Genomic DNA, 71,142 nt, shown 5'->3' on the forward strand with positions numbered 1-71,142 from the left:
ATCGCTTAAGTATGTGTTAGTCAGGTTCTCTTATAAACTCCTAGTGCGTCTCTGGAATTTTGAATTTACAGTGACTTTACGCTCTTCTCTCTCGCTCCTCTAGGCGGTTTCATCTGTTACCAGAGCTCTAGAACTATTTGTGAAACCTGAAGAGCTGGATGGAGAGAATTGCTATAAATGTAGCGAGTGAGATCATTACTAATTATGTCTTAATACTAGATATTAGTTTTATATATTGCATGACTTAGAGCGTAAGTTATCCTTTAACTTCATTTAGAAATAAGGAGACGCAGCTTTGTTGTTGTTGTTGTTGTTGCTTCATTTTCTAGTAGTGGTGAGCTGAAGCAAGGAGCTATGGAGAATGATTTGGATTGGAAGGCAGCAGCAGGTTCCTGCAGGTCCTAGCGTTCACTGTGAAACAAAGTTAGATTGAGTGTCAGGGAATGTGAGCTGGCTCTGTGGTAATGAATGTTAGCAGCCTGTGCTGGCTCACTAAACAGCGTCTTGCACAGCTCTTGAACTGTGAAACCTGTCGATGTGGACTAATGTCCGAAATGAGCTCCCTTAAGCCTAACCCGTGCACAGGGAAAGCCTGTTGAGTTCAGGCGCTCTCTGTGCTGATCAATATGTAAGATGTTTCTACGTATGTGAGAAACAATTGAACATTTGCATAAGATGGTTTGGCAAAACAAGCTGTTAGTCAAACATCCCCTCAGAAAAGCACAGAGTGCCCGGCTCAGTTCTGTAGAATTCATGCCTGACCCCTCTAAATGAAAAATGCAGTATCCACTTCTTGTTGTTGGATACTAAGGAAATTAGGGTGTCGAATCAAGAGTGTCCAATAGGTTATTAAAGCAATTTAATCCCAGGTTCGTCTTGGCCTGCGGATCCTAGAAAGCAACATGCAGCGTATTCAGGATTCTCATAACTGATGTCTGAGGAAGAGAAAGAACTGTAATAGCACCTCACATCTGAATTGCATGGTCCTTCCTTAATGTGCTCTTTGAGGTGTGATCGGTTCAGTCACACTTAAAGCCAGAATTTTCCGTCTTTTTGTGAGTTTAAAAGGAAAGGCCTTGCACATGTACAGTACTTTTTCCATTGCTGATAACTGTTATTAGTCTTATATATAACTCATTTTTACTATTTTTTGTTTATATTTTATAACTCCCTGGTAATACGCTTTCGTGAGAGATTCCTGTTCCCGCTATGCTCTGAGTTGCTGGTAAAACTTACCTTCTTCTCTGTATTAACAAACGTGACATGCAGTGCATGGGTTTATGAAAAGAAAAAACCAAACATATGATGCAAGTAAATATCATTCAAATAGCATAAGCATGCATGAGACATTAAAACGAGTTTGTTTTGGGGGCAAAAAAGATGATGCTTTCAAACACTTGTCTCTGCTTGTTTTTAAGGTGTAAAAAGATGGTTCCTGCATCCAAGAGATTTACCATACACCGTTCTTCCAACGTTCTCACAATATCACTGAAAAGATTTGCAGATTTCACAGGTGGAAAGATCAACAAGGTATATTTCCCGCTGTAATGCAACTTTGTCATCATGTAATGGGACATCCCCCAAAGCTGAAAGTTGTTAATATTTTCAGACAATAATTGTAGACTAACGACTATGGCTTATTCTTTCTCTTAATATCAGTAAAGTTCCTGCTTGACAAGAAGCATATACTTTCCTCTGAGAAGGCTAATTCATCAGAAAACAGTTGTCTGCAACTTCTAGTATTAAACGTTGCTTATGGGAAGACTTATTTTTAGTGAATCAAGAGATATATTCATATAATTCCAGTCTCTGTTTTTTGGAAGTGTTTTTCTCTGGCTAGTCCGCGAAGTACTCTGATATAATTTTTCTATCTTCTTGGTCTCTCTTTAGGAGGTAAAATATCCTGAGTATTTGGACCTCCGAGCCTACATGTCTCAATCAAGTGGAGAACCACTCATCTATGCCTTATATGCGGTGCTGGTGCATCATGGTATCAACTGTCGCTCAGGACACTATGTATGCTACATAAAGGTAGAAGTCAGCATCATTTCTAACAGGGTAAAGGTTGTGCTGGCAAACCAGTTCAAGTGTTACTAGTAGTACTGTTTCTAGGGAAAAAGATTTCATTATATGTTTATTTGACACGTGTGTATTTTATTGCTATCTGTGATTTCATTTGGAAAACATGCAATTCATCTATAGATATCGTTGTCTTTATTTGCAGGCTGGTAATGGACTTTGGTATCAGATGAATGATGCAAAAGTAGTCCGTACTGACATTAAAAGAGTTCTTGGTCAGCAAGCTTACTTACTTTTTTATATCAGGTAATAACAAGTATTCAAATGTGTTCAGAAGAGATTTACTCTCCTGTTATTGATACTTTTCTTTTTGCAAGTGTTTTTCTTTCTCTCCCAGGAAAAGATGATTATTTCTCTAATTCAGTTCTGTCTAACCTGAAATTCTCTGTCATTTATTATCTTTTGTTGCTTGGCCTTAAACTGCAGCACTTGTGTAAATTGCTGTATATGTGTTATCTGTAGCTGGCTAATTTAGAGAAGGAGAGAAATGAAGGCCATCTGTGGTGTAAGAATGAATTATTGCTCTGAAAGTGATAGTCATAGTAGGAAGACTGTTACCTACTTTTCAGTTTGTAGTCTTGGCTAAGTCTTCTGTAGAGAAGGCTTCCATGTTGTATGAACTGTTCCTATAAAATTGTAAGATGGGATTTAATCCAAGAGTAGGCCGAAAGAAAAACTAAACTGAGATCACTGCTCTTTTCTGAAGGCGCTATGATTTGACGCTCGGAGAACGTGCTTTTTACTTAGCAGCACCATCTTATCCCTGTTCATTCCCCCCTGGTTCATTAGCCCCCTGGGAGGCTAACAGTAAGCAGGCTGGATTTCTGGGACCACGACTTCCTCCTCATATGATTAAGGTAATTTAGGGAAGCGGGAGGGCAGATAATGGCACCAAACGGACAGTGGGTTTGGGGTTTGGTGTGGGGTTTTTTGTTTGGTTTTTGGCATCTTTGTTTTGTTTTCCTTCCCACGCTGCAGCTGTCTTCACAGCCCTCATGCTACAGCCAGAGTCATTCAAACAGTGGTTACTGCTGAATTGCGCAGCCATGCAACTCCACTGTTTATACCTCCTAGACAGCTTTGTAAAGCACAGAGAGCTACGCTCTTTGACAATTTAAGTAGAGTGTACTAATCCTCGAATCATTTAAAAGAGGACTTGTTTTTCCTATCGACGTCACTTTAGCTAAGACAGGGAAACCAAATTGTCTTATTCCTGAGCACCAGAACAATTATTCCAGGCTTTTTGGGGTATGTTTAAAGGGGAAACTAAATATATTTGGGAATAGCTTTAGGTAATGTTAAGTTGTTTGGATGGTTTTCAAAAATGATGTTAATTTGATATCAATATGCAGTAAACCAAAAGCAGGAATTAAATACACTTATGGGACTTGCATTTATCTTTTAAGGGCAGTGTTTTTTGCTTTTTAGGTGTTAAGACCATTTGTAGAAATACTTAGTAGGAGAATGACATGTTTAAAAATGTTAAATGGAGTGTTTGCATTAACCCGTCTTGCAATTTCTTCTTTTTAAATACAGAATTCAAGTCGTTTAAATGGAAATGGATCCATAAAAGAGGATGCAAATACCACTGGTGTCACCCGAAAAAGGCCATCTTCAGCACCACCAATGATTTTCTGGTCAAAAAACCAGAAGATCACCATCAGTATTCACAATAAATTGCCTGCTCGTCAGACTGTGTCACAGCCTGACTGTCTTAGCAGTGCTGTGGAGGATGAAGATCTCTACAAGGCTGTTCCTTCATCCACAATCACAAATTCGGTAAAGCAAATGAAGCAAATACAAATACAAAAAAAAAAAGAGTTTCTGCTGAAATTTTTGTGGAGCCAAAGGTGAATGGAAATCCTAAACTCAGCTCTGATAACACAGTCCCTTACGGTGCAGAATCTTCAGGAAAATCTGAGGAGGAGTCAAAGGGCTTATTTAAAAGGAATTGCAATGCAATGTGGAATTTTGGTTGGAAAGGTAGTCCGTACATCGCAGAATTCCCATTCTTCCTGTCAGAATGCTGATGAAGGAAGATCCCAGCATGAGCTGCCAAACACTGATTCACTGAATGGTGCTATTAGTTTAGTTCATGAATCTAAAGAAAACGGACTGAAACTTGATGATTCCACTTGCCAAGTTGAACCTGTTAAACCTTGTGAGATGTTCGTTTCTAAAACAAACGGATTGCTTGAAACATAGTAGTTTGCTCCATCGAGAATTTCTCACCCACGATGTATTCGGGAGTGTTTATCATGTTCCTAATTCAGGCGAAATGCTGAGAAAACACAGCACAAATTTGATCGTAACCCTTTGTGATATTATGCCATTAGAATTTGCAGAGCTGAGCTGACATTAGAACTTGTCAGCTTAAGCTGAGCTGAGATAAAAATTCTTAAGTTTCATAAAGTAGATTTTGGGAGGTGAGTTGGCGTTATCTTTGAAGTGTAGATAATGCATACAACACAAAGCGATCTTGCTTAGCATTTAATGTAGAAATTCTGAGAAGACTAGTCCTCAGCACAAATGGTATTTTTTCTGTCTGCTGACTTGTGCGTTTTAGTTGCAGATGCCTGGAGCTATGCCTCCAGTCCCTCGAGAAGTCATCATGGAATCCCTCACGGCCAGCCAGCTGAACAGCTTGTCAGAGGAAAGAAGGTAAAATGAGCACAGTCTGATTAAGACAAGATTTTATGGAAGTTCATTGCGGTTTTATCTGTCTACTAATACTATTTAATGGAAGGATTTAAATCAGTAGAATTCCGTACTGTATGGCCAGTGTTGCGAACAGAACTAATGATCGACACTGTGCATAGCACTCTGATGCAGGCTGGTGCCTCGCGGAGAACTTGTGTTTCTTCATAGAATGTTTTTCCATTTTTCTCCATTATCTGGAGAAACATTGGCTGTTCCCCCGTCGCCCCCACCCCTTTTTTCTCAGAGCAGCAGGTGGAGGGAGACGGAAACGTGTTTTTATTTTGTGCAGTGTCCCGGGACCTCCGAAATCTACTGAGAATGATGAATACCTTGAACAGTACCAATGTGATGACCGTGGAGACAAGGAGAAACCAAAAAGATCAAAAGAACATGAACTGATTTCAGAAGAAAATGTTTTCTACATCAAAGAGTCTTCTGAGACTGGTGAGAAATTGCGGCAAACTTCCCCTCTAAAGTCTGACAGTGAATGTAGTTCTAAAAACCTTTCCTCCTTAGCTGTTACAGATAGATGCCAAGATACAAAGGACGAGACTAAAAAATCTGACAAAGAGCGTTACCAGAGAAAGAGGGAACATTCTCCTACTGAAGAGAAGGAGAGTCAAAAAGATGGTCATTCCAGCAAGAGAAGGTGCTCTCGGAGTGTGGAAGTTGTTAAGCAAAAGCGTCACAAGCAGGAGTATTGGGAGGGAAGCAGGTACAGATCTTCCCATAGTGAAAGGAACAGCCCTGATAATGGCAGAAGACCAGTAAAATATTCAAAGTACAGATCTCGAAGCAGAGGAAGATCAGAACAAGATAGCGCTAGATATTACCATTCCAAAGGGGAAAGAAGTTGGAGCAGAGAAAGATACTATCAAGATGAACCACGGAAATGGGAAAAATGTAGCTATTACAAGGATTACTATTCACCTCATGCAGCAGGAGACAGTAGAGAGAGAAAGTTCTCTCACGGTGATAAAGACTTTGACAAATTGACTCAGACTTACTCCAGCAGGTCACATAAGCGTTATCATTACAAAAGCAGATGGCCTCACGGTTCCCTCTTGAGAGAGGAAGATGTACATCACTTTAGCACACCCAGAGCAGACTCACATCGTTGCTCAGTAGCTCAGCAACATTCTGGAAAACATTCGCGTGAGAGACATGCACTTCCACCTGTGTCAGCTCATTTGGAGAACTGTCGCCAGAAAAAGGCAAAAGAAGGAAACAGAAAAAGACAATATACTCGTGCAGAAGGTAGTGAAAGTGAAATAGAAAGGCAACGCAGAAAGGTAGAAAAGGAGGTTTTAGGTGGTGAAAACATGAAAAAATATAAGAAGTTCTAGAAGAAAAAGAAGTCTGAAGATAAACAGGGAGAGAAGGATTCCAAGTAAGCAGGGATTCCAGCCTAATCAGCATTTTTTTTCCTAATTCTTTTCTGGGTGCTTCTCATGTTTTGTTTTTTTTTTCATAGTTTCTGAGTTATTTAGATAGCATAATCTGGCTGGGGATCATGACTGGGGATCATTAGGTTGATCAGTGAAGACAGGAAAGGTATTGCTGAATTGTGTCAGAGCACTAGCTTTGGACCACGTAGTTCGAATCACATCTGCACACCATTCTGGATTAGGTTAAAATATTTTTTTTTTTTACTTGCACATATTCCAGAGCTAACCATTGTTAATGATCTGTGTACCAACCAGGACCTATGGTCCTTCAATCTGAGGGCTTAAGTTTGCTGCATCTAAAGGAAGTTACATGTGCACAAAGTACCACAAAATAGCTGACATGCGGCAAATCATCGCCTGTGGTAAAATAAATAAAGTTTCCTGTATGCAACAAGTGCCACATCTTTTTTTCTCTTTTTAACTTGCATGTTTCTTTCAGACTTTATGATTTGTATTTCTCTGCGCTCCACTTTGACAATGCCAATCGCAAGCGTAACAAAAAGAAGAAAAAGGAGAAACATCAGGAAAGTGAAAGGCTTCTTGGAACACTTAGATCCTCGTTTCCAGAAGAAAACCCGGGAGAAGAAGGAAGAATCCCATCCTCCAGATGGCTCTTTATGAGAGCAATGCAGAAGTGAGGGCAGTAAACAACCTCACAAGGAAGGGAAGCCTTCCAGTGCAGGTGAAAGGAAGAAACATCGCATCCAGCGAGTATATTAAAGTTAAGCGGCTGCAGCATGTTTATGGGATTCCTTTTAGATTAATCTAGAGATTATCTAAAACAGTCTTTAAATGCTTGATGACTGAACAGTCTGCTGGATATTAAAATATGTTTTGAAAAATATGTTTCAAATGTTGTTTTTTCAGCTGTGTGGGGAGAACAAATACAGTGGCTATGAATATTTTGGCTATTATTCAGAACAGCATGTGGAGGGATATGTAAACTATGTAATATGTAAAAATATGTACTATGTAAAAATCCTGCTTTTTTTCTCCTTTTTGTTTTTTTTTTTTTGTCTTTTTCTTTTTTTCCCTGCTATTATAGGTTTAAGAATATAGAGGAATGCGCTGATGGAAGCCATGTAAAGAGTCTCCAAATTTGCATTGGGTTTAAGCGGAAAGAATTTTATGTCTGCACAAATTATGATACTGTCAAAACTTCTTTGTTGTTCTACCTCAATATACATCTAATTGTTAGACTGCTGGATTTGTTGCCAGTATTGATGACAAAGCACACTATAGATGCTGTCTGCGTTACTGGAAAATGATTTGTTTCAAAGTAAAATGACTTCCAGGTGAGGTAAACGCTGAGCATGCTCTTTCTGCCTCCTTCTTGACAGTGCTCATAGTAGATCGCTTAAGTATGTATTAGTCAGGTTCTCTTATAAACTCCTAGTGCGTCTCTGGAATTTTGAATTTACAGTGACTTTACGCTCTTCTCTCTCGCTCCTCTAGGCGGTTTCATCTGTTACCAGAGCTCTAGAACTATTTGTAAAACCTGAAGAGCTGGATGGAGAGAATTGCTACAAATGTAGCGAGTGAGATTATTAACTAATTATGTCTTAATGCTAGATATTAGTTTTATGTATTGCATGACTTAGAGCGTAAGTTATCCTTTAACTTCATTTAGAAATAAGGAGACGCAGCTTCGTTGTTGTTGTTGTTGCTTCATTTTGTTTAAACAACTGGTGCACGGAAATAATCCCAAACTTGAAAACGTTACATCTGTTTTGGAAATCTAAGAAGAGTGGCTATTAGCTGATATTGGACTTTTCTCGTAGCATTGTCTGCACCATGGCTTGTCAAGCTTCCTAGGCGTGACAAGCTGTTAGTCAAACATCCCCTCAGAAAAGCACAGAGTGCCCGGCTCAGTTCTGTAGAATTCATGCCTGACCCCTCTAAATGAAAAATGCAGTATCCACTTCTTGTTGTTGGATACTAAGGAAATTAGGGTGTCGAATCAAGAGCGTCCAATAGGTTATTAAAGCAATTTAATCCCAGGTTCGTCTTAGCCTGCGGATCCTAGAAAGCAACATGCAGCGTATTCAGGATTCTCATAAGTGATGTCTGAGGAAGAGAAAGAACTGTAATAGCACCTCACATCTGAATTGCATGGTCCTTCCTTAACGTGCTCTTTGAGGTGTGATCGGTTCAGTCACACTTAAAGCCAGAATTTTCTGTCTTTTTGTGAGCTTAAAAGGAAAGGCCTTGCACATGTACGGTACTTTTTCCATTGCTGATAACTGTTATTAGTCTTATATATAACTCATTTTTACTATTTTTTGTTTATATTTTATAACTCCCTGGTAATATGCTTTCGTGAGAGATTCCTGTTCCCGCTGTGCTCTGAATTGTTGGTAAAACTTACCTTCTTCTCTGTATTAACAAACGTGACATGCAGTGCATGGGTTTATGAAAAGAAAAAACCAAACACATGATGCAAGTAAATATCATTCAAATAGCATAAGCATGCGTGAGACATTAAAAGGAGTTTGTTTTGGGGGCGAAAAAGAAGATGCTTTCAAACACTTGTCTCTGCTTGTTTTTAAGGTGTAAAAAGATGGTTCCTGCATCCAAGAGATTTACCATACACCGTTCTTCCAACGTTCTCACAATATCACTGAAAAGATTTGCAGATTTCACAGGTGGAAAGATCAACAAGGTATATTAAGAATATACTTTAAGAATATAGAGAAATGCTCTGCTTTTATTTTCATTTTCTCTTTTTTTCATTTTTCTCTTAATATCAGTAAAGTTCCTGCTTGACAAGAAGCATATACTTTCCTCTGAGAAGGCTAATTCATCAGGAAACAGTTGTCTGCAACTTCTAGTATTAAACGTTGCTTATGGGAAGACTTATTTTTAGTGAATCAAGAAATATATGGACAGGAGGAGAGTCTCTCAAGGCAAACAGAGAGAGAAATAACACCCGATACTCATGTCAACATAAATTTATGCTCAGAGTGTAGGTGTAGGAACAGCGTCGGTATGTATATGGAACATCGGGAGAGGAAACTATATCGGTATTTACAGCTTTTCTACTTCCTTGTCAGAGAGACGTTGTCTCCAAATTAGAAATTGATGTATTTTGAATAAGGGCTGGTGGATCGGATTTATTCTTACTAGTGTTAATATTTGCTCTTGATTAGTACTTAATATCTGGTAACGCATCAATCAATCGTCAAAAATAAAGTTAAAAATGTGTAAGGCTTATCTCGTTGGTCGATACAAAGACCAAGGTCTTTTCTCTTTTCTCTTTTTTTTTTTTTTTCCCAGTATTGTTTTTCTGTTTTCCTTCTCACTGCAGTCTTGATTTTGTTTCTTGTCCCTTAAGTATGTTTTCAATGTGTTGTTGAAACATTTTCCCTTTCAATGCAAAAAAAGGAGCTGTCACTGGTGTCTGCAAGTTGAAGACTGGAGCTTATCTGAAAATCACTGAGCCCAAGAGCTGTCACCTTAGTCTTCCAATAGGACAAGGATGTCTTCGTTTTCTCAGTTAAATGCATTTTTCAGGTTTGTGTATTATTTTCTCAGGAATGGAAAGTGTGCGCACAATTTGCCAGTTGTGGGACTAGGAGTTCTCTTATTTCCTGTGCTTTGTTTAACCTGTCTTAAGTTTAATGGATAGCAATCAAGGTGTACTAGAAATCTGAAAACACTTTATGCTTTGTTCTCTCAGTCATTTTGGTATAACAAACTAGCTTATGGTTTAAACCCTCCATTAGGTTAGCATTTTCCCTAAACGTAACAAGTCCCTGTGTGCTACAGGAAGACAGTAACAAAAAATTAAGTATAGATATTCATCCTGCCATTATTCAGCTTCTGCCTATGGACAGACAATTACACTTATTTAAAGCGGTATCCTCTTGAAACCTAATCAGCATGTTAGAAAGCACTTAGTTATCGGCTTTTGTCCTGGAGGGCTGAGGTTTGTTTTGTTTTGTTTTACATTCAGCATTTCCTTTTCTAGCTTCCATTCCCCTGTTGTTTTGCATGAGGAAAACATGCAGCTTTACAAAGTAGAACGGAAAGAGATGCTTTTCAGTCTAACTTTTCAGTTTTTTGTAGGAGTTTTAAATGTGGTAGGTGCAAAACAGCATAAGTACTGCTGCCAAAGTTATATTCAAACAAGTATTTCTTGGAGAAGCAGAAGAAGCCCAGGGAGAAATAAATTTACAAACATGCTCTTCATGCTCTCCTTTCCCAAGATTTCTCTGAGATATATCCCATAGTCTGTGGGTTTTGAGGTATGTGGTTCCCAGGAGTGAAAAGGAGGGCCAAACAGCTCTCCTCTCGGATCTCCACGTGCCAGGGCTTTAGTGTACTGCCACTTATGGCTCCGCTTTTCACCTGGAAAAAGCGACCTCATGCTGTAAACTGAGGAGCCCTGCAATTGTTCTACTTGGGTTTTTTTTGTTTTTTTGTTTTTTTCCCCTGCTCGTATAGGCTTAGAAATGTGCTGATGAAACAATAAAAAAGCCAGCTTGGTACATCTCCTTACAAAAAAATAAGTACAAACTTGAGCTCCTGATCGGCTTCATGCTGAACTCTGTGCTGTTCTTGTCGTAATCTTGGTCTCTCAGTAGATAATATGGTTTAATTACGAATAGAATCATGTGATGAAGAAGATCTCACACTGCAACAAATTCAGCATCTCAAATGAAATTTTACATTTTCCGTGATTTTCTTTCTGAGCAGAAGTGTGTAGTATTAAATATATATATATATATATATATCTGTGATGAAGCCACGGTCGCAGTTACTCAGATATCTTAATAAGCACTTGCAGGAAGATAAATTGCTGCATCTTTTAGCATTATTTAATTGTAGGGTTAGAGACATGTTGATTCAACAGAGCTGTAAAGTTTCTAAGAGGTCACTTTGAAAAATACCAGCTAAATTACTGGCAAGACTGCACCCGTTCTTAAAAACAAACAACCCCCCCAAATCATCTGTTTTCCTCTTACAGGTAACTGAAGTAATCCCCGAAGAAGACAGTTCACTATCCAAAGGCAAGTTTTATTTTTAAACATTTTCTACATTTTATACCTAGCCACAACTTAACAACCAGTTAACGGTCGGTGACAATCCTGTTCAGTGTTGAAAATGTCATTCTGGCATAGGAAACAAAGGACTTCATCTTCTTGCTTTACAGCTGAATGTCTTCTACATAATGTTTGGAGAAGTGAAATCTTGCAAGAGGTTTTCAAAAATTCTGCCCGGTTTGGATGATGAAGTAAATTGCCATAGTCAGCAGATTCTGGCACTGACAAGTTCCTTCAAGCTAAAGAGGGAGTGCGATTGTTGCAAAGCATGACTGTGTTTTGAGACAGGGACGACCACAAGTTTTAATCTTAAAATACGACATGGAGGGGAGGCTGGTTGTTCACACATTCTTGCAAACATTAATACAATCTGTCCCATTATCAAGAACAAAATTAGGGACTGAACGGAGGTCTTTCAAATACCAGTGTTGCAAAAATAGACTTTTTATGCTACTAATGTCAAAAGAATCCTGATTGTACTAAACTGTGTCTCTTCTAGCTGATAAATCAGGAATAGCACAGAAGAAAATGCGTCTGCTCTAATGCTCTTTGGGCTTCGGTGAATTCTCTGGCCAGCAGATGGCGAACTCGCTTATTCTAAACCAGTCAAAAGTATAGGGAGAAAGTAAATGTCTTGCACACATTACACAAGTCCAGGGCATTGGGATCACTGGGCTACATGAGTGAAAGAGATGTACCCCAACAGTACCCCACTTAGATACGCTGCTTGCAACATAAGCAGGATGGGAGGGCTGTGCAAAGCAATTTTGGTAAATTGAGGAATTCATGTATTTCATCAAGCCTAAAGATACTAATTAGTTTCATGTGGGGGAAGGTCAGTCTTTCAAAGAAAAGAAAAAACATCTCTTAAGCAGGATTTTCTGAATGGTGGAATCTAATCTGAAAAAAGGCCACTTCAGCAGGTTATTTATTTATTTATTTATTTCTTACTGTATTGAACCTCTCAAGTAAGCTAGGAGCAGACTAGGAACAACTGAGGACTTGTTAGAGTGTGCCTTTTCACCTGGACTCATGTTACTTTGAATAAATTAACAAGGATAGCTAGTGATAATTTGTGATTTAAGGAAATTCCAGATACGTGAGAGAAAGAGCAGCGTTAAAGCAGTTAAATTCCTGCTCTCTCTAATAAGTGCTCTCTCTAGCCAGTTTCTGAACGCTTCTGTTCTGTGGCTAGGATTTGGTCAGCTTGACCACAAGATCACTAGTAAAACAAGGATGCCGTCCAGTCAAACCTTCAAATGAATGCAACTTACCTAAGGTCTACCGTTTGCTATCAAAACAGGTAGCTTTGTCCTAATATTCTGTACAGTTGACCAATTTTAGCATGGAACTGAAATGCAGTCAGTTTAATGGGAGGGCTTTGGAAGCTGCCTTCTCCAGTCAGTTCAGCCCTGTAGTCAGAGAGCAGATCAAGCTGTGTGCAGGCTTGTGACTTCTCTCTTTAGAAAGAAAACCACTGAGCCAGACAGTTCCATGTTGAGTATCACAACAGGGAATGACATTTCTTCCCTTTGTCTTTCAGATGCAGAGCTTACTGATGGAAGCCTTCAATACTCAGACTAAACCTACCATCAAAACGGACGACCTTTTTACCATCCAAACCAACCATTTTTCCATCAAACCCAACACCTTGGGTTTTGAAATGAAACTGGTAAGCCACAAGTCTTTATTGAATCTATTTTGCAGTGAAAGGGTTTTCTCTGTAACCTGATCATTTAAACTGTTGTGCTTAAAAGAAGGTCACTTGCAAGAGCGGTTATAATCCATGCTATAAAATTGAATCATCCTCTAGAAAGAAAAAAAAAAGGAGCAATTATCTTGCATGTACTCTTGATAAAGGAGGAGCTACACAATGGTATATAGTTTCACGCTTTATTTTTGAGAATGTCCAGGCTTAAGTAACAGCTCTTGATGATAAATGAAAAGATTAATACGCAGCGGATTTACACAGAACATTGCGTTTTTAACAATGATCGATACAGAGTATTTGTCATGCAAATCACCTGTGTACACCAAGAAATACTTATTTCAATATATATCTGTACAGTATTTACATTTTATATTTAAACTCTAACTCGAAACATTTTCCAAGAAAATACAGAAATGGAACTGGTAAGCCACAAGTCTTAATCTGCAGCATTTGGTCTACAACAGACCTGGCTTTTCCAGCAAGCGTATCTACATAGATATGTAACAAATCTTAAAAATAGGCATTGTTTTTATATATGAAGCATTATAAATGCTGCTTGGTTTATAAAGCTTCGGTTTTGTACCCGTTTAAAACTGTTCAAAATGTCAAGTGATTTAGAGCTTACTTTGTCAGAATATTTTAAAATTTAAGTCAGTCCAGGGGAGTTTAACTATTATATACAGTTCTCTCCCTAGATTGCACTGGCAACGGGGCAGCAATTTAATGCTAGAAATAATATACTTCCTGCTACGATCTCCTCAGTTACATGTTACTCTAAATAATTATTTCTGCAGGGTATAAGAACTTCAAATACAGCAAACGAACTCTCAAGGCGTTTCCTTTGTGCTTACAGGTAGACACCGTCGCCTGGCTGGATAAACAGATTTTCTTGAAGGTGTTATTTCAGCATATAAGAATTGATTAAAAAAAAAAAAAAAAGTGCTTCATGGCTTATTGGTTTTGTAATCTCACAGTTCTCCAGGAACACTTGATTTGCTGCATTTCACCATTACACTCGTCAGTAGCACTGATTCTGGTTTATCACTATTTGCATTACAAATCTCCTTGTCCAAAGCCTAAACTGATGTATGCACTGCTTGAAAACAAAACGTGGTTGCAGAGCAGAAGACTCAAGTCATTAGGTTAGCAGCTGCGTAACCATACTGCTTTCCAAACATAAGATGTAGAGCTTATTGAGTTTCTATGAAGAGTTTAAACGGCTCCCATTAAGCAAAGATGTCCCCACACTGCTACTTCCTCTTAAGCAAGGATTCTACCTCCTTTGGCTGAGGCTTGCTCCCTTACATTCGAACATTCATCCAAGTAGCCTGCAATTCCACATTCGTGGGGGAAAGTCTATAGAACAGAAAAGGTTCCTCCAGTCTCTTCCTCTCAGCCTTTTTTTGAAGCATGCAATAAAGCAAAACATTCACAGGCTGACCTTCCATGCAAAACAAGGCAACTTAGTAAGACAGGAACCGCAAAACTGATTGCTCTTTAAAGTTAAAATGAGATTTGAAATAGATCAAGTTAGCAAGTGGTGTTAAGTCTGTAAGTAAGTCTGTTTTTGCCAGTGCAGCACAGTTCCCTATCATGTAGCCAGAGCTGCTTCTGTAGCTCCAAGAAGCAAAACTGCTTTGACAAAATACTGTGTCATGAAAGCATTCGTTGGTGCGGTAGGCACAGCTCAGGTTCAACAACTGAAAGACCATCAGAGTGGGACTGCAGAAAGATCTTTCAGAAGTTCCAAAAAGACATGTGGGGGTGGGAGTTTAGTTGTGTTAGATAACACAATCTTAGATAAAGATTTTGGTCTTAACGTAAAAGTAAGGGCGTCTACCGATTTCTTCAACTCCAACAACTGAAGCACAAGTCTGAAAAATCGCCTTTAAGAATGCAATGAAAATATTTAACTCTTCTGTATGTTCATAGTTTGTTGTCAAGCAAAGGAATGAATGCTGATGCCTTAACTATCTAGGGCTGTAGCTTACAGAAAGACTACACCTTCCTGTTTTTTTCCCTTTAAAAACGTTAAATCCATGTGAAATTATTTGGGGATGTTTTCACATGCAAAGCCTAATGCAACTCGTGCCTAATGCAAGCCCTGTCGTCTTCTTCCTTTAGTAGTGTCGCATTAAGGGGTGTAGCCGATTGACCGTTACGGGTCCGGTTGGCTTCAGGGTACTGAACTATCACGGCCACGGATCCACCAACAACGCAGCACGCCCTCGCTCTAGTCGCGTTCAAGGAGAACTGTCACGGCCAGGAACAATGCAATTAAGTGCAGTTTATTACGGCAACAGATACACAGGTCCTTTGGATTGCCAGTGATAAATTCACTGTCTGCAAAAGCAAGCTAGCATGCATGAAATGCACAGGTACACGGCCTAGGTATTAAGATGTTAAAAAGCATAAAGACGCTAGAGATTTCTAAGTTTCCGTGGAGACGCCTGGTATAACCAAGCGTTCAGATCTTACCTCGCAGCATCCCAGTGGGCGGGGGGGGGGAGGGGTGAGAGGCTCAGCCTGTCGACTGATGTCAGAAGGTATTCTTCGTGACAGTATCTTCCCCAACATTCCCTTTCTCTTAAGCCAATTTATATTATTTTCTATCTTTTAGGTGGAGCTTGAGTGACTCCAGTCATGCGTATCTTGGTTGTGATTGGTAGAAATTACCTCGCTTGCGTTTAAAGGTACAGGCTCCGAGAAATTCAGAGGATGTGCTCAGTGAGGGGTGGTTGCCCCTTGGAGGCGGGTAGCTTTTGGGATGGAGGGGTGCTTATAATGCCTAGTCACTTAAGGCAATTACTCCACAAGGAGTAACTTTACTCCTTTAACTTAACTACTTGAACTACTTTAAGCTTTAACTACAGCATATCTAAAACATAAGGAGGATGTTACTATGTAAAAAGCAGATGAAACCAGTCCTTAACTCTTACTGCTTATTGTGCGTGAGCAGACTGGCATGAGTTTTAGCTATACTGGCAAATATCAAAGCACACCTGTGTAGTCCCAAAGCTGGGAGAAAAGCAAGGAAACCTTGAAGAAAATAGGGAGGCCTATAGCTTGTGTAGTCTTTTAGCTGAGAAAATAAGGAAGGAGAGAGACAGGTAGCCTTGAGCTAGCAGAAGCAAGGAAGAGAAGGGATAAAAGGGAAAAAACAAGAAGGAGAAAACCAGCTCCAGACTGGCCTGTAGTAACCTTTTGCTCATTAAGGGTCATTAACACATTAGAAATCACACCTGTCAAAATGATAATCCTTGCTAATGTGGGATTCGGTGTGTGTCCCCCTCCTCCTGTACCACCCCCCCCCCCCCCCCCCCCCGGTGTTCCTCTGTAATGCGCAAGCTCAGTAGAGAAAAGTTAGGTGAGCTGTAATAACCAATCAAAAGGAGCCAAAGAGAGAGTTTTCACAAGTTTCCTGTGTATGAATGACGGTGATTCGAGTCAGAGGTGTGCTTGCTTTGCGAAAGATAGCCAAGTACCTGACTCTGCAGAGTTCTGTAATTAATTATGTAATTAAAAGACCTTGGTGTGCATTCCGACTCTGGGTGCTTATTGGCGCGGTGCACTGGGCACGAACTCGCGGACAACATCTGTACTCAGTGTGATGCCTACAGACAATCCTTTACTGTTGGGACCTGCATATTTTTCTGTGCCTTCAACACAAACCCTTTGGTACAACTAGTTCCCTACGTAGCTGCCAGTTCACCACTCAGTTGCACTTCTGAAGAGGAAAAGCTATTTCCCTCTAACGTAGGAGCACATACTCTAAATGCAAGCTTCACTCAGCTGGTCATTTACTGCAGGACAAGATTTGAAAACTGTTGTGGAGATTCTGTTGGGTTTTCTGCTTACAGAAAAATTAAGTGCCAAATCGCCCTCTACTCCGCTTTGTAGTGCTGCATTTAATGGAGATTCAAAGAATTTCATTTGCTCCTCCGTTTATGGACAACGAGCTGAAGGAACAGGTACAGCACATTAGCCTGGAATGCCTTCCCTCCCAACCAAAGTAAACTGGAGCTGTAACTAACACAAGCAGAAACAAGGCTTCCACGTTTTCAGCTGAATAAAGTTCCAACAAAATCATCCTCTGGGATTTGAAGCTTACTTCAAATTACATGCCAACAGCTCTTTTCCCTGAAAGGTCTTGCCCAGTTCTTACGTCATAGTAAAGTGTATACCTATAAAATTTACAGTTAACGTCTTCACTTAGTTTGTCCAATTTTTGCATTATCGCTCAGCTGTGTGCTCATTCATAAGCTGATGCATGTATACAAGCTGCTGCTCAAGTCCTACGTCTTGTTTGCAATTCTTCGTTTCCTTGTTGCCAGCATATTGTAAAGCGGATCCCTGCTGCTACTCGCTCTAGAAGAAAAGGAATCATCGGTTTGGTTACCAAATACCCGCTTCTGGAAACCAGAAGTGTTTTGGTCTCTCTTCCCTTCGAATGACTCCACACCTCTCATCAGATAATGGATTGCTGACCTAGAATCAGAGAACATCCCAAGGTGGAAAGGGCTCACAATAATGAGCGAGTCCAACTCCTGGCTCCACACAGGACCACCCCAAAAGCAGAGCCTATGTCTGAGAGCATTGTTCAAACACTTCTGGACCCCCGTCAGGCTCGCTGCCACGACCACTGCCCTGGGCAGCTGTCCCAGTGCCCGAGCGCCCTCTCAGGGCAGCACCTGAGGCGCACGGGGCTCGGCGGGGCGGCCCGGGAGGGGAGGAGGACGGCGGGGCGAAGCGGCCGCTCCCTCAGAGCCGTCTCCCCGCCGCCTCGCCCGCACGTCGGGGCTTTTTCGTGTCGGGGCTTTTTCGTGTCGCGCCCTCGGGCTCTCGCCGCGGGCGACATGCCGCTCCCCAGCGCGGACAGCTTGCGCGCGGGGCCTGCCCGCGGCGGCGGCGGGAGGGAAACCCCAACCGCAAAGCCCTCCCGGCAGGGAGAGCTCGGGGTGAGGGCCGGTCCGGCACCGACAGTAAAGACACGCCGGAGGAAACGCTCTGCTTTTAGCCGTGAGCACCGCGGCCAGGTTGAAAAGGCGTCACGCTGGAGCTCCGAGTTGGGCGGCGTTCCGAGGCCGTTGTGGCAGTTGTGGAGACGGCCTCGGCTGAGGTGGCGGCTGCTGTCGCTGCTGTCCCCTCTGTCCCCGCTGTTGCCGCTGTTCCCGGCGCCTGGAGACCCCCGGCAGCCCCCTGTGACAGGACCTGTGGCCCCGGGGAGCAGGTCCTGTGGCCCCCTGTGCCCGCCGCCTCGTCGGCCATCCCGGCAGCAATCCTGCCAGCACAGAATAGCTCACCGGCTTTACGTGCGTTTCAGGGTAAAGTGACGATTAACTTCTATTTCCTGGCTTGGGTGCTGCTTTATTCTTTAACGGAGCTTCAGGTTTAAAGGTTAAACTCAGTTCTGTCAAGGTTAAACTCAGTTTCGTGAATGGCATCTTGGACAAAATCTTAAGCTGTGATTGACTCTCTGCTTAACAGAGGCCAAACGTGTACCTACTGAGAAGCAGGTCATAGGTGATAAGCCCTCACAAATTAACTTGCTATCACAAAGTGACGCCCAGAAAAAGTGTATTCAAAAGCTAGGCTCATTATAGAATCACAACCAAGCCATCATGACTGGTGCAGTAGACAGTGAGGTAGAGGGTGAGCCCTGGAAAGACAGAAGTAAAGTAGCAGCGAAATGCAGGTACCTTTGTGCACACGAAGCAGAAAAGCGCAGGCAGTAAAGTAATAGTGCTCCATTACTAGCGTGAGCAACAATTATATATAAATCGCAACCATTATCTATTAGATAATAGGTAATAATTAATAGATAATTGCAAAGCTCCAAAAATGCAATAAATAACTGATTCCCCTCAGAGAATGTCATTTGCATTTTTATATTAAAAAGACTCCAGAGTTGTAATGGATTAAAATCCTACGAAAGTGAAAGAAATGGCATCAGCCACTAGTTCTGCAGAAGCTAAAAGTAATACTGATAGAGTTTTGATGGAAATTTTTCCTTTGTGTGTTTAGTTTGGGGATTCCTTTTAAATCATTCATACCAGCAATTTAGTTCTTCAAGGCCGTTTCTTTGAGATTAAGTGACAGGACTTCTACTACTCTTTTCTTCTTGGAATGCTTCTTGGTATTCTTACGTCAGCCAGAACATTTGTCTCTGTCGCAGATGAGAACAATGACCATAGTTAACAAGCCCAAATCTTCAAAGTCTAAAAAGCCATCTTCAAGGCGGTCTGGCAAATCCAAGAAACCGAGTACTAAAAAACTGATGTCACGCACCGCAAACTGGGGCCGGATACCACCTGCAGAAGATTCAAGCCAAGTCTCTGTGGCCCAAGGATGTGGAGGTGCTATTTATTGTAGATCCTCTGAAAAATCTAAGCCTTTTGCCCAAAGAGATCTAAGTAAGTGTGCGCTTTATCCTGCCTCCGTTTTCTTCAAAACAAAAGTAGAAAGTGGTAGTTCTTGCTTGTTGCACTGATAGAGAACAGGACTACTGTGAATAAAGACTTCCAAAGCGATTCTCCTAAGGCAACTGAAGTGACTGACGTTACAGAAATTAATTTTGATATATTTACAGTCGACAGAGAAATGTGGGGAGCATTTTGTAATGCACTGATTCATCCATATCTTTTCTGTTTTGCAAAGAAAAGTGTTTGATTGTTGCTATTCACAGGTTCCATTATTCACAGGTTTTTGAATGTTAAGATTGCTCAGGAAAAGATCTGATATTTGTAGGGGTACCGTCATTCCTAGTTATTTGTTTTTACATTGTCCTTGCATTTATTACCATATAATTTCAAGTCTAAGTTTGTGGTTGAAGTTATAATAAGGAAAAAAGCATATAATAAGGAAGAAATTAAAATGGTTGACTAAACTTTTTTTTCCCAAAACGTTGTGTTGACCAGCCAATTTGAAGATGGCGGTATTAAAGGTGTCTGCAATAAGTTTTTCTGTTTTGGATTGTAGCTAGTTCCTCTAGGTGCTCCCGCAGAATAGTATTTTTACTATGCCTATATATACTTTATATATTCACTATACCTATATACACTTAATACCTTTCTTAGAAACAAACAAACAAAATCTCTTTTTAAATATAACTTTCTTGCAGTTGTTAATGATGGAATTGCTCCGCCACAAAGGATTCTTTTTCCACCTGAGAAGATACGTATGGATTGGCAAGAAACACAAAGTGTTGGAGTTGGCCTGTACAATCTTGGCAACACGTGTTTTCTTAATGCTACTCTACAGTGTTTGACCTACACCCCCCCACTTGCCAATTACATGCTTTCTCTTGAGCACAGCCAGTCATGTGAGTACTTTCTAACAGTATTTTAAATCTGTTGGATAGCTGTGAAGGTGAAAGAACAGCAGTGATTCTGTGAGACAAACTTACTTGTCTGATTTTACCTGTAGACGCTGGCTTTGAGCATTGTATTAGCAGTGGGCTCGGAATAGCATATGGAGTGCGTTTAATGCACCATGTGTTTTTTTTGTTTGTTTGTTTGTTTGTTTTTTTAAAAGGATCTTTTCTTGCTTCATGGGAATAATGAAGTGCATTGGACAGTAATGCATTTAATGAACATTTGGCATTTGGGCTATTTGGGCTTCCTGCTGCTAGAAAGGCAATAAAATTTAGGATGTTGGCATCATAGGTCTTTAGTCTGCACAGCCGAGGTTCCATAATGCACTACAATAAATGGTCTGTTCGTTGTTGAACCAATTAAAAAAAAAAAAAAAAAAAAAAAAACCTAGAAAGCAATATGAGCTGTTATGAACACGACTAGATTTTTTTGTGGGACTGTATTAAAATCTAGACTGATTTTGTCCTAAATAAAATGTTGTACTATAAAGTAAATGTTGTACTAAACCTGTATGCTTTTTAGGCTGGTATCTTTGTATCGATACCTAGAAATTTAACTGTTTTCTTCCTGTATATAGAAATCGTTTCAGTTGAGAATCCTGTTGAAAAAAGGAGGGCAGAAGTACTATTACATACATTACTGTAATTTTTCCTTTCTCCCAAAGGACTCGTAGCTCTGTATCATGAAGCTCACCTGACAGCACTGTGCTGAAAATAACCCACGTTCTCTTAATGCTGTATCATCAAGGTCAAATATTCTTTCCTCATACATTTTGCAACCTGTGGAGTTCACATTCCTGTCAGCCTTTACAAACGTGACTTTGCAGTAGTCTTTTAGATTTCTCATCACAAAATGCACTTGAATACAGGCTTAATGGATATTTTTATTCTATAAAGTTGTGTGAAATGAAATGTTAGGAGACTGTTGGGACAAGGAGAGTGGATATTGTATCTATAGTTTAAATGTTACTTATATGTTTGTTTGTAGTTATGTCTGTTTCGCTAGACTGGGATGCTTTCTTCTTTCACTCTTCAGGTCGTGAACAAGATTTTTGCATGATGTGCACGATGGAGACTCACATTAACCAGGCCCTGCGTTGCACTGTTGATGCCATCGAGCCTACGCGTGTTATCAATAATCTCAGTCGTAAGTGGCTTCAGATGTGTTTCTTTTTCAGCATCTTGTAATCTTCAAATAATTATTTGATGTGTATAAATGGTTTTAACACTGTAAAGAAGAGAGATTTTAGAAACAGGAGAATTACTTCATTTTTAAATGAGGTGAATACTATCATCTTCTTATTTAGGAATAGGACAACATTTCCGTTTTGGCAGTCAAGAAGACGCACACGAGTTCTTGCGCTATACTGTTGATGCTATGCAGGAAGCGTGCTTGAATGGAAGCACCAAGTAAGCATAAACAAATTCACTTTTATACGTTCTCTAGCACCTTTTAGGCCTTTATTTACTATCAAAACTGAAAGTCTAGGTCATCCTTGGTTTTCATAAAACTCTTTGAAGAGTTAACTGTGTGCCTTAAATCTTCTGAGGTCTGATTATAATTTATTTCCAGATTGGACAGATCTTCTCAAGCTACCACCATCATTCATCAAATATTTGGAGGATTTCTAAGATCAAGAGGTACTTTTAAAAATATTCCTGTCCTTAGAACTGATCTGTGTCTTTTGTCGGTAGTAAAGCAGTCTGTAGTTTGTCTGAAGTAGTATCTATCGACAACTTGAATGTGGACAGTTAGTCTCCTTCACGTGTTGTTAAGCATTTATATTTTGCTTCCAGTGAAGTGCTTGAATTGCAAAGCAGTTTCGGATACGTATGAGGCATTTCTTGATATCACTTTGGATGTAAAGGTAGGAGGTTTTGTAAATATAATTCATGATGTTTAAGTACATGTATAACTTTCTAAATTAAACTTGTTTAACTTAAAAAACCAAACCACGTACAATGTTAAAATATAAGAGCTTGGTGGTGGTTAGAAAGTGGATTGGACTTTGTCCTTCTGTGGAACCCCTGTAAATAGTCTCCACGTCTGCATTGGGTTTAAGGGGAAAGAATTTTATTGCTGCGCAAAGTGTAATACTGTCACACTTCTTTGTTGTTCTACCTCAATATACGTCTAATTGTTAGACTGTTGGATTTGTTGCCAGTATTGATGACAAAGCACACTATAGATGCTGTCTGCGTTACTGGAAAATGATTTGTTTCAAAGTAGAATGACTTCCAGGTGAGGTAAACGCTGAGCATGCTCTTTCTGCCTCCTTCTTGACAGTGCTCATAGTAGATCGCTTAAGTATGTGTTAGTCAGGTTCTCTTATAAACTCCTAGTGCGTCTCTGGAATTTTGAATTTACAGTGACTTTACGCTCTTCTCTCTCGCTCCTCTAGGCGGTTTCATCTGTTACCAGAGCTCTAGAACTATTTGTGAAACCTGAAGAGCTGGATGGAGAGAATTGCTATAAATGTAGCGAGTAAGATTATTACTAATTATGTCTTAATACTAGATATTAGTTTTATATATTACATGACTTAGAGCGTAAGTTATCCTTTAACTTCATTTAGAAATAAGGAGACGCAGCTTTGTTGTTGTTGTTGTTGCTTCATTTTCTAGTAGTGGTGAGCTGAAGCAAGGAGCTATGGAGAATGATTTGGAGTGGAAGGCAGCAGCAGGTTCCTACAGGTCCTAGCGTTCACTGTGAAACAAAGTTAGATTGAGTGTCAGGGAATGTGAGCTGGCTCTGTGGTAATGAATGTTAGCAGCCTGTGCTGGCTCACTAAACAGCGTCTTGCACAGCTCTTGAACTGTGAAACCTGTCGATGTGGACTAATGTCCGAAATGAGCTCCCTTAAGCCTAACCCGTGCACAGGGAAAGCCTGTTGAGTTCAGGCGCTCTCTGTGCTGATCAATATGTAAGATGTTTCTACGTATGTGAGAAACAATTGAACATTTGCATAAGATGGTTTGGCAAAACAAGCTGTTAGTCAAACATCCCCTCAGAAAAGCACAGAGTGCCCGGCTCAGTTCTGTAGAATTCATGCCTGACCCCTCTAAATGAAAAATGCAGTATCCACTTCTTGTTGTTGGATACTAAGGAAATTAGGGTGTCGAATCAAGAGCGTCCAATAGGTTATTAAAGCAATTTAATCCCAGGTTCGTCTTGGCCTGCGGATCCTAGAAAGCAACATGCAGCGTATTCAGGATTCTCATAACTGATGTCTGAGGAAGAGAAAGAACTGTAATAGCACCTCACATCTGAATTGCATGGTCCTTCCTTAATGTGCTCTTTGAGGTGTGATCGGTTCAGTCACACTTAAAGCCAGAATTTTCCGTCTTTTTGTGAGCTTAAAAGGAAAGGCCTTGCACATGTACAGTACTTTTTCCATTGCTGATAACTGTTATTAGTCTTATATATAACTCGTTTTTACTATTTTTTGTTTATATTTTATAACTCCCTGGTAATACGCTTTCGTGAGAGATTCCTGTTCCCGCTATGCTCTGAGTTGTTGGTAAAACTTACCTTCTTCTCTGTATTAACAAACGTGACATGCAGTGCATGGGTTTATGAAAAGAAAAAACCAAACATATGATGCAAGTAAATATCATTCAAATAGCATAAGCATGCGTGAGACATTAAAACGAGTTTGTTTTGGGGGCAAAAAAGATGATGCTTTCAAACACTTGTCTCTGCTTGTTTTTAAGGTGTAAAAAGATGGTTCCTGCATCCAAGAGATTTACCATACACCGTTCTTCCAACGTTCTCACAATATCACTGAAAAGATTTGCAGATTTCACAGGTGGAAAGATCAACAAGGTATATTTCCCGCTGTAATGCAACTTTGTCATCATGTAATGGGACATCCCCCAAAGCTGAAAGTTGTTAATATTTTCAGACAATAATTGTAGACTAACGACTATGGCTTATTCTTTCTCTTAATATCAGTAAAGTTCCTGCTTGACAAGAAGCATATACTTTCCTCTGAGAAGGCTAATTCATCAGAAAACAGTTGTCTGCAACTTCTAGTATTAAACGTTGCTTATGGGAAGACTTATTTTTAGTGAATCAAGAGATATATTCATATAATTCCAGTCTCTGTTTTTTGGAAGTGTTTTTCTCTGGCTAGTCCGCGAAGTACTCTGATATAATTTTTCTATCTTCTTGGTCTCTCTTTAGGAAGTAAAATATCCTGAGTATTTGGACCTCCGAGCCTACATGTCTCAATCAAGTGGAGAACCACTCCTCTATGCCTTATATGCGGTGCTGGTGCATCATGGTATCAACTGTCGCTCAGGACACTATGTATGCTACATAAAGGTAGAAGTCGACATCATTTCTAACAGGGTAAAGGTTGTGCTGGCAAACCAGTTCAAGTGTTACTAGTAGTACTGTTTCTAGGGAAAAAGATTTCATTATATGTTTATTTGACACGTGTGTATTTTATTGCTATCTGTGATTTCATTTGGAAAACATGCAATTCATCTAAAGATATCGTTGTCTTTATTTGCAGGCTGGTAATGGACTTTGGTATCAGATGAATGATGCAAAAGTGGTCCGTACTGACATTAAAAGAGTTCTTGGTCAGCAAGCTTACTTACTTTTTTATATCAGGTAATAACAAGTATTCAAATGTGTTCAGAAGAGATTTACTCTCCTGTTATTGATACTTTTCTTTTTGCAAGTGTTTTTCTTTCTCTCCCAGGAAAAGATGATTATTTCTCTAATTCAGTTCTGTCTAACCTGAAATTCTCTGTCATTTATTATCTTTTGTTGCTTGGCCTTAAACTGCAGCACTTGTGTAAATTGCTGTATATGTGTTATCTGTAGCTGGCTAATTTAGAGAAGGAGAGAAATGAAGGCCATCTGTGGTGTAAGAATGAATTATTGCTCTGAAAGTGATAGTCATAGTAGGAAGACTGTTACCTACTTTTCAGTTTGTAGTCTTGGCTAAGTCTTCTGTAGAGAAGGCTTCCATATCGTATGAACTGTTCCTATAAAATTATAGGATGGGATTTAATCCAAGAGTAGGCCGAAAGAAAAACTAAACTGAGATCACTGCTCTTTTCTGAAGGCGCTATGATTTGACGCTCGGAGAACGTGCTTTTTACTTAGCAGCACCGTCTTATCCCTGTTCATTCCCCCCTGGTCAGCGGGGGGCTAACAGTAAGCAGGCTGGATTTCTGGGACCACGACTTCCTCCTCATATGATTAAGGTAATTTAGGGAAGCGGGAGGGCAGATAATGGCACCAAACGGACAGTGGGTTTGGGGTTTGGTGTGGGGTTTTTTGTTTGGTTTTTGGCATCTTTGTTTTGTTTTCCTTCCCACGCTGCAGCTGTCTTCACAGCCCTCATGCTACAGCCAGAGTCATTCAAACAGTGGTTACTGCTGAATTGCGCAGCCATGCGACTCCATTGTTTATACCTCCTAGACAGCTTTGTAAAGCACAGAGAGCTACGCTCTTTGACAATTTAAGTAGAGTGTACTAATCCTCGAATCATTTAAAAGAGGACTTGTTTTTCCTATCGACGTCACTTTAGCTAAGACAGGGAAACCAAATTGTCTTATTCCTGAGCACCAGAACAATTATTCCAGGCTTTTTGGGGTATGTTTAAGGGGGAAACTAAATATATTTGGGAATAGCTTTAGGCAATGTTAAGTTGTTTGGATGGTTTTCAAAAATGATGTTAATTTGATATCAATATGCAGTAAACCAAAAGCAGGAATTAAATACACTTATGGGACTTGCATTTATCTTTTAAGGGCAGTGTTTTTTGCTTTTTAGGTGTTAAGACCATTTGTAGAAATACTTAGTAGGAGAATGACATGTTTAAAAATGTTAAATGGAGTGTTTGCATTAACCCGTCTTGCAATTTCTTCTTTTTAAATACAGAATTCAAGTCGTTTAAATGGAAATGGATCCATAAAAGAGGATGCAAATACCACTGGTGTCACCCTAAAAAGGCCATCTTCAGCACCACCAATGGCCTGTGTTCAAGAACAGGCGATTACCAGGCCTTCAATTACTGATACGTCAAAAAACCAGAAGATCACCATCAGTATTCACAATAAATTGCCTGCTCGTCAGACTGTGTCACAGCCTGACTGTCTTAGCAGTGCTGTGGAGGATGAAGATCTCTACAAGGCTGTTCCTTCATCCACAATCACAAATTCGGTAAAGCAAATGAAGCAAATACAAATACAAAAAAAAAAAAAAAAGAGTTTCTGCTGAAATTTTTGTGGAGCCAAAGGTGAATGGAAATCCTAAACTCAGCTCTGATAACACAGTCCCTTACGGTGCAGAATCTTCAGGAAAATCTGAGGAGGAGTCAAAGGGCTTATTTAAAAGGAATTGCAATGCAATGTGGAATTTTGGTTGGAAAGGTAGTCCGTACATCGCAGAATTCCCATTCTTCCTGTCAGAATGCTGATGAAGGAAGATCCCAGCATGAGCTGCCAAACACTGATTCACTGAATGGTGCTATTAGTTTAGTTCATGAATCTAAAGAAAACGGACTGAAACTTGATGATTCCACTTGCCAAGTTGAACCTGTTAAACCTTGTGAGATGTTCGTTTCTAAAACAAACGGATTGCTTGAAACATAGTAGTTTGCTCCATCGAGAATTTCTCACCCACGATGTATTCGGGAGTGTTTATCATGTTCCTAATTCAGGCGAAATGCTGAGAAAACACAGCACAAATTTGATCGTAACCCTTTGTGATATTATGCCATTAGAATTTGCAGAGCTGAGCTGACATTAGAACTTGTCAGCTTAAGCTGAGCTGAGATAAAAATTCTTAAGTTTCATAAAGTAGATTTTGGGAGGTGAGTTGGCGTTATCTTTGAAGTGTAGATAATGCATACAACACAAAGCGATCTTGCTTAGCATTTAATGTAGAAATTCTGAGAAGACTAGTCCTCAGCACAAATGGTATTTTTTCTGTCTGCTGACTTGTGCGTTTTAGTTGCAGATGCCTGGAGCTATGCCTCCAGTCCCTCGAGAAGTCATCATGGAATCCCTCACGGCCAGCCAGCTGAACAGCTTGTCAGAGGAAAGAAGGTAAAATGAGCACAGTCTGATTAAGACAAGATTTTATGGAAGTTCATTGCGGTTTTATCTGTCTACTAATACTATTTAATGGAAGGATTTAAATCAGTAGAATTCCGTACTGTATGGCCAGTGTTGCGAACAGAACTAATGATCGACACTGTGCATAGCACTCTGATGCAGGCTGGTGCCTCGCGGAGAACTTGTGTTTCTTCATAGAATGTTTTTCCATTTTTCTCCATTATCTGGAGAAACATTGGCTGTTCCCCCGTCGCCCCCACCCCTTTTTTCTCAGAGCAGCAGGTGGAGGGAGACGGAAACGTGTTTTTATTTTGTGCAGTGTCCCGGGACCTCCGAAATCTACTGAGAATGATGAATACCTTGAACAGTACCAATGTGATGACCGTGGAGACAAGGAGAAACCAAGAAGATCAAAAGAACATGAACTGATTTCAGAAGAAAATGTTTTCTACATCAAAGAGTCTTCTGAGACTGGTGAGAAATTGCGGCAAACTTCCCCTCTAAAGTCTGACAGTGAATGTAGTTCTAAAAACCTTTCCTCCTTAGCTGTTACAGATAGATGCCAAGATACAAAGGACGAGACTAAAAAATCTGACAAAGAGCGTTACCAGAGAAAGAGGGAACATTCTCCTACTGAAGAGAAGGAGAGTCAAAAAGATGGTCATTCCAGCAAGAGAAGGTGCTCTCGGAGTGTGGAAGTTGTTAAGCAAAAGCGTCACAAGCAGGAGTATTGGGAGGGAAGCAGGTACAGATCTTCCCATAGTGAAAGGAACAGCCCTGATAATGGCAGAAGACCAGTAAAATATTCAAAGTACAGATCTCGAAGCAGAGGAAGATCAGAACAAGATAGCGCTAGATATTACCATTCCAAAGGGGAAAGAAGTTGGAGCAGAGAAAGATACTATCAAGATGAACCACGGAAATGGGAAAAATGTAGCTATTACAAGGATTACTATTCACCTCATGCAGCAGGAGACAGTAGAGAGAGAAAGTTCTCTCACGGTGATAAAGACTTTGACAAATTGACTCAGACTTACTCCAGCAGGTCACATAAGCGTTATCATTACAAAAGCAGATGGCCTCACGGTTCCCTCTTGAGAGAGGAAGATGTACATCACTTTAGCACACCCAGAGCAGACTCACATCGTTGCTCAGTAGCTCAGCAACATTCTGGAAAACATTCGCGTGAGAGACATGCACTTCCACCTGTGTCAGCTCATTTGGAGAACTGTCGCCAGAAAAAGGCAAAAGAAGGAAACAGAAAAAGACAATATACTCGTGCAGAAGGTAGTGAAAGTGAAATAGAAAGGCAACGCAGAAAGGTAGAAAAGGAGGTTTTAGGTGGTGAAAACATGAAAAAATATAAGAAGTTCTAGAAGAAAAAGAAGTCTGAAGATAAACAGGGAGAGAAGGATTCCAAGTAAGCAGGGATTCCAGCCTAATCAGCATTTTTTTTCCTAATTCTTTTCTGGGTGCTTCTCATGTTTTGTTTTTTTTTTTCATAGTTTCTGAGTTATTTAGATAGCATAATCTGGCTGGGGATCATGACTGGGGATCATTAGGTTGATCAGTGAAGACAGGAAAGGTATTGCTGAATTGTGTCAGAGCACTAGCTTTGGACCACGTAGTTCGAATCACATCTGCACACCATTCTGGATTAGGTTAAAATATTTTTTTTTTTTTACTTGCACATATTCCAGAGCTAACCATTGTTAATGATCTGTGTACCAACCAGGACCTATGGTCCTTCAATCTGAGGGCTTAAGTTTGCTGCATCTAAAGGAAGTTACATGTGCACAAAGTACCACAAAATAGCTGACATGCGGCAAATCATCGCCTGTGGTAAAATAAATAAAGTTTCCTGTATGCAACAAGTGCCACATCTTTTTTTCTCTTTTTAACTTGCATGTTTCTTTCAGACTTTATGATTTGTATTTCTCTGCGCTCCACTTTGACAATGCCAATCGCAAGCGTAACAAAAAGAAGAAAAAGGAGAAACATCAGGAAAGTGAAAGGCTTCTTGGAACACTTAGATCCTCGTTTCCAGAAGAAAACCCGGGAGAAGAAGGAAGAATCCCATCCTCCAGATGGCTCTTTATGAGAGCAATGCAGAAGTGAGGGCAGTAAACAACCTCACAAGGAAGGGAAGCCTTCCAGTGCAGGTGAAAGGAAGAAACATCGCATCCAGCGAGTATATTAAAGGTAAGCGGCTGCAGCATGTTTATGGGATTCCTTTTAGATTAATCTAGAGATTATCTAAAACAGTCTTTAAATGCTTGATGACTGAACAGTCTGCTGGATATTAAAATATGTTTTGAAAAATATGTTTCAAATGTTGTTTTTTCAGCTGTGTGGGGAGAACAAATACAGTGGCTATGAATATTTTGGCTATTATTCAGAACAGCATGTGGAGGGATATGTAAACTATGTAATATGTAAAAATATGTACTATGTAAAAATCCTGCTTTTTTTCTCCTTTTTGTTTTTTTTTTTGTCTTTTTCTTTTTTTCCCTGCTATTATAAGTTTAAGAATATAGAGGAATGCGCTGATGGAAGCCATGTAAAGAGTCTCCAAATTTGCATTGGGTTTAAGCGGAAAGAATTTTATGTCTGCACAAATTATGATACTGTCAAAACTTCTTTGTTGTTCTACCTCAATATACATCTAATTGTTAGACTGCTGGATTTGTTGCCAGTATTGATGACAAAGCACACTATAGATGCTGTCTGCGTTACTGGAAAATGATTTGTTTCAAAGTAAAATGACTTCCAGGTGAGGTAAACGCTGAGCATGCTCTTTCTGCCTCCTTCTTGACAGTGCTCATAGTAGATCGCTTAAGTATGTATTAGTCAGGTTCTCTTATAAACTCCTAGTGCGTCTCTGGAATTTTGAATTTACAGTGACTTTACGCTCTTCTCTCTCGCTCCTCTAGGCGGTTTCATCTGTTACCAGAGCTCTAGAACTATTTGTAAAACCTGAAGAGCTGGATGGAGAGAATTGCTACAAATGTAGCGAGTGAGATTATTAACTAATTATGTCTTAATGCTAGATATTAGTTTTATGTATTGCATGACTTAGAGCGTAAGTTATCCTTTAACTTCATTTAGAAATAAGGAGACGCAGCTTCGTTGTTGTTGTTGTTGCTTCATTTTGTTTAAACAACTGGTGCACGGAAATAATCCCAAACTTGAAAACGTTACATCTGTTTTGGAAATCTAAGAAGAGTGGCTATTAGCTGATATTGGACTTTTCTCGTAGCATTGTCTGCACCATGGCTTGTCAAGCTTCCTAGGCGTGTAGCTGCATGCTGAAATATTCATATTGGCAGAAGTGAAAAGACATGCCCAGTAAGTAGTGGTGAGCTGAAGCAAGGAGCTGTGGAGAATGATTTGGAGTGGAAGGCAGCAGCAGGTTGCTGCAGGTCCTAGCGTTCACTGTGAAACAAAGTTAGATTGAGTGTCAGGGAATGTGAGCTGGCTCTGTGGTAATGAATGTTAGCAGCCTGTGCTGGCTCACTAAACAGCGTCTTGCACAGCTCTTGAACTGTGAAACCTGTCGATGTGGACTAATGTCCGAAATGAGCTCCCTTAAGCCTAACCCGTGCACAGGGAAAGCCTATTGAGTTCAGGCGCTCTCTGTGCTGATCAATATGTAAGATGTTTCTACGTATGTGAGAAACAATTGAACATTTGCATAAGATGGTTTGGCAAAACAAGCTGTTAGTCAAACATCCCCTCAGAAAAGCACAGAGTGCCCGGCTCAGTTCTGTAGGATTCATGCCTGACCCCTCTAAATGAAAAATGCAGTATCCACTTCTTGTTGTTGGATACTAAGGAAATTAAGGTGTCGAATCAAGAGCGTCCAATAGGTTATTAAAGCAATTTAATCCCAGGTTCGTCTTAGCCTGCGGATCCTAGAAAGCAACATGCAGCGTATTCAGGATTCTCATAAGTGATGTCTGAGGAAGAGAAAGAACTGTAATAGCACCTCACATCTGAATTGCATGGTCCTTCCTTAACGTGCTCTTTGAGGTGTGATCGGTTCAGTCACACTTAAAGCCAGAATTTTCTGTCTTTTTGTGAGCTTAAAAGGAAAGGCCTTGCACATGTACGGTACTTTTTCCATTGCTGATAACTGTTATTAGTCTTATATATAACTCATTTTTACTATTTTTTGTTTATATTTTATAACTCCCTGGTAATATGCTTTCGTGAGAGATTCCTGTTCCCGCTGTGCTCTGAGTTGTTGGTAAAACTTACCTTCTTCTCTGTATTAACAAACGTGACATGCAGTGCATGGGTTTATGAAAAGAAAAAACCAAACACATGATGCAAGTAAATATCATTCAAATAGCATAAGCATGCGTGAGACATTAAAAGGAGTTTGTTTTGGGGGCGAAAAAGAAGATGCTTTCAAACACTTGTCTCTGCTTGTTTTTAAGGTGTAAAAAGATGGTTCCTGCATCCAAGAGATTTACCATACACCGTTCTTCCAACGTTCTCACAATATCACTGAAAAGATTTGCAGATTTCACAGGTGGAAAGATCAACAAGGTATATTAAGAATATACCTTAAGAATGTAGAGAAATGGTCTGCTTTTATTTTCATTTTCTCTTTTTTTCATTTTTCTCTTAATATCAGTAAAGTTCCTGCTTGACAAGAAGCATATACTTTCCTCTGAGAAGGCTAATTCATCAGGAAACAGTTGTCTGCAACTTCTAGTATTAAACATTGCTTATGGGAAGACTTATTTTTAGTGAATCAAGAAATATATTCATATAATTCCAGTCTCTGTTTTTTGGAAGTGTTTTTCTCTGGCTAGTCCGCGAAGTACTCTGATATAATTTTTCTATCTTCTTGGTCTCTCTTTAGGAGGTAAAATATCCTGAGTATTTGGACCTCCGAGCCTACATGTCTCAGTCAAGTGGAGAACCACTCCTCTACGCCTTATATGCGGTGCTGGTGCATCATGGAATCAGCTGTCGCACAGGACACTATGTATGCTACATGAAGGTAGAAGTCAACATCATTTCTAACAGGGTACAAGGTTGTGCTGGCAAACCAGTTCAAGTGTTACTAGTAGTACTGTTTCTAGGCAAAAAGATTTTCTGAAATAACCCCAAACTTGAAAATGGGATCTTGTATAAAATCTTAAGCTGTGATTGACTCTCTGCTTAAGAGAGGCCAAACGTGTACCTACTGAGAAGCTAGGTGATAAGTGTTTTTGTACACTTATAAGTGGTCATTTTGTAAAGAGACTGCTGAAAAATCTGAACAGTGCTGCTGCAGAACTCTGAATGGGGGGCTAGCAACTGTCTTAACTGATCTGGAATCTTGAGTTTACTTTTCAGTGGACAGGAGGAGAGTCTCTCAAGGCAAACAGAGAGAGAAATAACACCCGATACTCATGTCAACATAAATTTATGCTCAGAGTGTAGGTGTAGGAACAGCGTCGGTATGTATATGGAACATCGGGAGAGGAAACTATATCGGTATTTACAGCTTTTCTACTTCCTTGTCAGAGAGACGTTGTCTCCAAATTAGAAATTGATGTATTTTGAATAAGGGCTGGTGGATCGGATTTATTCTTACTAGTGTTAATATTTGCTCTTGATTAGTACTTAATATCTGGTAACGCATCAATCAATCGTCAAAAATAAACTTAAAAATGTGTAAGGCTTATCTCGTTGGTCGATACAAAGACCAAGGTCTTTTCTCTTTTCTCTTTTTTTTTTTTTTCCCAGTATTGTTTTTCTGTTTTCCTTCTCACTGCAGTCTTGATTTTGTTTCTTGTCCCTTAAGTATGTTTTCAATGTGTTGTTGAAACATTTTCCCTTTCAATGCAAAAAAAGGAGCTGTCACTGGTGTCTGCAAGTTGAAGACTGGAGCTTATCTGAAAATCACTGAGCCCAAGAGCTGTCACCTTAGTCTTCCAATAGGACAAGGATGTCTTCGTTTTCTCAGTTAAATGCATTTTTCAGGTTTGTGTATTATTTTCTCAGGAATGGAAAGTGTGCGCACAATTTGCCAGTTGTGGGACTAGGAGTTCTCTTATTTCCTGTGCTTTGTTTAACCTGTCTTAAGTTTAATGGATAGCAATCAAGGTGTACTAGAAATCTGAAAACACTTTATGCTTTGTTCTCTCAGTCATTTTGGTATAACAAACAAGCTTATGGTTTAAACCCTCCATTAGGTTAGCATTTTCCCTAAACGTAACAAGTCCCTGTGTGCTACAGGAAGACAGTAACAAAAAATTAAGTATAGATATTCATCCTGCCATTATTCAGCTTCTGCCTATGGACAGACAATTACACTTATTTAAAGCGGTATCCTCTTGAAACCTAATCAGCATGTTAGAAAGCACTTAGTTATCGGCTTTTGTCCTGGAGGGCTGAGGTTTGTTTTGTTTTGTTTTACATTCAGCATTTCCTTTTCTAGCTTCCATTCCCCTGTTGTTTTGCATGAGGAAAACATGCAGCTTTACAAAGTAGAACGGAAAGAGATGCTTTTCAGTCTAACTTTTCAGTTTTTTGTAGGAGTTTTAAATGTGGTAGGTGCAAAACAGCATAAGTACTGCTGCCAAAGTTATATTCAAACAAGTATTTCTTGGAGAAGCAGAAGAAGCCCAGGGAGAAATAAATTTACAAACATGCTCTTCATGCTCTCCTTTCCCAAGATTTCTCTGAGATATATCCCATAGTCTGTGGGTTTTGAGGTATGTGGTTCCCAGGAGTGAAAAGGAGGGCCAAACAGCTCTCCTCTCGGATCTCCACGTGCCAGGGCTTTAGTGTACTGCCACTTATGGCTCCGCTTTTCACCTGGAAAAAGCGACCTCATGCTGTAAACTGAGGAGCCCTGCAATTGTTCTACTTGGGTTTTTTTTGTTTTTTTGTTTTTTTCCCCTGCTCGTATAGGCTTAGAAATGTGCTGATGAAACAATAAAAAAGCCAGCTTGGTACATCTCCTTACAAAAAAATAAGTACAAACTTGAGCTCCTGATCGGCTTCATGCTGAACTCTGTGCTGTTCTTGTCGTAATCTTGGTCTCTCAGTAGATAATATGGTTTAATTACGAATAGAATCATGTGATGAAGAAGATCTCACACTGCAACAAATTCAGCATCTCAAATGAAATTTTACATTTTCCGTGATTTTCTTTCTGAGCAGAAGTGTGTAGTATTAAATATATATATATATATATATATCTGTGATGAAGCCACGGTCGCAGTTACTCAGATATCTTAATAAGCACTTGCAGGAAGATAAATTGCTGCATCTTTTAGCATTATTTAATTGTAGGGTTAGAGACATGTTGATTCAACAGAGCTGTAAAGTTTCTAAGAGGTCACTTTGAAAAATACCAGCTAAATTACTGGCAAGACTGCACCCGTTCTTAAAAACAAACAACCCCCCCAAATCATCTGTTTTCCTCTTACAGGTAACTGAAGTAATCCCCGAAGAAGACAGTTCACTATCCAAAGGCAAGTTTTATTTTTAAACATTTTCTACATTTTATACCTAGCCACAACTTAACAACCAGTTAACGGTCGGTGACAATCCTGTTCAGTGTTGAAAATGTCATTCTGGCATAGGAAACAAAGGACTTCATCTTCTTGCTTTACAGCTGAATGTCTTCTACATAATGTTTGGAGAAGTGAAATCTTGCAAGAGGTTTTCAAAAATTCTGCCCGGTTTGGATGATGAAGTAAATTGCCATAGTCAGCAGATTCTGGCACTGACAAGTTCCTTCAAGCTAAAGAGGGAGTGCGATTGTTGCAAAGCATGACTGTGTTTTGAGACAGGGACGACCACAAGTTTTAATCTTAAAATACGACATGGAGGGGAGGCTGGTTGTTCACACATTCTTGCAAACATTAATACAATCTGTCCCATTATCAAGAACAAAATTAGGGACTGAACGGAGGTCTTTCAAATACCAGTGTTGCAAAAATAGACTTTTTATGCTACTAATGTCAAAAGAATCCTGACTGTACTAAACTGTGTCTCTTCTAGCTGATAAATCAGGAATAGCACAGAAGAAAATGCGTCTGCTCTAATGCTCTTTGGGCTTCGGTGAATTCTCTGGCCAGCAGATGGCGAACTCGCTTATTCTAAACCAGTCAAAAGTATAGGGAGAAAGTAAATGTCTTGCACACATTACACAAGTCCAGGGCATTGGGATCACTGGGCTACATGAGTGAAAGAGATGTACCCCAACAGTACCCCACTTAGATACGCTGCTTGCAACATAAGCAGGATGGGAGGGCTGTGCAAAGCAATTTTGGTAAATTGAGGAATTCATGTATTTCATCAAGCCTAAAGATACTAATTAGTTTCATGTGGGGGAAGGTCAGTCTTTCAAAGAAAAGAAAAAACATCTCTTAAGCAGGATTTTCTGAATGGTGGAATCTAATCTGAAAAAAGGCCACTTCAGCAGGTTATTTATTTATTTATTTATTTCTTACTGTATTGAACCTCTCAAGTAAGCTAGGAGCAGACTAGGAACAACTGAGGACTTGTTAGAGTGTGCCTTTTCACCTGGACTCATGTTACTTTGAATAAATTAACAAGGATAGCTAGTGATAATTTGTGATTTAAGGAAATTCCAGATACGTGAGAGAAAGAGCAGCGTTAAAGCAGTTAAATTCCTGCTCTCTCTAATAAGTGCTCTCTCTAGCCAGTTTCTGAACGCTTCTGTTCTGTGGCTAGGATTTGGTCAGCTTGACCACAAGATCACTAGTAAAACAAGGATGCCGTCCAGTCAAACCTTCAAATGAATGCAACTTACCTAAGGTCTACCGTTTGCTATCAAAACAGGTAGCTTTGTCCTAATATTCTGTACAGTTGACCAATTTTAGCATGGAACTGAAATGCAGTCAGTTTAATGGGAGGGCTTTGGAAGCTGCCTTCTCCAGTCAGTTCAGCCCTGTAGTCAGAGAGCAGATCAAGCTGTGTGCAGGCTTGTGACTTCTCTCTTTAGAAAGAAAACCACTGAGCCAGACAGTTCCATGTTGAGTATCACAACAGGGAATGACATTTCTTCCCTTTGTCTTTCAGATGCAGAGCTTACTGATGGAAGCCTTCAATACTCAGACTAAACCTACCATCAAAACGGACGACCTTTTTACCATCCAAACCAACCATTTTTCCATCAAACCCAACACCTTGGGTTTTGAAATGAAACTGGTAAGCCACAAGTCTTTATTGAATCTATTTTGCAGTGAAAGGGTTTTCTCTGTAACCTGATCATTTAAACTGTTGTGCTTAAAAGAAGGTCACTTGCAAGAGCGGTTATAATCCATGCTATAAAATTGAATCATCCTCTAGAAAGAAAAAAAAAAAGGAGCAATTATCTTGCATGTACTCTTGATAAAGGAGGAGCTACACAATGGTATATAGTTTCACGCTTTATTTTTGAGAATGTCCAGGCTTAAGTAACAGCTCTTGATGATAAATGAAAAGATTAATACGCAGCGGATTTACACAGAACATTGCGTTTTTAACAATGATCGATACAGAGTATTTGTCATGCAAATCACCTGTGTACACCAAGAAATACTTATTTCAATATATATCTGTACAGTATTTACATTTTATATTTAAACTCTAACTCGAAACATTTTCCAAGAAAATACAGAAATGGAACTGGTAAGCCACAAGTCTTAATCTGCAGCATTTGGTCTACAACAGACCTGGCTTTTCCAGCAAGCGTATCTACATAGATATGTAACAAATCTTAAAAATAGGCATTGTTTTTATATATGAAGCATTATAAATGCTGCTTGGTTTATAAAGCTTCGGTTTTGTACCCGTTTAAAACTGTTCAAAATGTCAAGTGATTTAGAGCTTACTTTGTCAGAATATTTTAAAATTTAAGTCAGTCCAGGGGAGTTTAACTATTATATACAGTTCTCTCCCTAGATTGCACTGGCAACGGGGCAGCAATTTAATGCTAGAAATAATATACTTCCTGCTACGATCTCCTCAGTTACATGTTACTCTAAATAATTATTTCTGCAGGGTATAAGAACTTCAAATACAGCAAACGAACTCTCAAGGCGTTTCCTTTGTGCTTACAGGTAGACACCGTCGCCTGGCTGGATAAACAGATTTTCTTGAAGGTGTTATTTCAGCATATAAGAATTGATTAAAAAAAAAAAAAAAAGTGCTTCATGGCTTATTGGTTTTGTAATCTCACAGTTCTCCAGGAACACTTGATTTGCTGCATTTCACCATTACACTCGTCAGTAGCACTGATTCTGGTTTATCACTATTTGCATTACAAATCTCCTTGTCCAAAGCCTAAACTGATGTATGCACTGCTTGAAAACAAAACGTGGTTGCAGAGCAGAAGACTCAAGTCATTAGGTTAGCAGCTGCGTAACCATACTGCTTTCCAAACATAAGATGTAGAGCTTATTGAGTTTCTATGAAGAGTTTAAACGGCTCCCATTAAGCAAAGATGTCCCCACACTGCTACTTCCTCTTAAGCAAGGATTCTACCTCCTTTGGCTGAGGCTTGCTCCCTTACATTCGAACATTCATCCAAGTAGCCTGCAATTCCACATTCGTGGGGGAAAGTCTATAGAACAGAAAAGGTTCCTCCAGTCTCTTCCTCTCAGCCTTTTTTTGAAGCATGCAATAAAGCAAAACATTCACAGGCTGACCTTCCATGCAAAACAAGGCAACTTAGTAAGACAGGAACCGCAAAACTGATTGCTCTTTAAAGTTAAAATGAGATTTGAAATAGATCAAGTTAGCAAGTGGTGTTAAGTCTGTAAGTAAGTCTGTTTTTGCCAGTGCAGCACAGTTCCCTATCATGTAGCCAGAGCTGCTTCTGTAGCTCCAAGAAGCAAAACTGCTTTGACAAAATACTGTGTCATGAAAGCATTCGTTGGTGCGGTAGGCACAGCTCAGGTTCAACAACTGAAAGACCATCAGAGTGGGACTGCAGAAAGATCTTTCAGAAGTTCCAAAAAGACATGTGGGGGTGGGAGTTTAGTTGTGTTAGATAACACAATCTTAGATAAAGATTTTGGTCTTAACGTAAAAGTAAGGGCGTCTACCGATTTCTTCAACTCCAACAACTGAAGCACAAGTCTGAAAAATCGCCTTTAAGAATGCAATGAAAATATTTAACTCTTCTGTATGTTCATAGTTTGTTGTCAAGCAAAGGAATGAATGCTGATGCCTTAACTATCTAGGGCTGTAGCTTACAGAAAGACTACACCTTCCTGTTTTTTTCCCTTTAAAAACGTTAAATCCATGTGAAATTATTTGGGGATGTTTTCACATGCAAAGCCTAATGCAACTCGTGCCTAATGCAAGCCCTGTCATCTTCTTCCTTTAGTAGTGTCGCATTAAGGGGTGTAGCCGATTGACCGTTACGGGTCCGGTCGGCTTCAGGGTACTGAACTATCACGGCCACGGATCCACCAACAACGCAGCACGCCCTCGCTCTAGTCGCGTTCAAGGAGAACTGTCACGGCCAGGAACAATGCAATTAAGTGCAGTTTATTACGGCAACAGATACACAGGTCCTTTGGATTGCCAGTGATAAATTCACTGTCTGCAAAAGCAAGCTAGCATGCATGAAATGCACAGGTACACGGCCTAGGTATTAAGATGTTAAAAAGCATAAAGACGCTAGAGATTTCTAAGTTTCCGTGGAGACGCCTGGTATAACCAAGCGTTCAGATCTTACCTCGCAGCATCCCAGTGGGCGGGGGGGGGGAGGGGTGAGAGGCTCAGCCTGTCGACTGATGTCAGAAGGTATCCTTCGTGACAGTATCTTCCCCAACATTCCCTTTCTCTTAAGCCAATTTATATTATTTTCTATCTTTTAGGTGGAGCTTGAGTGACTCCAGTCATGCGTATCTTGGTTGTGATTGGTAGAAATTACCTCGCTTGCGTTTAAAGGTACAGGCTCCGAGAAATTCAGAGGATGTGCTCAGTGAGGGGTGGTTGCCCCTTGGAGGCGGGTAGCTTTTGGGATGGAGGGGTGCTTATAATGCCTAGTCACTTAAGGCAATTACTCCACAAGGAGTAACTTTACTCCTTTAACTTAACTACTTGAACTACTTTAAGCTTTAACTACAGCATATCTAAAACATAAGGAGGATGTTACTATGTAAAAAGCAGATGAAACCAGTCCTTAACTCTTACTGCTTATTGTGCGTGAGCAGACTGGCATGAGTTTTAGCTATACTGGCAAATATCAAAGCACACCTGTGTAGTCCCAAAGCTGGGAGAAAAGCAAGGAAACCTTGAAGAAAATAGGGAGGCCTGTAGCTTGTGTAGTCTTTTAGCTGAGAAAATAAGGAAGGAGAGAGACAGGTAGCCTTGAGCTAGCAGAAGCAAGGAAGAGAAGGGATAAAAGGGAAAAAACAAGAAGGAGAAAACCAGCTCCAGACTGGCCTGTAGTAACCTTTTGCTCATTAAGGGTCATTAACACATTAGAAATCACACCTGTCAAAATGATAATCCTTGCTAATGTGGGATTCGGTGTGTGTCCCCCTCCTCCTGTACCACCCCCCCCCCCCCCCCCCCCCCGGTGTTCCTCTGTAATGCGCAAGCTCAGTAGAGAAAAGTTAGGTGAGCTGTAATAACCAATCAAAAGGAGCCAAAGAGAGAGTTTTCACAAGTTTCCTGTGTATGAATGACGGTGATTCGAGTCAGAGGTGTGCTTGCTTTGCGAAAGATAGCCAAGTACCTGACTCTGCAGAGTTCTGTAATTAATTATGTAATTAAAAGACCTTGGTGTGCATTCCGACTCTGGGTGCTTATTGGCGCGGTGCACTGGGCACGAACTCGCGGACAACATCTGTACTCAGTGTGATGCCTACAGACAATCCTTTACTGTTGGGACCTGCATATTTTTCTGTGCCTTCAACACAAACCCTTTGGTACAACTAGTTCCCTACGTAGCTGCCAGTTCACCACTCAGTTGCACTTCTGAAGAGGAAAAGCTATTTCCCTCTAACGTAGGAGCACATACTCTAAATGCAAGCTTCACTCAGCTGGTCATTTACTGCAGGACAAGATTTGAAAACTGTTGTGGAGATTCTGTTGGGTTTTCTGCTTACAGAAAAATTAAGTGCCAAATCGCCCTCTACTCCGCTTTGTAGTGCTGCATTTAATGGAGATTCAAAGAATTTCATTTGCTCCTCCGTTTATGGACAACGAGCTGAAGGAACAGGTACAGCACATTAGCCTGGAATGCCTTCCCTCCCAACCAAAGTAAACTGGAGCTGTAACTAACACAAGCAGAAACAAGGCTTCCACGTTTTCAGCTGAATAAAGTTCCAACAAAATCATCCTCTGGGATTTGAAGCTTACTTCAAATTACATGCCAACAGCTCTTTTCCCTGAAAGGTCTTGCCCAGTTCTTACGTCATAGTAAAGTGTATACCTATAAAATTTACAGTTAACGTCTTCTCTTAGTTTGTCCAATTTTTGCATTATCGCTCAGCTGTGTGCTCATTTATAAGCTGATGCATGTATACAAGCTGCTGCTCAAGTCCTACGTCTTGTTTGCAATTCTTCGTTTCCTTGTTGCCAGCATATTGTAAAGCGGATCCCTGCTGCTACTCGCTCTAGAAGAAAAGGAATCATCGGTTTGGTTACCAAATACCCGCTTCTGGAAACCAGAAGTGTTTTGGTCTCTCTTCCCTTCGAATGACTCCACACCTCTCATCAGATAATGGATTGCTGACCTAGAATCAGAGAACATCCCAAGGTGGAAAGGGCTCACAATAATGAGCGAGTCCAACTCCTGGCTCCACACAGGACCACCCCAAAAGCAGAGCCTATGTCTGAGAGCATTGTTCAAACACTTCTGGACCCCCGTCAGGCTCGGTGCCACGACCACTGCCCTGGGCAGCTGTCCCAGTGCCCGAGCGCCCTCTCAGGGCAGCACCTGAGGCGCACGGGGCTCGGCGGGGCGGCCCGGGAGGGGAGGAGGACGGCGGGGCGAAGCGGCCGCTCCCTCAGAGCCGCCTCCCCGCCGCCTCGCCCGCACGTCGGGGCTTTTTCGTGTCGGGGCTTTTTCGTGTCGCGCCCTCGGGCTCTCGCCGCGGGCGACATGCCGCTCCCCAGCGCGGACAGCTTGCGCGCGGGGCCTGCCCGCGGCGGCGGCGGGAGGGAAACCCCAACCGCAAAGCCCTCCCGGCAGGGAGAGCTCGGGGTGAGGGCCGGTCCGGCACCGACAGTAAAGACACGCCGGAGGAAACGCTCTGCTTTTAGCCGTGAGCACCGCGGCCAGGTTGAAAAGGCGTCACGCTGGAGCTCCGAGTTGGGCGGCGTTCCGAGGCCGTTGTGGCAGTTGTGGAGACGGCCTCGGCTGAGGTGGCGGCTGCTGTCGCTGCTGTCCCCTCTGTCCCCGCTGTTGCCGCTGTTCCCGGCGCCTGGAGACCCCCGGCAGCCCCCTGTGACAGGACCTGTGGCCCCGGGGAGCAGGTCCTGTGGCCCCCTGTGCCCGCCGCCTCGTCGGCCATCCCGGCAGCAATCCTGCCAGCACAGAATAGCTCACCGGCTTTACGTGCGTTTCAGGGTAAAGTGACGATTAACTTCTATTTCCTGGCTTGGGTGCTGCTCTTATTCTTTAACGGAGCTTCAGGTTTAAAGGTTAAACTCAGTTCTGTCAAGGTTAAACTCAGTTTCGTGAATGGCATCTTGGACAAAATCTTAAGCTGTGATTGACTCTCTGCTTAACAGAGGCCAAACGTGTACCTACTGAGAAGCAGGTCATAGGTGATAAGCCCTCACAAATTAACTTGCTATCACAAAGTGACGCCCAGAAAAAGTGTATTCAAAAGCTAGGCTCATTATAGAATCACAACCAAGCCATCATGACTGGTGCAGTAGACAGTGAGGTAGAGGGTGAGCCCTGGAAAGACAGAAGTAAAGTAGCAGCGAAATGCAGGTACCTTTGTGCACACGAAGCAGAAAAGCGCAGGCAGTAAAGTAATAGTGCTCCATTACTAGCGTGAGCAACAATTATATATAAATCGCAACCATTATCTATTAGATAATAGGTAATAATTAATAGATAATTGCAAAGCTCCAAAAATGCAATAAATAACTGATTCCCCTCAGAGAATGTCATTTGCATTTTTATATTAAAAAGACTCCAGAGTTGTAATGGATTAAAATCCTACGAAAGTGAAAGAAATGGCATCAGCCACTAGTTCTGCAGAAGCTAAAAGTAATACTGATAGAGTTTTGATGGAAATTTTTCCTTTGTGTGTTTAGCTTGGGGATTCCTTTTAAATCATTCATACCAGCAATTTAGTTCTTCAAGGCCGTTTCTTTGAGATTAAGTGACAGGACTTCTACTACTCTTTTCTTCTTGGAATGCTTCTTGGTATTCTTACGTCAGCCAGAACATTTGTCTCTGTCGCAGATGAGAACAATGACCATAGTTAACAAGCCCAAATCTTCAAAGTCTAAAAAGCCATCTTCAAGGCGATCTGGCAAATCCAAGAAACCGAGTACTAAAAAACTGATGTCACGCACCGCAAACTGGGGCCGGATGCCACCTGCAGAAGATTCAAGCCAAGTCTCTGTGGCCCAAGGATGTGGAGGTGCTATTTATTGTAGATCCTCTGAAAAATCTAAGCCTTTTGCCCAAAGAGATCTAAGTAAGTGTGCGCTTTATCCTGCCTCCGTTTTCTTCAAAACAAAAGTAGAAAGTGGTAGTTCTTGCTTGTTGCACTGATAGAGAACGGGACTACTGTGAATAAAGACTTCCAAAGCGATTCTCCTAAGGCAACTGAAGTGACTGACGTTACAGAAATTAATTTTGATATATTTACAGTCGACAGAGAAATGTGGGGAGCATTTTGTAATGCACTGATTCATCCATATCTTTTCTGTTTTGCAAAGAAAAGTGTTTGATTGTTGCTATTCACAGGTTCCATTATTCACAGGTTTTTGAATGTTAAGATTGCTCAGGAAAAGATCTGATATTTGTAGGGGTACCGTCATTCCTAGTTATTTGTTTTTACATTGTCCTTGCATTTATTACCATATAATTTCAAGTCTAAGTTTGTGGTTGAAGTTATAATAAGGAAAAAAGCATATAATAAGGAAGAAATTAAAATGGTTGACTAAACTTTTTTTTCCCAAAACGTTGTGTTGACCAGCCAATTTGAAGATGGCGGTATTAAAGGTGTCTGCAATAAGTTTTTCTGTTTTGGATTGTAGCTAGTTCCTCTAGGTGCTCCCGCAGAATAGTATTTTTACTATGCCTATATATACTTTATATATTCACTATACCTATATATACTTAATACCTTTCTTAGAAACAAACAAGCAAAATCTCTTTTTAAATATAACTTTCTTGCAGTTGTTAATGATGGAATTGCTCCGCCACAAAGGATTCTTTTTCCACCTGAGAAGATACGTATGGATTGGCAAGAAACACAAAGTGTTGGAGTTGGCCTGTACAATCTTGGCAACACGTGTTTTCTTAATGCTACTCTACAGTGTTTGACCTACACCCCCCCACTTGCCAATTACATGCTTTCTCTTGAGCACAGCCAGTCATGTGAGTACTTTCTAACAGTATTTTAAATCTGTTGGATAGCTGTGAAGGTGAAAGAACAGCAGTGATTCTGTGAGACAAACTTACTTGCCTGATTTTACCTGTAGACGCTGGCTTTGAGCATTGTATTAGCAGTGGGCTCGGAATAGCATATGGAGTGCGTTTAATGCACCATGTGTTTTTTTTGTTTGTTTGTTTGTTTGTTTTTTTAAAAGGATCTTTTCTTGCTTCATGGGAATAATGAAGTGCATTGGACAGTAATGCATTTAATGAACATTTGGCATTTGGGCTATTTGGGCTTCCTGCTGCTAGAAAGGCAATAAAATTTAGGATGTTGGCATCATAGGTCTTTAGTCTGCACAGCCGAGGTTCCATAATGCACTACAATAAATGGTCTGTTCGTTGTTGAACCAATTAAAAAAAAAAAAAAAAAACAAAAAAAACCTAGAAAGCAATATGAGCTGTTATGAACACGACTAGATTTTTTTGTGGGACTGTATTAAAATCTAGACTGATTTTGTCCTAAATAAAATGTTGTACTATAAAGTAAATGTTGTACTAAACCTGTATGCTTTTTAGGCTGGTATCTTTGTATCGATACCTAGAAATTTAACTGTTTTCTTCCTGTATATAGAAATCGTTTCAGTTGAGAATCCTGTTGAAAAAAGGAGGGCAGAAGTACTATTACATACATTACTGTAATTTTTCCTTTCTCCCAAAGGACTCGTAGCTCTGTATCATGAAGCTCACCTGACAGCACTGTGCTGAAAATAACCCACGTTCTCTTAATGCTGTATCATCAAGGTCAAATATTCTTTCCTCATACATTTTGCAACCTGTGGAGTTCACATTCCTGTCAGCCTTTACAAACGTGACTTTGCAGTAGTCTTTTAGATTTCTCATCACAAAATGCACTTGAATACAGGCTTAATGGATATTTTTATTCTATAAAGTTGTGTGAAATGAAATGTTAGGAGACTGTTGGGACAAGGAGAGTGGATATTGTATCTATAGTTTAAATGTTACTTATATGTTTGTTTGTAGTTATGTCTGTTTCGCTAGACTGGGATGCTTTCTTCTTTCACTCTTCAGGTCGTGAACAAGATTTTTGCATGATGTGCACGATGGAGACTCACATTAACCAGGCCCTGCGTTGCACTGTTGATGCCATCGAGCCTACGCGTGTTATCAATAATCTCAGTCGTAAGTGGCTTCAGATGTGTTTCTTTTTCAGCATCTTGTAATCTTCAAATAATTATTTGATGTGTATAAATGGTTTTAACACTGTAAAGAAGAGAGATTTTAGAAACAGGAGAATTACTTCATTTTTAAATGAGGTGAATACTATCATCTTCTTATTTAGGAATAGGACAACATTTCCGTTTTGGCAGTCAAGAAGACGCACACGAGTTCTTGCGCTATACTGTTGATGCTATGCAGGAAGCGTGCTTGAATGGAAGCACCAAGTAAGCATAAACAAATTCACTTTTATACGTTCTCTAGCACCTTTTAGGCCTTTATTTACTATCAAAACTGAAAGTCTAGGTCATCCTTGGTTTTCATAAAACTCTTTGAAGAGTTAACTGTGTGCCTTAAATCTTCTGAGGTCTGATTATAATTTATTTCCAGATTGGACAGATCTTCTCAAGCTACCACCATCATTCATCAAATATTTGGAGGATTTCTAAGATCAAGAGGTACTTTTAAAAATATTCCTGTCCTTAGAACTGATCTGTGTCTTTTGTCGGTAGTAAAGCAGTCTGTAGTTTGTCTGAAGTAGTATCTATCGACAACTTGAATGTGGACAGTTAGTCTCCTTCACGTGTTGTTAAGCATTTATATTTTGCTTCCAGTGAAGTGCTTGAATTGCAAAGCAGTTTCGGATACGTATGAGGCATTTCTTGATATCACTTTGGATGTAAAGGTAGGAGGTTTTGTAAATATAATTCATGATGTTTAAGTACATGTATAACTTTCTAAATTAAACTTGTTTAACTTAAAAAACCAAACCACGTACAATGTTAAAATATAAGAGCTTGGTGGTGGTTAGAAAGTGGATTGGACTTTGTCCTTCTGTGGAACCCCTGTAAATAGTCTCCACGTCTGCATTGGGTTTAAGGGGAAAGAATTTTATTGCTGCGCAAAGTGTAATACTGTCACACTTCTTTGTTGTTCTACCTCAATATACGTCTAATTGTTAGACTGTTGGATTTGTTGCCAGTATTGATGACAAAGCACACTATAGATGCTGTCTGCGTTACTGGAAAATGATTTGTTTCAAAGTAGAATGACTTCCAGGTGAGGTAAACGCTGAGCATGCTCTTTCTGCCTCCTTCTTGACAGTGCTCATAGTAGATCGCTTAAGTATGTGTTAGTCAGGTTCTCTTATAAACTCCTAGTGCGTCTCTGGAATTTTGAATTTACAGTGACTTTACGCTCTTCTCTCTCGCTCCTCTAGGCGGTTTCATCTGTTACCAGAGCTCTAGAACTATTTGTGAAACCTGAAGAGCTGGATGGAGAGAATTGCTATAAATGTAGCGAGTAAGATTATTACTAATTATGTCTTAATACTAGATATTAGTTTTATATATTACATGACTTAGAGCGTAAGTTATCCTTTAACTTCATTTAGAAATAAGGAGACGCAGCTTTGTTGTTGTTGTTGTTGCTTCATTTTCTAGTAGTGGTGAGCTGGAGCAAGGAGCTATGGAGAATGATTTGGAGTGGAAGGCAGCAGCAGGTTCCTACAGGTCCTAGCGTTCACTGTGAAACAAAGTTAGATTGAGTGTCAGGGCATGTGAGCTGGCTCTGTGGTAATGAATGTTAGCAGCCTGTGCTGGCTCACTAAACAGCGTCTTGCACAGCTCTTGAACTGTGAAACCTGTCGATGTGGACTAATGTCCGAAATGAGCTCCCTTAAGCCTAACCCGTGCACAGGGAAAGCCTGTTGAGTTCAGGCGCTCTCTGTGCTGATCAATATGTAAGATGTTTCTACGTATGTGAGAAACAATTGAACATTTGCATAAGATGGTTTGGCAAAACAAGCTGTTAGTCAAACATCCCCTCAGAAAAGCACAGAGTGCCCGGCTCAGTTCTGTAGAATTCATGCCTGACCCCTCTAAATGAAAAATGCAGTATCCACTTCTTGTTGTTGGATACTAAGGAAATTAGGGTGTCGAATCAAGAGCGTCCAATAGGTTATTAAAGCAATTTAATCCCAGGTTCGTCTTGGCCTGCGGATCCTAGAAAGCAACATGCAGCGTATTCAGGATTCTCATAAGTGATGTCTGAGGAAGAGAAAGAACTGTAATAGCACCTCACATCTGAATTGCATGGTCCTTCCTTAATGTGCTCTTTGAGGTGTGATCGGTTCAGTCACACTTAAAGCCAGAATTTTCCGTCTTTTTGTGAGTTTAAAAGGAAAGGCCTTGCACATGTACAGTACTTTTTCCATTGCTGATAACTGTTATTAGTCTTATATATAACTCATTTTTACTATTTTTTGTTTATATTTTATAACTCCCTGGTAATACGCTTTCGTGAGAGATTCCTGTTCCCGCTATGCTCTGAGTTGTTGGTAAAACTTACCTTCTTCTCTGTATTAACAAACGTGACATGCAGTGCATGGGTTTATGAAAAGAAAAAACCAAACATATGATGCAAGTAAATATCATTCAAATAGCATAAGCATGCGTGAGACATTAAAACGAGTTTGTTTTGGGGGCAAAAAAGATGATGCTTTCAAACACTTGTCTCTGCTTGTTTTTAAGGTGTAAAAAGATGGTTCCTGCATCCAAGAGATTTACCATACACCGTTCTTCCAACGTTCTCACAATATCACTGAAAAGATTTGCAGATTTCACAGGTGGAAAGATCAACAAGGTATATTTCCCGCTGTAATGCAACTTTGTCATCATGTAATGGGACATCCCCCAAAGCTGAAAGTTGTTAATATTTTCAGACAATAATTGTAGACTAACGACTACGGCTTATTCTTTCTCTTAATATCAGTAAAGTTCCTGCTTGACAAGAAGCATATACTTTCCTCTGAGAAGGCTAATTCATCAGAAAACAGTTGTCTGCAACTTCTAGTATTAAACGTCGCTTATGGGAAGACTTATTTTTAGTGAATCAAGAGATATATTCATATAATTCCAGTCTCTGTTTTTTGGAAGTGTTTTTCTCTGGCTAGTCCGCGAAGTACTCTGATATAATTTTTCTATCTTCTTGGTCTCTCTTTAGGAAGTAAAATATCCTGAGTATTTGGACCTCCGAGCCTACATGTCTCAATCAAGTGGAGAACCACTCCTCTATGCCTTATATGCGGTGCTGGTGCATCATGGTATCAACTGTCGCTCAGGACACTATGTATGCTACATAAAGGTAGAAGTCAACATCATTTCTAACAGGGTAAAGGTTGTGCTGGCAAACCAGTTCAAGTGTTACTAGTAGTACTGTTTCTAGGGAAAAAGATTTCATTATATGTTTATTTGACACGTGTGTATTTTATTGCTATCTGTGATTTCATTTGGAAAACATGCAATTCATCTAAAGATATCGTTGTCTTTATTTGCAGGCTGGTAATGGACTTTGGTATCAGATGAATGATGCAAAAGTAGTCCGTACTGACATTAAAAGAGTTCTTGGTCAGCAAGCTTACTTACTTTTTTATATCAGGTAATAACAAGTATTCAAATGTGTTCAGAAGAGATTTACTCTCCTGTTATTGATACTTTTCTTTTTGCAAGTGTTTTTCTTTCTCTCCCAGGAAAAGATGATTATTTCTCTAATTCAGTTCTGTCTAACCTGAAATTCTCTGTCATTTATTATCTTTTGTTGCTTGGCCTTAAACTGCAGCACTTGTGTAAATTGCTGTATATGTGTTATCTGTAGCTGGCTAATTTAGAGAAGGAGAGAAATGAAGGCCATCTGTGGTGTAAGAATGAATTATTGCTCTGAAAGTGATAGTCATAGTAGGAAGACTGTTACCTACTTTTCAGTTTGTAGTCTTGGCTAAGTCTTCTGTAGAGAAGGCTTCCATATCGTATGAACTGTTCCTATAAAATTATAGGATGGGATTTAATCCAAGAGTAGGCCGAAAGAAAAACTAAACTGAGATCACTGCTCTTTTCTGAAGGCGCTATGATTTGACGCTCGGAGAACGTGCTTTTTACTTAGCAGCACCGTCTTATCCCTGTTCATTCCCCCCTGGTCAGCGGGGGGCTAACAGTAAGCAGGCTGGATTTCTGGGACCACGACTTCCTCCTCATATGATTAAGGTAATTTAGGGAAGCGGGAGGGCAGATAATGGCACCAAACGGACAGTGGGTTTGGGGTTTGGTGTGGGGTTTTTTGTTTGGTTTTTGGCATCTTTGTTTTGTTTTCCTTCCCACGCTGCAGCTGTCTTCACAGCCCTCATGCTACAGCCAGAGTCATTCAAACAGTGGTTACTGCTGAATTGCGCAGCCATGCGACTCCATTGTTTATACCTCCTAGACAGCTTTGTAAAGCACAGAGAGCTACGCTCTTTGACAATTTAAGTAGAGTGTACTAATCCTCGAATCATTTAAAAGAGGACTTGTTTTTCCTATCGACGTCACTTTAGCTAAGACAGGGAAACCAAATTGTCTTATTCCTGAGCACCAGAACAATTATTCCAGGCTTTTTGGGGTATGTTTAAAGGGGAAACTAAATATATTTGGGAATAGCTTTAGGCAATGTTAAGTTGTTTGGATGGTTTTCAAAAATGATGTTAATTTGATATCAATATGCAGTAAACCAAAAGCAGGAATTAAATACACTTATGGGACTTGCATTTATCTTTTAAGGGCAGTGTTTTTTGCTTTTTAGGTGTTAAGACCATTTGTAGAAATACTTAGTAGGAGAATGACATGTTTAAAAATGTTAAATGGAGTGTTTGCATTAACCCGTCTTGCAATTTCTTCTTTTTAAATACAGAATTCAAGTCGTTTAAATGGAAATGGATCCATAAAAGAGGATGCAAATACCACTGGTGTCACCCTAAAAAGGCCATCTTCAGCACCACCAATGGCCTGTGTTCAAGAACAGGCGATTACCAGGCCTTCAATTACTGATACGTCAAAAAACCAGAAGATCACCATCAGTATTCACAATAAATTGCCTGCTCGTCAGACTGTGTCACAGCCTGACTGTCTTAGCAGTGCTGTGGAGGATGAAGATCTCTACAAGGCTGTTCCTTCATCCACAATCACAAATTCGGTAAAGCAAATGAAGCAAATACAAATACAAAAAAAAAAAAAAAAGAGTTTCTGCTGAAATTTTTGTGGAGCCAAAGGTGAATGGAAATCCTAAACTCAGCTCTGATAACACAGTCCCTTACGGTGCAGAATCTTCAGGAAAATCTGAGGAGGAGTCAAAGGGCTTATTTAAAAGGAATTGCAATGCAATGTGGAATTTTGGTTGGAAAGGTAGTCCGTACATCGCAGAATTCCCATTCTTCCTGTCAGAATGCTGATGAAGGAAGATCCCAGCATGAGCTGCCAAACACTGATTCACTGAATGGTGCTATTAGTTTAGTTCATGAATCTAAAGAAAACGGACTGAAACTTGATGATTCCACTTGCCAAGTTGAACCTGTTAAACCTTGTGAGATGTTCGTTTCTAAAACAAACGGATTGCTTGAAACATAGTAGTTTGCTCCATCGAGAATTTCTCACCCACGATGTATTCGGGAGTGTTTATCATGTTCCTAATTCAGGCGAAATGCTGAGAAAACACAGCACAAATTTGATCGTAACCCTTTGTGATATTATGCCATTAGAATTTGCAGAGCTGAGCTGACATTAGAACTTGTCAGCTTAAGCTGAGCTGAGATAAAAATTCTTAAGTTTCATAAAGTAGATTTTGGGAGGTGAGTTGGCGTTATCTTTGAAGTGTAGATAATGCATACAACACAAAGCGATCTTGCTTAGCATTTAATGTAGAAATTCTGAGAAGACTAGTCCTCAGCACAAATGGTATTTTTTCTGTCTGCTGACTTGTGCGTTTTAGTTGCAGATGCCTGGAGCTATGCCTCCAGTCCCTCGAGAAGTCATCATGGAATCCCTCACGGCCAGCCAGCTGAACAGCTTGTCAGAGGAAAGAAGGTAAAATGAGCACAGTCTGATTAAGACAAGATTTTATGGAAGTTCATTGCGGTTTTATCTGTCTACTAATACTATTTAATGGAAGGATTTAAATCAGTAGAATTCCGTACTGTATGGCCAGTGTTGCGAACAGAACTAATGATCGACACTGTGCATAGCACTCTGATGCAGGCTGGTGCCTCGCGGAGAACTTGTGTTTCTTCATAGAATGTTTTTCCATTTTTCTCCATTATCTGGAGAAACATTGGCTGTTCCCCCGTCGCCCCCACCCCTTTTTTCTCAGAGCAGCAGGTGGAGGGAGACGGAAACGTGTTTTTATTTTGTGCAGTGTCCCGGGACCTCCGAAATCTACTGAGAATGATGAATACCTTGAACAGTACCAATGTGATGACCGTGGAGACAAGGAGAAACCAAGAAGATCAAAAGAACATGAACTGATTTCAGAAGAAAATGTTTTCTACATCAAAGAGTCTTCTGAGACTGGTGAGAAATTGCGGCAAACTTCCCCTCTAAAGTCCGACAGTGAATGTAGTTCTAAAAACCTTTCCTCCTTAGCTGTTACAGATAGATGCCAAGATACAAAGGACGAGACTAAAAAATCTGACAAAGAGCGTTACCAGAGAAAGAGGGAACATTCTCCTACTGAAGAGAAGGAGAGTCAAAAAGATGGTCATTCCAGCAAGAGAAGGTGCTCTCGGAGTGTGGAAGTTGTTAAGCAAAAGCGTCACAAGCAGGAGTATTGGGAGGGAAGCAGGTACAGATCTTCCCATAGTGAAAGGAACAGCCCTGATAATGGCAGAAGACCAGTAAAATATTCAAAGTACAGATCTCGAAGCAGAGGAAGATCAGAACAAGATAGCGCTAGATATTACCATTCCAAAGGGGAAAGAAGTTGGAGCAGAGAAAGATACTATCAAGATGAACCACGGAAATGGGAAAAATGTAGCTATTACAAGGATTACTATTCACCTCATGCAGCAGGAGACAGTAGAGAGAGAAAGTTCTCTCACGGTGATAAAGACTTTGACAAATTGACTCGGACTTACTCCAGCAGGTCACATAAGCGTTATCATTACAAAAGCAGATGGCCTCAAGGTTCCCTCTTGCGAGAGGAAGATGTACATCACTTTAGCACACCCAGAGCAGACTCACATCGTTGCTCAGTAGCTCAGCAACATTCTGGAAAACATTCGCGTGAGAGACATGCACTTCCACCTGTGTCAGCTCATTTGGAGAACTGTCGCCAGAAAAAGGCAAAAGAAGGAAACAGAAAAAGACAATATACTCGTGCAGAAGGTAGTGAAAGTGAAATAGAAAGGCAACGCAGAAAGGTAGAAAAGGAGGTTTTAGGTGGTGAAAACATGAAAAAATATAAGAAGTTCTAGAAGAAAAAGAAGTCTGAAGATAAACAGGGAGAGAAGGATTCCAAGTAAGCAGGGATTCCAGCCTAATCAGCATTTTTTTTCCTAATTCTTTTCTGGGTGCTTCTCATGTTTTGTTTTTTTTTTTTCATAGTTTCTGAGTTATTTAGATAGCATAATCTGGCTGGGGATCATGACTGGGGATCATTAGGTTGATCAGTGAAGACAGGAAAGGTATTGCTGAATTGTGTCAGAGCACTAGCTTTGGACCACGTAGTTCGAATCACATCTGCACACCATTCTGGATTAGGTTAAAATATTTTTTTTTTTTTACTTGCACATATTCCAGAGCTAACCATTGTTAATGATCTGTGTACCAACCAGGACCTATGGTCCTTCAATCTGAGGGCTTAAGTTTGCTGCATCTAAAGGAAGTTACATGTGCACAAAGTACCACAAAATAGCTGACATGCGGCAAATCATCGCCTGTGGTAAAATAAATAAAGTTTCCTGTATGCAACAAGTGCCACATCTTTTTTTCTCTTTTTAACTTGCATGTTTCTTTCAGACTTTATGATTTGTATTTCTCTGCGCTCCACTTTGACAATGCCAATCGCAAGCGTAACAAAAAGAAGAAAAAGGAGAAACATCAGGAAAGTGAAAGGCTTCTTGGAACACTTAGATCCTCGTTTCCAGAAGAAAACCCGGGAGAAGAAGGAAGAATCCCATCCTCCAGATGGCTCTTTATGAGAGCAATGCAGAAGTGAGGGCAGTAAACAACCTCACAAGGAAGGGAAGCCTTCCAGTGCAGGTGAAAGGAAGAAACATCGCATCCAGCGAGTATATTAAAGGTAAGCGGCTGCAGCATGTTTATGGGATTCCTTTTAGATTAATCTAGAGATTATCTAAAACAGTCTTTAAATGCTTGATGACTGAACAGTCTGCTGGATATCAAAATATGTTTTGAAAAATATGTTTCAAATGTTGTTTTTTCAGCTGTGTGGGGAGAACAAATACAGTGGCTATGAATATTTTGGCTATTATTCAGAACAGCATGTGGAGGGATATGTAAACTATGTAATATGTAAAAATATGTAATATGTAAAAATCCTGCTTTTTTTCTCCTTTTTGTTTTTTTTTGTTTTTTTTCTCTTTTTCTTTTTTTCCCTGCTATTATAGGTTTAAGAATATAGAGGAATGCGCTGATGGAAGCCATGTAAAGAGTCTCCAAATTTGCATTGGGTTTAAGCTGAAAGAATTTTATGTCTGCACAAATTATGATACTGTCATACTTCTTTGTTGTTCTACCTCAATATGCATCTAATTGTTAGACTGCTGGATTTGTTGCCAGTATTGATGACAAAGCACACTATAGATGCTGTCTGCGTTACTGGAAAATGATTTGTTTCAAAGTAGAATGACTTCCAGGTGAGGTAAACGCTGAGCATGCTCTTTCTGCCTCCTTCTTGACAGTGCTCATAGTAGATCGCTTAAGTATGTATTAGTCAGGTTCTCTTATAAACTCCTAGTGCGTCTCTGGAATTTTGAATTTACAGTGACTTTACGCTCTTCTTTCTCGCTCCTCTAGGCGGTTTCATCTGTTACCAGAGCTCTAGAACTATTTGTGAAACCTGAAGAGCTGGATGGAGAGAATTGCTACAAATGTAGCGAGTGAGATTATTAACTAATTATGCCTTAATGCTAGATATTAGTTTTATGTATTGCATGACTTAGAGCATAAGTTATCTTTTAACTTCATTTAGAAATAAGGAGACGCAGCTTCGTTGTTGTTGTTGTTGCTTCATTTTGTTTAAACAACTGGTGCACGGAAATAATCCCAAACTTGAAAACGTTACATCTGTTTTGGAAATCTAAGAAGAGTGGCTATTAGCTGATATTGGACTTTTCTCGTAGCATTGTCTGCACCATGGCTTGTCAAGCTTCCTAGGCGTGTAGCTGCATGCTGAAATATTCATATTGGCAGAAGTGAAAAGACATGCCCAGTAAGTAGTGGTGAGCTGAAGCAAGGAGCTGTGGAGAATGATTTGGAGTGGAAGGCAGCAGCAGGTTGCTGCAGGTCCTAGCGTTCACTGTGAAACAGCTCTTGAACTGTGAAACCTGTCGATGTGGACTAATGTCCTAAATGAGCTCCCTTAAGCCTAACCCGTGCACAGGGAAAGCCTATTGAGTTCAGGCGCTCTCTGTGCTGATCAATATGTAAGATGTTTCTACGTATGTGAGAAACAATTGAACATTTGCATAAGATGGTTTGGCAAAACAAGCTGTTAGTCAAACATCCCCTCAGAAAAGCACAGAGTGCCCGGCTCAGTTCTGTAGGATTCATGCCTGACCCCTCTAAATGAAAAATGCAGTATCCACTTCTTGTTGTTGGATACTAAGGAAATTAAGGTGTCGAATCAAGAGCGTCCAATAGGTTATTAAAGCAATTTAATCCCAGGTTCGTCTTGGCCTGCGGATCCTAGAAAGCAACATGCAGCGTATTCAGGATTCTCATAAGTGATGTCTGAGGAAGAGAAAGAACTGTAATAGCACCTCACATCTGAATTGCATGGTCCTTCCTTAACGTGCTCTTTGAGGTGTGATCGGTTCAGTCACACTTAAAGCCAGAATTTTCTGTCTTTTTGTGAGCTTAAAAGGAAAGGCCTTGCACATGTACAGTACTTTTTCCATTGCTGATAACTGTTATTAGTCTTATATATAACTCATTTTTACTATTTTTTGTTTATATTTTATAACTCCCTGGTAATATGCTTTTGTGAGAGATTCCTGTTCCCGCTGTGCTCTGAGTTGTTGGTAAAACTTACCTTCTTCTCTGTATTAACAAACGTGACATGCAGTGCATGGGTTTATGAAAAGAAAAAACCAAACACATGATGCAAGTAAATATCATTCAAATAGCATAAGCATGCGTGAGACATTAAAAGGAGTTTGTTTTGGGGGCGAAAAAGAAGATGCTTTCAAACACTTGTCTCTGCTTGTTTTTAAGGTGTAAAAAGATGGTTCCTGCATCCAAGAGATTTACCATACACCGTTCTTCCAACGTTCTCACAACATCACTGAAAAGATTTGCAGATTTCACAGGTGGAAAGATCAACAAGGTATATTAAGAATATACCTTAAGAATGTAGAGAAATGGTCTGCTTTTATTTTCATTTTCTCTTTTTTTCATTTTTCTCTTAATATCAGTAAAGTTCCTGCTTGACAAGAAGCATATACTTTCCTCTGAGAAGGCTAATTCATCAGGAAACAGTTGTCTGCAACTTCTAGTATTAAACATTGCTTATGGGAAGACTTATTTTTAGTGAATCAAGAAATATATTCATATAATTCCAGTCTCTGTTTTTTGGAAGTGTTTTTCTCTGGCTAGTCCGCGAAGTACTCTGATGTAATTTTTCTATCTTCTTGGTCTTTCTCTAGGAGGTAAAATATCCTGAGTATTTGGACCTCTGAGCCTACATGTCTCAGTCAAGTGGAGAACCACTCCTCTACGCCTTATATGCGGTGCTGGTGCATCATGGAATCAACTGTCGCACAGGACACTATGTATGCTACATGAAGGTAGAAGTCAGCATCATTTCTAACAGGGTAAAGGTTGTGCTGGCAAACCAGTTCAAGTGTTACTAGTAGTACTGTTTCTAGGCAAAAAGATTTTCTGAAATAATCCCAAACTTGAAAATGGGATCTTGTATAAAATCTTAAGCTGTGATTGACTCTCTGCTTAAGAGAGGCCAAACGTGTACCTACTGAGAAGCTAGGTGATAAGTGTTTTTGTACACTTATAAGTGGTCATTTTGTAAAGAGACTGCTGAAAAATCTGAACAGCGCTGCTGCAGAACTCTGAATGGGAGGCTAGCAACTGTCTTAACTGATCTGGAATCTTGAGTTTACTTTTCAGTGGACAGGAGGAGAGTCTCTCAAGGCAAACAGAGAGAGAAATAACACCCGATACTCATGTCAACATAAATTTATGCTCAGAGTGTAGGTGTAGGAACAGCGTCGGTATGTATATGGAACATCGGGAGAGGAAACTATATCGGTATTTACAGCTTTTCTACTTCCTTGTCAGAGAGACGTTATCTCCAAATTAGAAATTGATGTATTTTGAATAAGGGCTGGTGGATCGGATTTATTCTTACTAGTGTTAATATTTGCTCTTGATTAGTACTTAATATCTGGTAACGCATCAATCAATCGTCAAAAATAAACTTAAAAATGTGTAAGGCTTATCTCGTTGGTCGATACAAAGACCAAGGTCTTTTCTCTTTTCTCTTTTTTTTTTTTTTTCCCAGTATTGTTTTTCTGTTTTCCTTCTCACTGCAGTCTTGATTTTGTTTCTTGTCCCTTAAGTATGTTTTCAATGTGTTGTTGAAACATTTTCCCTTTCAATGCAAAAAAAGGAGCTGTCACTGGTGTCTGCAAGTTGAAGACTGGAGCTTATCTGAAAATCACTGAGCCCAAGAGCTGTCACCTTAGTCTTCCAATAGGACAAGGATGTCTTCGTTTTCTCAGTTAAATGCATTTTTCAGGTTTGTGTATTATTTTCTCAGGAATGGAAAGTGTGCGCACAATTTGCCAGTTGTGGGACTAGGAGTTCTCTTATTTCCTGTGCTTTGTTTAACCTGTCTTAAGTTTAATGGATAGCAATCAAGGTGTACTAGAAATCTGAAAACACTTTATGCTTTGTTCTCTCAGTCATTTTGGTATAACAAACTAGCTTATGGTTTAAACCCTCCATTAGGTTAGCATTTTCCCTAAACGTAACAAGTCCCTGTGTGCTACAGGAAGACAGTAACAAAAAATTAAGTATAGATATTCATCCTGCCATTATTCAGCTTCTGCCTATGGACAGACAATTACACTTATTTAAAGCGGTATCCTCTTGAAACCTAATCAGCATGTTAGAAAGGACTTAGTTATCGGCTTTTGTCCTGGAGGGCTGAGGTTTGGTCTGTGTTGTTTTACATTCAGCATTTCCTTTTCTAGCTTCCATTCCCCTGTTGTTTTGCATGAGGAAAATATGCAGCTTTACAAAGTAGAACGGAAAGAGATGCTTTTCAGTCTAACTTTTCAGTTTTTTGTAGGAGTTTTAAATGTGGTAGGTGCAAAACAGCATAAGTACTGCTGCCAAAGTTATATTCAAACAAGTATTTCTTGGAGAAGCAGAAGAAGCCCAGGGAGAAATAAATTTACAAACATGCTCTTCATGCTCTCCTTTCCCAAGATTTCTCTGAGATATATCCCATAGTCTGTGGGTTTTGAGGTATGTGGTTCCCAGGAGTGAAAAGGAGGGCCAAACAGCTCTCCTCTCGGATCTCCACGTGCCAGGGCTTTAGTGTACTGCCACTTATGGCTCCGCTTTTCACCTGGAAAAAGCGACCTCATGCTGTAAACTGAGGAGCCCTGCAATTGTTCTACTTGGGTTTTTTTTGTTTTTTTTTTTTTTTCCCCTGCTCGTATAGGCTTAGAAATGTGCTGATGAAACAATAAAAAAGCCAGCTTGGTACATCTCCTTACAAAAAAATAAGTACAAACTTGAGCTCCTGATCGGCTTCATGCTGAACTCTGTGCTGTTCTTGTCGTAATCTTGGTCTCTCAGTAGATAATATGGTTTAATTACGAATAGAATCATGTGATGAAGAAGATCTCACACTGCAACAAATTCAGCATCTCAAATGAAATTTTACATTTTCCGTGATTTTCTTTCTGAGCAGAAGTGTGTAGTATTAAATATATATATATATATATATCTGTGATGAAGCCACGGTCGCAGTTACTCAGATATCTTAATAAGCACTTGCAGGAAGATAAATTGCTGCATCTTTTAGCATTATTTAATTGTAGGGTTAGAGACATGTTGATTCAACAGTGCTGTAAAGTTTCTAAGAGGTCACTTTGAAAAATACCAGCTAAATTACTGGCAAGACTGCACCCGTTCTTAAAAACAAACAACCCCCCCAAATCATCTGTTTTCCTCTTACAGGTAACTGAAGTAATCCCCGAAGAAGACAGTTCACTATCCAAAGGCAAGTTTTATTTTTAAACATTTTCTACATTTTATACCTAGCCACAACTTAACAACCAGTTAACGGTCGGTGACAATCCTGTTCAGTGTTGAAAATGTCATTCTGGCATAGGAAACAAAGGACTTCATCTTCTTGCTTTACAGCTGAATGTCTTCTACATAATGTTTGGAGAAGTGAAATCTTGCAAGAGGTTTTCAAAAATTCTGCCCCGGTTTGGATGATGAAGTAAATTGCCATAGTCAGTAGATTCTGGCACTGACAAGTTCCTTCAAGCTAAAGAGGGAGTGCGATTGTTGCAAAGCATGACTGTGTTTTGAGACAGGGACGACCACAAGTTTTAATCTTAAAATACGACATGGAGGGGAGGCTGGTTGTTCACACATTCTTGCAAACATTAATACAATCTGTCCCATTATCAAGAACAAAATTAGGGACTGAACGGAGGTCTTTCAAATACCAGTGTTGCAAAAATAGACTTTTTATGCTACTAATGTCAAAAGAATCCTGATTGTACTAAACTGTGTCTCTTCTAGCTGATAAATCAGGAATAGCACAGAAGAAAATGCGTCTGCTCTAATGCTCTTTGGGCTTCGGTGAATTCTCTGGCCAGCAGATGGCGAACTCGCTTATTCTAAACCAGTCAAAAGTATAGGGAGAAAGTAAATGTCTTGCACACATTACACAAGTCCAGGGCATTGGGATCACTGGGCTACATGAGTGAAAGAGATGTACCCCAACAGTACCCCACTTAGATACGCTGCTTGCAACATAAGCAGGATGGGAGGGCTGTGCAAAGCAATTTTGGTAAATTGAGGAATTCATGTATTTCATCAAGCCTAAAGATACTAATTAGTTTCATGTGGGGGAAGGTCAGTCTTTCAAAGAAAAGAAAAAACATCTCTTAAGCAGGATTTTCTGAATGGTGGAATCTAATCTGAAAAAAGGCCACTTCAGCAGGTTATTTATTTATTTATTTATTTCTTACTGTATTGAACCTCTCAAGTAAGCTAGGAGCAGACTAGGAACAACTGAGGACTTGTTAGAGTGTGCCTTTTCACCTGGACTCATGTTACTTTGAATAAATTAACAAGGATAGCTAGTGATAATTTGTGATTTAAGGAAATTCCAGATACGTGAGAGAAAGAGCAGCGTTAAAGCAGTTAAATTCCTGCTCTCTCTAATAAGTGCTCTCTCTAGCCAGTTTCTGAACGCTTCTGTTCTGTGGCTAGGATTTGGTCAGCTTGACCACAAGATCACTAGTAAAACAAGGATGCCGTCCAGTCAAACCTTCAAATGAATGCAACTTACCTAAGGTCTACCGTTTGCTATCAAAACAGGTAGCTTTGTCCTAATATTCTGTACAGTTGACCAATTTTAGCATGGAACTGAAATGCAGTCAGTTTAATGGGAGGGCTTTGGAAGCTGCCTTCTCCAGTCAGTTCAGCCCTGTAGTCAGAGAGCAGATCAAGCTGTGTGCAGGGTTGTGACTTCTCTCTTTAGAAAGAAAACCACTGAGCCAGACAGTTCCATGTTGAGTATCACAACAGGGAATGACATTTCTTCCCTTTGTCTTTCAGATGCAGAGCTTACTGATGGAAGCCTTCAATACTCAGACTAAACCTACCATCAAAACGGACGACCTTTTTACCATCCAAACCAACCATTTTTCCATCAAACCCAACACCTTGGGTTTTGAAATGAAACTGGTAAGCCACAAGTCTTTATTGAATCTATTTTGCAGTGAAAGGGTTTTCTCTGTAACCTGATCATTTAAACTGTTGTGCTTAAAAGAAGGTCACTTGCAAGAGCGGTTATAATCCATGCTATAAAATCGAATCATAATAAAATCAATCAAAAATATAATAAAATAATAATAATAATAATAATAATAATAATAATAAATATAATAATAATAAAATCGAATCAAAATAAAATCGAAGCTGGGCGATCACCAACCGCATGAAGTTCAATAAGAGCAGGTGCCGGGTCCTGCACCTGGGACGGGGAAATCCTGGCTGCACGTACAGACTGGGCGATGAGACACTGGGGAGCAGCCTAGAAGAGAGGGATGTGGGGGTCGTGGTAGACAGCAAGTTGAATATGAGCCAGCAGTGTGCCCTGGCGGCCAGGAGGGCCAACCGTGTCCTGGGGTGCATCAGGCACGGCATCGCTAGTAGGTCAAGGGAGGTGATTGTCCCGCTCTACTCTGCGCTGGTGCGGCCTCACCTCGAGTACTGTGTGCAGTTCTGGGCACCACAGTATAAAAAGGACATGAAACTTGTTGGAGAGTGTACAGAGGAGGGCTACGAAGATGGTGAAAGGCCTGGAGGGGAAGACGTACGAGGAACGGCTGAGGTCACTGGGCCTGTTCAGCCTGGAGAAGAGGAGGCTGAGGGGAGACCTCATCACAGTCTACAACTTCCTCGTAAGGGGGTGTCGAGAGGCAGGAGACCTTTTCTCCATTAACACCAGTGACAGGACCCGCGGGAACGGGGTTAAGCTGAGGCAGGGGAAATTTAGGCTCGACATCAGGAGGGGGTTCTTCACAGAGAGGGTGGTTGCACACTGGAACAGGCTCCCCAGGGAAGTGGTCACTGCACCGAGCCTGTCTGAATTTAAGAAGAGATTGGACTGTGCACTTAGTCACATGGTCTGAACTTTTGGGTAGACCTGTGCGGTATCAAGAGTTGGACTTGATGATCCTTAAGGGTCCCTTCCAACTCAGGATATTCTATGATTCTATGATTCTATGATCATCCTCTAGAAAGAAAAAAAAAGGAGCAATTATCTTGCATGTACTCTTGATAAAGGAGGAGCTACACAATGGTATATAGTTTCACACTTTGTTTTTGAGAATGTCCAGGCTTAAGTAACAGCTCTTGATGATAAATGAAAAGATTAATACGCAGTGGATTTACACAGAACATTACGTTTTTAACAATGATCGATACAGAGTATTTGTCATGCAAATCACCTGTGTACACCAAGGAATACTTATTTCAATATATATCTGTACAGTATTTACATTTTATATTTAAACTCTAACTCGAAACATTTTCCAAGAAAATACAGAAATGAAACTGGTAAGCCACAAGTCTTAATCTGCAGCATTTGGTCTACAACAGACCTGGCTTTTCCAGCAAGCGTATCTACATAGATATGTAACAAATCTTAAAAATAGGCATTGTTTTTATATATGAAGCATTATAAATGCTGCTTGGTTTATAAAGCTTCGGTTTTGTACCCGTTTAAAACTGTTCAAAATGTCAAGTGATTTAGAGCTTACTTTGTCAGAATATTTTAAAATTTAAGTCAGTCCAGGGGAGTTTAACTATTATATACAGTTCTCTCCCTAGATTGCACTGGCAACGGGGCAGCAATTTAATGCTAGAAATAATATACTTCCTGCTACGATCTCCTCAGTTACATGTTACTCTAAATAATTATTTCTGCAGGGTATAAGAACTTCAAATACAGCAAACGAACTCTCAAGGCGTTTCCTTTGTGCTTACAGGTAGACACCGTCGCCTGGCTGGATAAACAGATTTTCTTGAAGGTGTTATTTCAGCATATAAGAATTGATTAAAAAAAAAAAAAAAAAGTGCTTCATGGCTTATTGGTTTTGTAATCTCACAGTTCTCCAGGAACACTTGATTTGCTGCATTTCACCATTACACTCGTCAGTAGCACTGATTCTGGTTTATCACTATTTGCATTACAAATCTCCTTGTCCAAAGCCTAAACTGATGTATGCACTGCTTGAAAACAAAACGTGGTTGCAGAGCAGAAGACTCAAGTCATTAGGTTAGCAGCTGCGTAACCATACTGCTTTCCAAACATAAGATGTAGAGCTTATTGAGTTTCTATGAAGAGTTTAAACGGCTCCCATTAAGCAAAGATGTCCCCACACTGCTACTTCCTCTTAAGCAAGGATTCTACCTCCTTTGGCTGAGGCTTGCTCCCTTACATTCGAACATTCATCCAAGTAGCCTGCAATTCCACATTCGTGGGGGAAAGTCTATAGAATAGAAAAGGTTCCTCCAGTCTCTTCCTCTCAGCCTTTTTTTGAAGCATGCAATAAAGCAAAACATTCACAGGCTGACCTTCCATGCAAAACAAGGCAACTTAGTAAGACAGGAACCGCAAAACTGATTGCTCTTTAAAGTTAAAATGAGATTTGAAATAGATCAAGTTAGCAAGTGGTGTTAAGTCTGTAAGTAAGTCTGTTTTTGCCAGTGCAGCACAGTTCCCTATCATGTAGCCAGAGCTGCTTCTGTAGCTCCAAGAAGCAAAACTGCTTTGACAAAATACTGTGTCATGAAAGCATTCGTTGGTGCGGTAGGCACAGCTCAGGTTCAACAACTGAAAGACCATCAGAGTGGGACTGCAGAAAGATCTTTCAGAAGTTCCAAAAAGACATGTGGGGGTGGGAGTTTAGTTGTGTTAGATAACACAATCTTAGATAAAGATTTTGGTCTTAACGTAAAAGTAAGGGCGTCTACCGATTTCTTCAACTCCAACAACTGAAGCACAAGTCTGAAAAATCGCCTTTAAGAATGCAATGAAAATATTTAACTCTTCTGTATGTTCATAGTTTGTTGTCAAGCAAAGGAATGAATGCTGATGCCTTAACTATCTAGGGCTGTAGCTTACAGAAAGACTACACCTTCCTGTTTTTTTCCCTTTAAAAACGTTAAATCCATGTGAAATTATTTGGGGATGTTTTCACATGCAAAGCCTAATGCAACTCGTGCCTAATGCAAGCCCTGTCATCTTCTTCCTTTAGTAGTGTCGCATTAAGGGGTGTAGCCGATTGACCGTTACGGGTCCGGTCGGCTTCAGGGTACTGAACTATCACGGCCACGGATCCACCAACAACGCAGCACGCCCTCGCTCTAGTCGCGTTCAAGGAGAACTGTCACGGCCAGGAACAATGCAATTAAGTGCAGTTTATTACGGCAACAGATACACAGGTCCTTTGGATTGCCAGTGATAAATTCACTGTCTGCAAAAGCAAGCTAGCATGCATGAAATGCACAGGTACACGGCCTAGGTATTAAGATGTTAAAAAGCATAAAGACGCTAGAGATTTCTAAGTTTCCGTGGAGACGCCTGGTATAACCAAGCGTTCAGATCTTACCTCGCAGCATCCCAGTGGGCGGGGGGGGGGAGGGGTGAGAGGCTCAGCCTGTCGACTGATGTCAGAAGGTATCCTTCGTGACAGTATCTTCCCCAACATTCCCTTTCTCTTAAGCCAATTTATATTATTTTCTATCTTTTAGGTGGAGCTTGAGTGACTCCAGTCATGCGTATCTTGGTTGTGATTGGTAGAAATTACCTCGCTTGCGTTTAAAGGTACAGGCTCCGAGAAATTCAGAGGATGTGCTCAGTGAGGGGTGGTTGCCCCTTGGAGGCGGGTAGCTTTTGGGATGGAGGGGTGCTTATAATGCCTAGTCACTTAAGGCAATTACTCCACAAGGAGTAACTTTACTCCTTTAACTTAACTACTTGAACTACTTTAAGCTTTAACTACAGCGTATCTAAAACATAAGGAGGATGTTACTATGTAAAAAGCAGATGAAACCAGTCCTTAACTCTTACTGCTTATTGTGCGTGAGCAGACTGGCATGAGTTTTAGCTATACTGGCAAATATCACAGCACACCTGTGTAGTCCCAAAGCTGGGAGAAAAGCAAGGAAACCTTGAAGAAAATAGGGAGGCCTGTAGCTTGTGTAGTCTTTTAGCTGAGAAAATAAGGAAGGAGAGAGACAGGTAGCCTTGAGCTAGCAGAAGCAAGGAAGAGAAGGGATAAAAGGGAAAAAACAAGAAGGAGAAAACCAGCTCCAGACTGGCCTGTAGTAACCTTTTGCTCATTAAGGGTCATTAACACATTAGAAATCACACCTGTCAAAATGATAATCCTTGCTAATGTGGGATTCGGTGTGTGTCCCCCTCCTCCTGTACCACCCCCCCCCCCCCCCCCCCCCCGGTGTTCCTCTGTAATGCGCAAGCTCAGTAGAGAAAAGTTAGGTGAGCTGTAATAACCAATCAAAAGGAGCCAAAGAGAGAGTTTTCACAAGTTTCCTGTGTATGAATGACGGTGATTCGAGTCAGAGGTGTGCTTGCTTTGCGAAAGATAGCCAAGTACCTGACTCTGCAGAGTTCTGTAATTAATTATGTAATTAAAAGACCTTGGTGTGCATTCCGACTCTGGGTGCTTATTGGCGCGGTGCACTGGGCACGAACTCGCGGACAACATCTGTACTCAGTGTGATGCCTACAGACAATCCTTTACTGTTGGGACCTGTATATTTTTCTGTGCCTTCAACACAAACCCTTTGGTACAACTAGTTCCCTACGTAGCTGCCAGTTCACCACTCAGTTGCACTTCTGAAGAGGAAAAGCTATTTCCCTCTAACGTAGGAGCACATACTCTAAATGCAAGCTTCACTCAGCTGGTCATTTACTGCAGGACAAGATTTGAAAACTGTTGTGGAGATTCTGTTGGGTTTTCTGCTTACAGAAAAATTAAGTGCCAAATCGCCCTCTACTCCGCTTTGTAGTGCTGCATTTAATGGAGATTCAAAGAATTTCATTTGCTCCTCCGTTTATGGACAACGAGCTGAAGGAACAGGTACAGCACATTAGCCTGGAATGCCTTCCCTCCCAACCAAAGTAAACTGGAGCTGTAACTAACACAAGCAGAAACAAGGCTTCCACGTTTTCAGCTGAATAAAGTTCCAACAAAATCATCCTCTGGGATTTGAAGCTTACTTCAAATTACATGCCAACAGCTCTTTTCCCTGAAAGGTCTTGCCCAGTTCTTACGTCATAGTAAAGTGTATACCTATAAAATTTACAGTTAACGTCTTCTCTTAGTTTGTCCAATTTTTGCATTATCGCTCAGCTGTGTGCTCATTCATAAGCTGATGCATGTATACAAGCTGCTGCTCAAGTCCTACGTCTTGTTTGCAATTCTTCGTTTCCTTGTTGCCAGCATATTGTAAAGCGGATCCCTGCTGCTACTCGCTCTAGAAGAAAAGGAATCATCGGTTTGGTTACCAAATACCCGCTTCTGGAAACCAGAAGTGTTTTGGTCTCTCTTCCCTTCGAATGACTCCACACCTCTCATCAGATAATGGATTGCTGACCTAGAATCAGAGAACATCCCAAGGTGGAAAGGGCTCACAATAATGAGCGAGTCCAACTCCTGGCTCCACACAGGACCACCCCAAAAGCAGAGCCTATGTCTGAGAGCATTGTTCAAACACTTCTGGACCCCCGTCAGGCTCGGTGCCACGACCACTGCCCTGGGCAGCTGTCCCAGTGCCCGAGCGCCCTCTCAGGGCAGCACCTGAGGCGCACGGGGCTCGGCGGGGCGGCCCGGGAGGGGAGGAGGACGGCGGGGCGAAGCGGCCGCTCCCTCAGAGCCGTCTCCCCGCCGCCTCGCCCGCACGTCGGGGCTTTTTCGTGTCGGGGCTTTTTCGTGTCGCGCCCTCGGGCTCTCGCCGCGGGCGACATGCCGCTCCCCAGCGCGGACAGCTTGCGCGCGGGGCCTGCCCGCGGCGGCGGCGGGAGGGAAACCCCAACCGCAAAGCCCTCCCGGCAGGGAGAGCTCGGGGTGAGGGCCGGTCCGGCACCGACAGTAAAGACACGCCGGAGGAAACGCTCTGCTTTTAGCCGTGAGCACCGCGGCCAGGTTGAAAAGGCGTCACGCTGGAGCTCCGAGTTGGGCGGCGTTCCGAGGCCGTTGTGGCAGTTGTGGAGACGGCCTCGGCTGAGGTGGCGGCTGCTGTCGCTGCTGTCCCCTCTGTCCCCGCTGTTGCCGCTGTTCCCGGCGCCTGGAGACCCCCGGCAGCCCCCTGTGACAGGACCTGTGGCCCCGGGGAGCAGGTCCTGTGGCCCCCTGTGCCCGCCGCCTCGTCGGCCATCCCGGCAGCAATCCTGCCAGCACAGAATAGCTCACCGGCTTTACGTGCGTTTCAGGGTAAAGTGACGATTAACTTCTATTTCCTGGCTTGGGTGCTGCTTTATTCTTTAACGGAGCTTCAGGTTTAAAGGTTAAACTCAGTTCTGTCAAGGTTAAACTCAGTTTCGTGAATGGCATCTTGGACAAAATCTTAAGCTGTGATTGACTCTCTGCTTAACAGAGGCCAAACGTGTACCTACTGAGAAGCAGGTCATAGGTGATAAGCCCTCACAAATTAACTTGCTATCACAAAGTGACGCCCAGAAAAAGTGTATTCAAAAGCTAGGCTCATTATAGAATCACAACCAAGCCATCATGACTGGTGCAGTAGACAGTGAGGTAGAGGGTGAGCCCTGGAAAGACAGAAGTAAAGTAGCAGCGAAATGCAGGTACCTTTGTGCACACGAAGCAGAAAAGCGCAGGCAGTAAAGTAATAGTGCTCCATTACTAGCGTGAGCAACAATTATATATAAATCGCAACCATTATCTATTAGATAATAGGTAATAATTAATAGATAATTGCAAAGCTCCAAAAATGCAATAAATAACTGATTCCCCTCAGAGAATGTCATTTGCATTTTTATATTAAAAAGACTCCAGAGTTGTAATGGATTAAAATCCTACGAAAGTGAAAGAAATGGCATCAGCCACTAGTTCTGCAGAAGCTAAAAGTAATACTGATAGAGTTTTGATGGAAATTTTTCCTTTGTGTGTTTAGCTTGGGGATTCCTTTTAAATCATTCATACCAGCAATTTAGTTCTTCAAGGCCGTTTCTTTGAGATTAAGTGACAGGACTTCTACTACTCTTTTCTTCTTGGAATGCTTCTTGGTATTCTTACGTCAGCCAGAACATTTGTCTCTGTCGCAGATGAGAACAATGACCATAGTTAACAAGCCCAAATCTTCAAAGTCTAAAAAGCCATCTTCAAGGCGGTCTGGCAAATCCAAGAAACCGAGTACTAAAAAACCGATGTCACGCACCGCAAACTGGGGCCGGATACCACCTGCAGAAGATTCAAGCCAAGTCTCTGTGGCCCAGGGATGTGGAGGTGCTATTTATTGTAGATCCTCTGAAAAATCTAAGCCTTTTGCCCAAAGAGATCTAAGTAAGTGTGCGCTTTATCCTGCCTCCGTTTTCTTCAAAACAAAAGTAGAAAGTGCAGTTCTTACTTGTTGCACTGATAGAGAACAGGACTACTGTGAATAAAGACTTCCAAAGCGATTCTCCTAAGGCAACTGAAGTGACTGACGTTACAGAAATTAATTTTGATATATTTACAGTCGACAGAGAAATATGGGGAGCATTTTGTAATGCACTGATTCATCCATATCTTTTCTGTTTTGCAAAGAAAAGTGTTCGATTGTTGCTATTCACAGGTTCCATTATTCACAGGTTTTTGAATGCTAAGATTGCTCAGGAAAAGATCTGATATTTGTAGGGGTACCGTCATTCCTAGTTATTTGTTTTTACATTGTCCTTGCATTTATTACCATATAATTTCAAGTCTAAGTTTGTGGTTGAAGTTATAATAAGGAAAAAAGCATATAATAAGGAAGAAATTAAAATGGTTGACTAAACTTTTTTTTCCCAAAACGTTGTGTTGACCAGCCAATTTGAAGATGGCGGTATTAAAGGTGTCTGCAATAAGTTTTTCTGTTTTGGATTGTAGCTAGTTCCTCTAGGTGCTCCCGCAGAATAGTATTTTTACTATGCCTATATATACTTTATATATTCACTATACCTATATATACTTAATACCTTTCTTAGAAACAAACAAACAAAATCTCTTTTTAAATATAACTTTCTTGCAGTTGTTAATGATGGAATTGCTCCGCCACAAAGGATTCTTTTTCCACCTGAGAAGATACGTATGGATTGGCAAGAAACACAAAGTGTTGGAGTTGGCCTGTACAATCTTGGCAACACGTGTTTTCTTAATGCTACTCTACAGTGTTTGACCTACACCCCCCCACTTGCCAATTACATGCTTTCTCTTGAGCACAGCCAGTCATGTGAGTACTTTCTAACAGTATTTTAAATCTGTTGGATAGCTGTGAAGGTGAAAGAACAGCAGTGATTCTGTGAGACAAACTTACTTGCCTGATTTTACCTGTAGAAGCTGGCTTTGAGCATTGTATTAGCAGTGGGCTTGGAATAGCATATGGAGTGCGTTTAATGCACCATGTGTTTTTTTTGTTTGTTTGTTTGTTTGTTTTTTTAAAAGGATCTTTTCTTGCTTCATGGGAATAATGAAGTGCATTGGACAGTAATGCATTTAATGAACATTTGGCATTTGGGCTATTTGGGCTTCCTGCTGCTAGAAAGGCAATAAAATTTAGGATGTTGGCATCATAGGTCTTTAGTCTGCACAGCCGAGGTTCCATAATGCACTACAATAAATGGTCTGTTCGTTGTTGAACCAATTAAAAAAAAAAAACAAAAAAAACCTAGAAAGCAATATGAGCTGTTATGAACACGACTAGATTTTTTTTGTGGGACTGTATTAAAATCTAGACTGATTTTGTCCTAAATAAAATGTTGTACTATAAAGTAAATGTTGTACTAAACCTGTATGCTTTTTAGGCTGGTATCTTTGTATCGATACCTAGAAATTTAACTGTTTTCTTCCTGTATATAGAAATCGTTTCAGTTAAGAATCCTGTTGAAAAAAGGAGGGCAGAAGTACTATTACATACATTACTGTAATTTTTCCTTTCTCCCAAAGGACTCGTAGCTCTGTATCATGAAGCTCACCTGACAGCACTGTGCTGAAAATAACCCACATTCTCTTAATGCTGTATCATCAACGTGAAATATTCTTTCCTCATACATTTTGCAACCTGTGGAGTTCACATTCCTGTTCTTAGCGTTCATGAAAGCACATAATCCACAAAGTGATTATATGAAGGTGCTTTATTAGGCGCCGGAAGTTAGGGGCATGCCTGCCCAAATCTAACTTCGTCTGATTTGTTCTCTTAGTTCTCTTTTATCTCCTAAGATACTACATATGCATTAGGTTTCACAACTCATCTATGCATATTCATTTCCTAGCTCCACCTAGCCTCGCTTCGTATGCTAATTATCTTATCAGTCCTTCTGCGCTTGCGTATCACTCTCTGGTGGTCGTCCGGGTGGTCGTCGGGATGAAGTAAGATGTCTTCATCAGAGTTGAACTTTTTAACCTTTCCTTTTCACGCATGCTCTCTGAGCCCTTGGTCTCAGTCCAAACCGCAAGGTTGGTTTGACCCAGTTCCCAGAGTCCAAGAAGCCCCAGTTATCTAGATGTCTTGCAAATTGAGCATTCTTTTAATCCTCCTTACTCCTCATCATGAATTGGTGCATTCTCATGTTACCCTTGCACATATATTTTGTATCTTCCAAGCGCAGCCTCGGAACAGTACATCGCAAATGTAACATACTAAACAATATTGTATTATTTCTTCTTCTATTACTAATATTTCCGCCCTTTGAAAGCATTTCACTCCTTTCGAGGAGGGCAAATGCTTTCACTAACTAACTAAAATATTTTACACTCAGTGCTCACCAATAATATAACCACGGAAAATTACATCATTAAGAATCAAGGAAATTACAAAGATTAGGATTGTCACAACATTTCATAAGTCCACCACTTCTGCTTTATGTTACGTTCACCCTTCTGGTTGGGTTCACTTGATCTGAAACTGATCTTGTCTATTCGGTTTTCATTCCATTTCACCTCCTGGGTTCCTCAGATTCTTTCTCTGAAATCCAAAGTTGTTAGATGCCGGTGGAGGATATTGAGGATGTGGTTCCATTTACCGAGCAATAGTTTGCATCACTGTCCGGTTCCAGGTTGTCTTCCTTAGAATCAGACTTTTCAGCATTATAAATGTTAACCAAATTAGTACCCCTACAATCACCAATATAATTATTGTCTCCAGTAAGGACTTAACCCAATTACTAATATTCCATCCACTAAAAATTTTATCCAACCAGCTTGTTGTCATATCTTTCTCTTCCTGTTCTGCATCTTGTTCCACTCGAGCCAGTTGTTCTATGTCATGTTCTACATCAATAGTCACATTTGGAATGTGGATGCAGCAATGATCAATACGATCTTTTAGAAATCCACATACTCTATGTTCCTTTAATAACAGTGTATCTAATGCCAATCGATTTTGTAGCACCATTTTAGTTGTAGATTGTAGTTGGATATTAAGGTCTCTAAAGCCTTCTTTTGTGGCTCTCGCAAGCCTACTCACTTGTCCTGTAAGTTTATAAATCATTTCCCTATTTCGATAAGTAGCTACCTGTGCAAATAGAGATTCTAACGCCCAACTGAATTTTACTCCATCCGAGGGTTCATGCCATGTATCTTCATCTGCCCCTTCTTCTAAACTTCTTTTTGCCCTACTAATTTGTAGGGTTTCCAACTTTCCCTTAAAAGGAGACTTTTTCCATATTGGACGCAGTGTGGGGAGGGAGTCCTAGAGTTATTTCTTTTACTTCCCCATCTATCGGTGGGTGTGTAGTCCAAGTTCCATTACTGGCTGCCCATACAAATTGTCCTGGACTTTGTATGGTACTATAGCTACAATCCACTGCGACTTGACTAGCCTGGCTATTTCTTTCCAAATTGTACTTAATTCCTCGGCAAGCACATCCTGCCCTAAGAG

General features: G+C 40.5%; 2 protein-coding genes and 3 pseudogenes across 7 annotated transcripts in view; 4 read left to right on the plus strand and 1 right to left on the minus strand.

The window, feature by feature from the left end:
• Positions 1 to 6,865, plus strand: part of LOC310904785 (ubiquitin carboxyl-terminal hydrolase 42-like) — a 12,327-nt pseudogene extending 5,462 nt beyond the window's left edge. The window contains exons 8-17 of the transcript in view: positions 104 to 186; positions 1,419 to 1,530; positions 1,891 to 2,031; positions 2,225 to 2,325; positions 2,786 to 2,936; positions 3,616 to 4,281; positions 4,652 to 4,740; positions 4,912 to 4,915; positions 5,229 to 6,169; positions 6,667 to 6,865. The product of the transcript in view is annotated as a ubiquitin carboxyl-terminal hydrolase 42-like (transcript). The remainder of the gene's footprint in view (positions 1 to 103; positions 187 to 1,418; positions 1,531 to 1,890; positions 2,032 to 2,224; positions 2,326 to 2,785; positions 2,937 to 3,615; positions 4,282 to 4,651; positions 4,741 to 4,911; positions 4,916 to 5,228; positions 6,170 to 6,666) is intronic.
• Positions 6,866 to 19,167: 12,302 nt separating this feature from the next.
• Positions 19,168 to 29,553, plus strand: LOC310904786 (ubiquitin carboxyl-terminal hydrolase 42-like; annotated as a pseudogene). Its single transcript has 15 exons — positions 19,168 to 19,396; positions 20,104 to 20,304; positions 21,392 to 21,502; positions 21,663 to 21,765; positions 21,929 to 21,996; positions 22,153 to 22,223; positions 22,758 to 22,840; positions 24,070 to 24,181; positions 24,542 to 24,682; positions 24,876 to 24,976; positions 25,437 to 25,578; positions 26,258 to 26,967; positions 27,338 to 27,426; positions 27,755 to 28,855; positions 29,355 to 29,553. The product of its transcript is annotated as a ubiquitin carboxyl-terminal hydrolase 42-like (transcript).
• Positions 29,554 to 42,847: 13,294 nt separating this feature from the next.
• LOC310904787 (ubiquitin carboxyl-terminal hydrolase 42-like) lies at positions 42,848 to 53,236 on the plus strand (annotated as a pseudogene). The gene is made up of 16 exons: positions 42,848 to 43,076; positions 43,784 to 43,984; positions 45,074 to 45,184; positions 45,345 to 45,447; positions 45,611 to 45,678; positions 45,835 to 45,905; positions 46,440 to 46,522; positions 47,752 to 47,863; positions 48,224 to 48,364; positions 48,558 to 48,658; positions 49,119 to 49,260; positions 49,940 to 50,649; positions 51,020 to 51,108; positions 51,624 to 51,636; positions 51,708 to 52,537; positions 53,038 to 53,236. The product of its transcript is annotated as a ubiquitin carboxyl-terminal hydrolase 42-like (transcript).
• An 11,931-nt stretch (positions 53,237 to 65,167) lies between these two features.
• LOC310904788 (uncharacterized protein) overlaps positions 65,168 to 71,142 on the plus strand; it is a 339,287-nt gene continuing 333,312 nt past the window's right edge. The window contains 3 exon segments of the mRNA XM_083849957.1: positions 65,168 to 66,500; positions 67,352 to 67,589; positions 68,296 to 68,496. Of these exon segments, the coding sequence (XP_083706083.1) occupies positions 65,760 to 66,500; positions 67,352 to 67,589; positions 68,296 to 68,496 (1,180 nt within the window). The 5' untranslated portion in view covers positions 65,168 to 65,759.
• Positions 68,945 to 71,142, minus strand: part of LOC310904714 (uncharacterized protein) — a 9,140-nt gene continuing 6,942 nt past the window's right edge. For 2 of the 3 annotated variants that reach the window (XR_014588567.1, XR_014588568.1), the window contains exon 2: positions 68,945 to 71,142. This exon is cut by the window's right edge and continues 1,455 nt beyond it. The gene's annotated coding sequence lies outside the window, so the exon portion shown is untranslated. The other variant, XM_083849832.1, reaches the window with a different exon arrangement.

Source organism: Anser anser, assembly GCF_964211835.1.
Source record: "Anser anser genome assembly, chromosome: 10".
NCBI classification, from domain to species: Eukaryota; Metazoa; Chordata; class Aves; order Anseriformes; family Anatidae; genus Anser; species Anser anser.